This window comes from Narcine bancroftii, chromosome 7 (assembly GCF_036971445.1).
Source record: "Narcine bancroftii isolate sNarBan1 chromosome 7, sNarBan1.hap1, whole genome shotgun sequence".
NCBI classification, from domain to species: Eukaryota; Metazoa; Chordata; class Chondrichthyes; order Torpediniformes; family Narcinidae; genus Narcine; species Narcine bancroftii.
Genome location: NC_091475.1, coordinates 96,640,150 through 96,712,238, shown reverse-complemented (window position 1 = coordinate 96,712,238; position 72,089 = coordinate 96,640,150). Strand labels below are relative to the sequence as shown.

At 40.2% G+C, this 72,089-nt stretch overlaps 1 long non-coding RNA gene across 2 annotated transcripts; it reads right to left on the bottom strand.

The window, feature by feature from the left end:
* Positions 1 to 16,222: 16,222 nt before the first annotated feature.
* Positions 16,223 to 40,471, bottom strand: LOC138739912 (uncharacterized). 2 transcript variants are annotated; one of them, XR_011342549.1, is made up of 3 exons: positions 40,374 to 40,471; positions 29,504 to 30,687; positions 16,223 to 16,306 (listed from the first exon to the last, which is right to left on the bottom strand). It is a non-coding gene; the product is annotated as an uncharacterized lncRNA (long non-coding RNA). The 2 variants fall into 2 exon arrangements; XR_011342550.1 differs by lacking the exon at positions 16,223 to 16,306 and adding an exon at positions 18,896 to 18,934.
* Positions 40,472 to 72,089: the final 31,618 nt, after the last annotated feature.

Sequence of the window (72,089 nt, the reverse complement as noted above, 5' to 3'; positions counted from 1 at the left end):
TCAATTTCAATCGGATTATATCTATCAAAAATGATCTACCACAAAAGGAGACAAAAAAAAACCTTGAGACTCAAGAAAAAAGGACTCTCAGTTCAAGAGTTGGTTAATGCTGAGATGGAGATGTTAGATAAAACTGGGAAGACAATAAACAAAAAGAATAAAGTAGCAAAATTCATGCTTAAATCAATGCAAGACATGAAACTAATTGATATATGGAGGAGGCAACATCCAAAAGAGAGAGACTACTTATATTACTCGAGTAGGCACAAGACATACTCAAGGATAGATATGTTCTTGTTGTTGGCCCAGACCCAAGGGAGAGTCAGAAAAACTGAATACAAAGCTAGACTACTATCCGATCATTCACCCCTGCTATTAACGATAGAATTAGAGGAGTGGTTCCCAACCTTTCATTTTCCACTCACACATCATTTCGTATTCCCTATGCCATAAGTGTTCTGTGATTAGTAAGTGATTACTTAAGGTGGTATGTGAGTAGGAAGGGAAGGTTGAGAATCATTGCTCTAGATCCAATTATTACTGAAGTATTTTGCTTGAGAAAAATTGTCATTGGCAATTTCCTTTGGAGTTATGAAACTGTGCACATAACAAATCAATTGGAATGATTAAAACAGTGGTTTTCAAACTTTTTCTTTCCACCCACATACCATCTTAAGCAATCCCTTATTAATCACAGAATACTTATGGCATAGGGAATACTTAAAGTGGTATGTGAGTGGAAAGTAAATGGTTGGGAACCACTGAAATAGAGGATGTCCCACTAAAAATGTATAGATGGAGGTTAAACCCCATACTGCTAAAAAGACAGGACTTTAGGGAACATATTGAATGTCAAATTAAAACATATTTTGAGATGAACACAGAGTCTGTAAAAGATAAGTTCATACTATGGGATTCAATGAAGGCCTTCATTAGAGGACAGATAATTAGCTATGTACCCAATATTAAAAAAAAATGAATATAACCAGGAAGTAGAACAGTTGGAAAGAGATATAGCAATTACAGAAAAAGAATTAGTGAAAAGAGAAGATATGGAGAAAATGAGGGAATTGGCAGATAAAAAATTTAAGTACAAAATATTACAAACACATAAAGTGAAAAGAATATAATGAAAACAAAACAAAGATATTATGAATTTGGAGAAAAATAACTCACAAAATATTGGCCTGGCAACTCAAAACAGAGCAAGTTAAAAGAACAGTATTAGTGACAAGGGAAAATGATAAACAGATCATATACAACCCAATAGAGATCAATGAAAATTTAAAGAAATTTTACAAGCCACTGTACCAAACCGAGAACACAGGAAAAAATGATAAAATAAATGAGTTATTAGCTAAAGTCAAATGACCACAACTGCAAGTAGAGGACCAAAACAAACTGACAAAACCTTTTAAAATGGATGAAGTACAGGATATATTAATGGAACTACCAAACAATAAAACAGCAGGTGAGGATGGATTTCCAATAGAATTTTATAAAGCATTTAACTATTTATTAATCCCATCCCTCCTGGAAGTAATGGAGCAGGTGGAAGAGACCCAAAATTTACCAGAATCATGTAAGACATCAATAATTACAGTAATTCCAAAAACAGGGAAGGACCCACAAACACCAGCATCATACAGACTAATATCCTTACTAAATGCAGATTATAAGATAATAGCAAAGCTATTAGCAAAAGATTGACTGACTGTGTACCAAAATTGGTAAAGCAGGACCAAACTGGATTTGTCAAGAAAAGACAAGCAGCAGACAATATTTGTAAATTATTAATGTAATTCATGCAGCACAAATGAATAAAAGGCCAATGGTGGTGTTATCCTAGATGCAGAGATAGCCTTCGACAGGGTAGAGTGGAATTATTTGTTTAAAGTTCTACAGAAATTTAAACTCTCAGAAAAATATATTAATTGGATCATGACACTATATAATGGGCCATTAGCAAAAGTAGTAGCAAATAGATATGTCTTGAATCATTTTACATTGAGCAGATCAACTAGGCAGGGATGCCCATTGTCCACCTTATTGTTCGCTATGGCTATAGAACCAGTGGCGGAGCTGATAAGATAGGAAACTAAAATAAAAGGAATTAAAAAAGAGAAAGAATATAATATCAGCTTATTTGCAGACTATATCATAGTATATTTAATAGAACCAAAGAGATCAATAAAAAAAGCTATACATTAAATTGAAGGAGTCTGGAGAAATATCAGGGTACAAGGTTAACACTAATAAAGGTGAGGTGATGCCAATGAGCAAAATGGATTATCTTTTCTTTGGCTTGGCTTCGCGGATGAAGATTTATGGAGGGGGTAAAAGTCCACGTCAGCTGCAGGCTCGTTTGTGGCTGACAAGTCCGATGCGGGACAGGTAGACACGGTTGCAGCAGCTGCAGGGGAAAATTGGTTGGTTGGGGTTGGGTGTTGGGTTTTTCCTCCTTTGCCTTTTGTCAGTGAGGTGGGCTCTGCGGTCTTCTTCAAAGGAGGTTGCTGCCCGCCAAACTGTGAGGCACCAAGATGCACGGTTTGAGGCGATATCAGCCCACTGGCAGTGGTCAATGTGGCAGGCACCAAGAGATTTCTTTAGGCAGTCCTTGTACCTTTTCTTTGGTGCACCTCTGTCACGGTGGCCAGTGGAGAGCTCGACATATAACATGATCTTGGGAAGGCGATGGTCCTCCTTTCTGGAGACGTGACCCACCCAGCGCAGCTGGATCTTCAACAGCGTGGACTCGATGCTGTCGACCTCTGGCATCTCGAGTACTTCGACGTTAGGGATGAAAGCGCTCCAATGGATGTTGAGGATGGAGCGGAGACAACGCTGGTGGAAGCGTTCTAGGAGCCGTAGGTGATGCCGGTAGAGGACCCATGATTCAGAGCCGAACAGGAGTGTGGGTATGACAACGGCTCTGTATACGCTTATCTTTGTGAGGTTTTTCAGTTGGTTGTTTTTCCAGACTCTTTTGTGTAGTCTTCCAAAGGCGCTATTTGCCTTGGCGAGTCTGTTGTCTATCTCATTGTCGATCCTTGCATCTGATGAAATGGTGCAGCCGAGATAGGTAAACTGGTTGACCGTTTTGAGTTTTGTGTGCCCGATGGAGATGTGGGGGGGCTGGTAGTCATGGTGGGGAGCTGGCTGATGGAGGACCTCAGTTTTCTTCAGGCTGACTTCCAGGCCAAACATTTTGGCAGTTTCTGCAAAGCAGGATGTCAAGCGCTGAAGAGCTGGCTCTGAATGGGCAACTAAAGCGGCATCGTCTGCAAAGAGTAGTTCACAGACAAGTTTCTCTTGTGTCTTGGTGTGAGCTTGCAGGCGCCTCAGATTGAAGAGACTGCCATCCGTGCGGTACCGGATGTAAACAGCGTCTTCATTGTTGGGGTCTTTCATGGCTTGGTTCAGCATCATGCTGAAGAAGATTGAAAAGAGGGTTGGTGCGAGAACACAGCCTTGCTTTACACCATTGTTAATGGAGAAGGGTTCAGAGAGCTCATTGCTGTATCTGACCCGACCTTGTTGGTTTTCGTGCAGTTGGATAATCATGTTGAGGATCTTTGGGGGACATCCGATGCGCTCTAGTATTTGCCAAAACCCTTTCCTGCTCACGGTGTCTAAGGCTTTGGTGAGGTCAACAAAGGTGATGTAGAGTCCTTTGTTTTGTTCTCTGCACTTTTCTTGGAGCTGTCTGAGGGCAAAGACCATGTCAGTAGTTCCTCTGTTTGCGCGAAAGCCGCACAGTGATTCTGGGAGAATATTCTCGGCGACACTAGGTATTATTCTATTTAGTAGAATCCTAGCGAAGATTTTGCCTGCAATGGAGAGCAGCGTGATTCCCCTGTAGTTTGAGCAGTCTGATTTCTTGCCTTTGTTTTTGTACAGGGTGATGATGGTGGTATCACAAAGATCCTGAGGCAGTTTTCCTTGGTCCCAACAAAGCTTGAAAAACTCATGCAGTTTGGCATGCAGAGTTTTGCCGCCAGCCTTCCAGACCTCTGGGGGGATTCCATCCATACCTGCTGCTTTGCCACTTTTCAGTTGTTCGATTGCCTTATATGTCTCATCCAGGGTGAGGACCTCATCCAGCTCTAGCCTTAGGGGCTGTTGAGGGAGCTGGAGCAGGGCGGAATCTTGGACTGAGCGGTTGGCACTGAAAAGAGATTGGAAGTGTTCTGATCATCGGTTGAGGATGGAGATCTTGTCGCTGAGGAGGACTTTGCCGTCTGAGCTGCGCAGCAGGCTTTGGACTTGGGGTGATGGGCCGTACACAGCCTTTAGAGCCTCGTAGAAACCCCTGAAGTCGCCAATGTCCGCGCTGAGCTGGGTTCGTTTGGCGAGGCTAGTCCACCACTCATTTTGGATCTCCCGGAGTTTGCGCTGAAGATGGCTGCATGCGCGACGGAAGGCTTGTTTCTTCTCTGCACAGGACGGCTTTGTAAGGTGAGCCTGGTGGGCAGCTCGCTTCTTTGCCAGCAGCTCCTGGATTTCCTGGCTGTTTTCGTCAAACCAGTCCTTGTTTTTCCTGGAGGAGAAGCCCAGTACCTCTTCAGTGGATTGCAGTATGGTAGTCTTCAACTGATCCCAGAGGGTTTCAGGGGACGGGACTGTGAGGCGGGTTGCATCGTCGAGCTTTAAAAAAGAATCTACTTTTAACTGGCAATCACAAGTGATATGTTACCTTGGTATCAGGATAGACAATAACCTAAATAATTTGTACAAATTAAATTATCAACCATTAATATGGAAAATACAGGAAGATTTAGAAAATTGGAAAGAGTTGCCATTAATATTGATAGGGAGGGTGAACTGCATTAAAATCAATGTATTTCCAAGGGTACAATACTTATGTCAAACTTTAACAGTTCCCTTGACAGAGAATAATAAAGAAGCTCTTATGGAAGGGGAAAAAAATCGAGAGTAGTGCTATACAAATTAACAGAGAGATATAAGCAAGAAGGGCTACAGTTACCAAACTTTAAAAACTATTACAGCGCAGCACTGTTAAGATAGTTATCAGATTGTTATAAGACGAGGGAAAAACTGGATTGGTCTAGGATAGAACTAGATAAATTAGGAGAAAATGTACCAGAACATTTGCTTTATAAATGGGATGAAAAGTTGGTTCAATACAATAATTTACCAGTACTGCATCACATACTTAAAATATGGAAGAAAATACATGTGGAATGAAAAAAAGATAAAATATCAAATACCAAAAATGCTATTGACACAAAACCCACAATAGATCATTTATTTTTTTTACAGAATGGGCTAGAAAAGGAATCAAGAGAGTAGAAAATTGCTTTTTGGGAAAAAAATATATTAACATTTGAACAATTAAAAGACAAATACCGAATAACACGGTACAATGTTTGCATACTACCAGTTGAAAACTTATTTAAAGGACAAATTGGGAAACAGTTTGAGACTACCAGAAGGTAGCAGCTATGAATAGTTAATTACAGACACAATAATAGTTTAAAAAAAAAACATATACATTAAACTGCAATGCAGAGAAGTGGATGAAACAAGGTATAAACCTAAACAAAACTGGGGAAAAGATTTAAACATAAAGATAAAAAATGAAATATGGGAAGAGCTATGCACAGGAACTATGAGGAATACAATAAATACAAGAGTACGCATGATACAATATAATTGGTTACACAGAATATATATCATCCAGAAATTTAAAGAGTGGGACCCAACCACATCGGATAGATGATGTAAGCAAGGGAACAACAATGCAGGCAATTTGGGGCATGTACAAAAGTGAAAACTTTTTGGGAAGACCTAAGTCAGATATTAAGCAAAATTACAAAGAACAACATACCAAAAAAAACCTGATTTTTTTTCTGTTAAGTAATATGAGAGACAAAAAAAACTAAGTCTCAAATTAGATAGAGCTCAAAAAAAGATTTATCGTGATAGCCCTCGCAGTAGCAAAAAAAAATGCATATTGACAACTTGGAAAATGGAAGAGAACCTAAAAATATAACAATGGCATATAAAAATGTATAAGTAAAAAAAATAAGTATAACCTAAATGAAAAATATAAATTGTTCAAACAAATTTTGGAACCATATATGAAATATGATAGAAATTGCCGACTTAGGACCTCCATCTCCTAAAGTGACAAGAAAATCTACATGATTAGACTTAAATATGTAAAAGTGGACAACACAACTTTTCTTGGTGGTTTTTGTTTTCTTGTATTTTGTATATTTAATATTTATTGTTTTTTGAGGAGGGAGGGGAGGGGAAAAGGGGAGAAAAAAAGAAAAAAAATGTCATTGTGTATATTTAATGAAGAACATTTGTATATATTGTTGCTGATATGGTTCATAGTGCAATAAATAAAAAGGTACAAAAGAAAATGCTGAGATGCAGATAATCTGCTTTTGCTAGAGGAAGAGATTTTCAGGTGAAACTTTAAGTCTGATAAAAGGGATAAATATTAAAAGGACACGCCACGTTCATAAACTTAATCCCATTCTGGAGAACGGTGCATTTAGAGTTGGTGCCGACTTATTAGAGTAGCAATGCCAGAAGAGATTAAACGTCCTGTCATACTGGCTAAGGATTGTTACATTTCTGATTTGATTCTTTGGCATATTGATGAAAAGGTGCACCACAGTTGGCACAGCCATAACTACCAATCCAATTTATGCCAAAAATATTGCATTCCTGGTACCATTGTTTCAATCAGGAAAATTATGTTGTAATGTGCTGTTTGTAAGCATCTAAGTGCTCATCCTGGATTTGCCACTGGACATGGTCTCTCTGGATGAACCTCTATTTATATATGTTGGAGTTAATTACTTTGGACCTTTTGGAGTAAAGCGTCGAAGGAGTGTTGTGTTATTTTCACATCTTTAGCCATAAGAGGAATTCACATCAAAGTGGTATCATCACTTGACACAGACTTCTTCGTTAATGCTCTTGGGAATTTTATTGCCAGGCTTGATTAGGTAAAAGAATTACAATCAGGACATGGTACTAACATTATGGGGGCTCATTACAAATTGAAGAAAATGCTTATGGGCTGGAATCAGGATCAGATTCATGATGAATTACTCCAGAAAGGAATAAATTGGATCTTCCATCCCTCTTCTGCCTCACACCATGGAGGTGTATGGGAAAGATTGATTAGATCAGTGCAAAAGGTTCTCAGTTCCATACTAGATGGACAACATCTAAAAGAGGAGGGTCTTGGGACAATGTGAAGTTGAAGATTTCCTCCACAGTTCTCTAATCACTTCTACACTTCCAAATGATCTTGAAGCACTTACCTCAAACCACCTTTTGCTTCAGAAGGTGGAAGCAGGTACAATTTATTTTTTATTTATTCTTGAAAAGATGAGTGAAAGGATATCTTCCACTGTTGCAGGGTGACAGAAATGGTCTAAGATCAGGCACAATTTCGTGGCTGGGGATCATGGACAATTCAGTGGCTCAAAATTCCTGGTTGATGGGGAAGATTTTTTTAATCATCCAAAACAAAAGAGGACTTATAGGTTAAGTTCAGATTAAGATTAATACTGACTTTCTGAACAGACCGATTACCAAAAAAACTGTCTTTTACAAAAGGCAGAAAGCTTTGATAATTGACTTTTATTTTCTTTTGAAAGTTAACTGATATACTGCTATGTTTGATTTTGTTTTTCTTTGCAATGGTATTTTTTAAAACATAGTAATTTGGGCCCTGTATTGTCAGAGTTATAATGGATTGCATGTTTGCAAGCAGTTCTCTTTGTGGCTTTCAGGTTGTTGTTTAGCATATTTTTATGCTGTCTCATAGCAACTTTTTTGAGCCAAGGTTATAGATTGATTCTTGGACATGTCAAAGAGATAACATATGTTAGTTTTGTTCTTTTGTTTTGCAAAATGGATGAATTGGAGAGGTTCTGGTAATTTCTATTGATTGTCTAACAATGTTTTAATGGTTTGGAATATTAGCAAATGTTAATAATGTTAACAATGTTTAATATAGTTTAATAAACTTTGGAAAACTCAACTCAACTTTAGTATGAATTTGCTTGAATGAGTCATAGAAACAACAACTTTTCTGATATCCTCCAAGTGACATAAAGGACAGTAGTCATTACACTGGTGTGGATCTGCGGAGAGTGTGGAGCTCTCTCGTGGGGTCCAACCACTCAATCTGACTGCCGTCGACTTGGCTTTAAAAGACCTGTTGAAGGAGCTGAAGGTGGTTTATTTTTAAATCCTGAAACCGTGAAGTCTGGGGATGTGATGGAGGTTTCTATGATCAGCTGTACCCATAAGGGGCTGCAGACTTTGGGGAAGCAGAGGATATGTGCAGGGCACTAAAAAACGAGGATGACTTATGGGGCGGTGACTATGGCAGCAGATCAACGAGGGTTCTGAGGCTGTTGGTGACTTAAGGCAAGGAACCCACACAGGCTGTGGACAGCTGGCAACTGCAATCAAGGAACTCACACCAGGCTGCAGACTGCTGGAGACTACCTCGAGACTGGACACAGTGGTAGCAGGTATCGGAACTAAAGTGCAAGAGTGTGCTGAGAGCACTGAGGGCTTCCTGATTGTGTCAGAGGTTTGGATTCAGGTTGCCGATGGTTTGGACAGAATCTAAGAATCTCTTAAATACCCCTAATGTTTCAGCCTCCACCACCATCTAGGCACCCACAACTCTCTGCATAAAAAAAAACTTACCCCTGATGCCTCCCCTAAACTTAACACCCCTAACTTCGTGCATATGTCTCCTGGTGTTTGCCATTCCTGCCCTGGGAAACAGGCACTGGCTGTCCACCCTATCTATGCCTCTCATAATCTTGCAGACTAAAGGGAATTTCATGAGTTTGCTGTTTTTGTTGCTTTATTACATGACAATAAAAGAGCCTTGTATCTTGAATCTTGAAATTGTATTTTTCAGTTCCAGTCACATCTGGATTTAGCAGGAGTACAGAGCTATCTGTCTACTACTTGTCATCTGTGACATGTTTACTTTGCTCTGGCATTTTTATTCTTTTGCAATTAATCTTTTTGCTATGCTTCACTAGATTGGTCTTTTACGTGTATGTTTTTTTTTCTGGAGATATTCTCAGCATTCTGTTCTTTGATGAATCATACTTGGTCCCTTGGCTGGTAGGTAATATACTATGATGTCACCGATTGCCATGTATGTACTGCTGTTGGCTTATTGGGCATTCTATAGTTCCAGTTTCCACCTGCAAAGTATGTTCTCAATCTATTCAATTCACCATTATTATCTGTTTATTGTCATGTGTTATATGGTTAAAGCTTTGTTTTGCATGTTATCCAGTTAAGTCAACCTGGAGCAAAGTGCAACAGGTAGTGTGATAATAATACAAAAGTCCAAGGAGTAATGTCACGAGAGCTGGTAATAACACTAAAAGTAAATAATGAAAATCTGTAGACACTGTGGTTGAAGTAAAAAAAAAACCCAAAGTGCTGGAGAAGCTCAGCAGTTCAAATAATGTCCTTGATGTAGCAAAGGTTAAAATACATAACCAATGTTTTGGGCTAGAGCCCTTCATCATGGTATGAGAAAATGCCAGCAGACATCCAAATAGAGTAGTGGGGGAGGGGGTGGCAAAGGCAGGAGATGATAAAAGGAGAAAGGAGAGAGGGAGGGAGAGGAGGGATGGCTGGTTGGTAAGGGGGAAGCACAGAAAGAACTAGAAAGACAGGAAAGGGGAAGGGGAAAGAAAGAGCAAACAGGTTTAGTAGAAAGCAGAAAGTTAATGTGGCTGAAGTGTGCCCAGATGGAAAACAAGCTGTTGTTCCTCCAATATGTGGGTAGTGTGGATTGGATAGTGCATAAGACCATGGACAGACTTATGAGTCTGGGAGTGTGAATCAGAATTGAAATGGTTGACTACTGGGAGGTCACTGCTGTTGCAGATGGTAATAATTCTACAGAGACCAAGTGGAAGGTATAGGGAAGAGTGTAGTTAAAACAGTGCAAGGTAATTGTCTTTTTCCAATGTGATGTCCCTTTAAGAATTTGAAGCAGGAAAGAAACTGTCCTTGAATCTAGTTGGTTATATTTTCTAGCTCATGGATCTTCTACCCAATGGAAGGTAGAGGAAGAGAGGCTAAATGGAGTGGGATTGTTCTCTTAATATATTGGCAGTTTCCCACAGACTGCGGGAAGTAGCTTCAATGAAATGCAAAGACAATGCTTTGTTCATATGGTTGAGATCATGTATTCCATTTGAAAAAGTAATGTATAATTTACGCAATCATTATTTATTTTATCAGAAAGTTTGGAGCCTTATTTGGATTAAATGGGTTTAAAATTGTGAATTCTCCAGCCATGCTATGGTGATGTTGTTCTATTCCATGGTACCTAATTATGTTATTGTGGTTTATATCTCCTTTTCCTTCTTTCTTTCTTTATTTTGTGGTAGATGGGTGGGAAGTATGGGATTGGTATGGGGGGAGGTAGGGGGGTTAGGATGGTAAGGAGGGATATATATCTATATATCTGTGTATTTTTATTATGTTTGTAATGTTTATCTTTTTTGATTTTATATATATATATATATATATATATATATAATGGTTTTCATTTTAAATAAAATATTCAAAAAAAAGACTGTGGTGCGCTGTTAGACAGAATCAGACACACACAAGGTAAAGACTGTACAACAGGCTTTAATCCACAAAGACTTCAACAGAGACAGGTTGGCTGTAGCTGCAGCAACACAGTGTGAGGTCTCAGGAGGCTGGCGCAGGCTTATATCCCGGAGGGTGATTGACACCCGACCAGGTGGGACTTGATCCATTCGGGCCGACTGATTGATAGCCGGCCAGGCGTTGTCCTGTCCCCTTACACTCCTGCAGGTACAGAGATTGCCCCTTGCAGTAGGCCAGTGGTGTACCACCACAAAGACAATGCTTTGTTTCCACAAGGGCTGAACTGTAGACACTTACCACTCCAGTCACGAATGCATGGGGAACAAAAAGATCAAGGACACTGAAGATAAATTTATCTCTTGTATTAGCTCCATCCCCACTTCCAGTTAACTTTCTTTGGCAGGATTTTTTCACACTGAGGATATCACTACATATTGCAGAAGGATGTTGTGGGCAGACAAAGTTCCTGATTGCATTTGGAGATCAGGTTTCTGAAAACATGATATTGCATAGCATATAAAATTGTTGTATTAAGCAATAAAATTTCAACACCCATATTTTTAGCTGCCAGTAACAAAGTAAGCTTGAGATTATTGCAGTTAATACATGTACAGCCATAGAGGGAGACAGTGTATTTTGTGGCTTTAATAAAATTGTTGTAAAAACACCAGTATAAATCAAGGAAAAGGGGTCTTCTGAGCTCCCACTACATGAGTGGATTGGGAGGAGTTTAAGAAGAGTTGAAGGGTATAAGACCTCTTGTGAAATAATTCAGGTTAAAGTCTAATAAATATTGATTGCAGGTTTCGCTAAAAGAAAATAAAGAGATTTATCTTTTGCTGATGGATGAGATGTTCACATGGATTAACCTCAATCTGATTAGAGTTCAGCCAGGGGTTGGACAGGTTGACCATCTTTACATTTATATGCTTTACAGATGGAGGTACATGTCTCACCCCATTTTCTATTTTCAGTCCAAGATGAGAAAAGCTTTTGACTGGACTTAAAAGAATTTTTCAAAATCAAATGTATTTCAATGACTGACAAAAAAACACAAAATAGTAAAGATTGTTTTTTTTTTATTTTAATAGAGATAAAATGCAAGTATTTTGATTTGGAGGAAGGGGGTTATATAATGAGATTTACTTAAATTAGGCTGTTTACTGCTTGATTCTATCAAATAGAGGAGAATTAGGGATAATCTAATTGCGAGTTTTAAAATAGTAAATGGCTTGAAGCAGTGGATCTCAAAAATTTTCTTTCCACTTGCACACCACTTTAAGTATTGCCTATGCCAGAATGCCCTTTCATGCCAGGCCTCCAGTGGAGGCCGGCTATAAGGGCCAAGGGAAAACATAAAACTTATCTCTCATGGAGTAGCCCTAAAAGGCTGCTCCTGCACCGCATTCATGGTGAGCGGCGCCTCATAGTGCCCTCTGGAGACGATGGAGATGGGGCGACTTGTGCCATGGCACCACCTGTCATAAATATGAGAAAGAGCAATGCCTGTCTTCCCTACCCATTAATCCACCATGCAGCTTTTTCTGTTTTTCCCAGAACAGCTGCATGGGGCATTATGGATAGGGAAGCCAGCCATTGATCTGCCTTGTTTTGAGCCACAGAGAGCAGCCCCAAAGGCTGAAGCAGCCCAGTGAGATACTGGAGTAGCTGGCGGGGCTGTCACAGTATGCACCAGCCGCTCACTGACTGCCCCTGCCCCAACAGCCACCGCCACCTGCCCCTTCCTTGACAGCTCTTGCTGACCACCCCTGTCTTTAGGAGGTCATGGAGGGAGAGGGGTGAGTGGGGAGATGGGTCATGGGCTGACAGTATCATCAGGTCATCCTTAACCAGCCGCTTTCAGCGCTTGTACATTCATGTGGGGTGGCAGAGCTTAAGGTGGTATGTGAATAAGAAGGGAAGGTTGAGAATTACTGCTCTCAACCCTGAAATATTTTGCTTGAGAAAAATTGTGATTGGCCCCTTTCCTTTGGAGTTATGAAACTGTGGACATAGGAAGTCAATTAGGTACAATTAAAACAGTGGTTTTCAAACTTTTTCTTTCCAGCCACATACCACCTTAAACAATCCATTACTAATCACAGAGCATCTATGAGCCTTTTCATGCAGTGATAAAGCCTGACTGTAAAGGCAGAGGTTATCCACCCTTAAGTCAGGAGACTTACCTTCTTGAATGCACCATATCTGGCTCCAAGGCCACCGACTGCAATCTCTCTCAAGGAAGGATAATGGGAGGAGCACTGCGCTCTGCCATCCCACATGAATGTACTAGCGCTAAAAGCGGCTGGTTAGGGGCGGGCTGATGACGCTGTCAGTCCATGACCCATCTCCCCACTCACCCATCTCCTTCCATGACCTCCTCAAGGCAGGGGTGGTCAGCGGGAGTAGTCAAGGCAGGGGCAGATAACAGTGGGTGTTGAGGCAGGGGCAGTCAGCGAGCAGCTGGTGCGGACTGTGACAGCCCCGCCAGCCACTCCAGCATCTCACTGGGCCACTTCGGCCTTCGGGGCCGCTCTCTGTGGCTCAAAACAAGGCAGAACAATGGCTGTCTTCCCTACCCATAATCCCCCATGCAGCTGTAACTGTTCTGGAAAATACAGAGCGGCTCCAACTGCATGGTGGATTATGGGTAGGGAAGTCAGCCATTGCTATTTCACAAATTTATGACGGGCGGTGCCACGACACGTCACCCCACTCCATCGGCTCCATCGGGCGCTATGAGGTGCCGCACGACATGAATGCGACGCAGGAGCAGCTTTTTAGGGCTGCACCATGAAAGATATGTTTTATGTTTTCCCTTTGTACTTAGAGCTGGCCTCCATTTGAGGCCTGGCATGAAAGGGCAAACTAGCATAGGGAATACTTAAAGTAGTATGTGAGTGGAAAGAAAATGTTTGATAACCACTGACTTGGAGAGAGAAGAAATAAAGGATTTCACCTGGTTTTGAAGTCAAGAACAAGGGATATAAAATTGGAGCTAGGCCATTAAGAGTATATCAACAAAGCTTTACAGAAAGTGCATAAAACAATGTCCATTCCTGTCCAAAGCAGTGAATGTGGGCAATTAAAACATTAAGGTTTCAGCATGAAAGATTTTTAGGACAAGTTTCAATGTATACTTGGTGAAATACAAATGTGATAAAGCATTCATCCTCAGGTGCAAAAAGGTCAGTTGAAGATCTTAATGTTGTTATATTCCAGCTCAAATAAGAATTAATTATGAAAGAATTATCCTTGATTAAAGACTTCTATTTTGAACATTGTCTTCGTGATTGAGAAATTCATGCATAGTAATGGTTCAGAAGTATGTGACAAGTTGTTTGGCCTCACTTGGATGTTAGATTTAATGTTGCCTTAACTAGAATTTGGTACTGAATGTGACATTGGATTTGGAGGACTTAAATGTATTCTGTCATATCTTATTACTGGTTGATTTCTGAAACCTTGAACTTCAACACAGCTTGGAAAAATCAATTTAAATATCCATATTTGATTAAAGCAGTCAATGACTACTTTGGTTCTATTTATTTCTAAGGGGACTAGAAGAGATCACCTAAATGATACGGATAGAGGGGCCAAGATGGCCTGTTTTCATACTGTAATTGTTAAATTGTTATATATGGTTATAACAGAAGAGAATAAAGACTATATTCTTTTCAAGAATAAAGCCTCTTCTCCACTTCTCTAATTTCCATTAACCCCTTCCTCTAGTCTCTCTTTTCCTTACTCCTTTGTTTCCTTTTCTCACCCCTGTCTCCTTTGCTCTAGCTCCTCAAACCTTTTCCTTATCAGAGAGCCTCACAACTTTATTAGCCTCTGCCATCTCCCCCTGTCATTTCTCAGCTTAGTTCTCTTCTATCCTCCCACCTGTATCCACTTATTACCTCTTACCTGTTAGCTTGTGGTCCTCCCCATTTATTTAGAGGGCTGTGTTTATATTTTCAGAATACACTGAAGTTCCTCAAGAACTAGCAGTGTAAAACATGATTCCACAAACTGCAGAGTGATGTGTGGCCTTTTGTTTGTAATGAGGAACCACTTGAGGATGGAAATGAAAGTCATAAGGTTTAGAATATACGGAAAGGAGCACTTAAGAATCTCATTACCCCAGACATCAACACAATCCTGTGTTTCCAGTCCTGTTTTTGCTGGATTGGTGATAATTAGGCATTCAAAACAGCCTCCAGACTTGACCTTTTTTGTTGAGAATCTGCCTTCCTCTCAGAATGATATCTTACAAGGCTGTAGTATTTCAGACACTGCAGCTGCTTAAAGAGGTATGTAGGAGAACAACATCAGAAAACAGCTTTGAAATATATTTTATTGCTACTTCACTGATGCATGATGGTTAATATCAGAAAATATTATAAAGTAGAATTTCCAATTTATAATGGGCAAGGAATTGAATTCTTCTATAAAATAGGTTGAAACTGAACAAAATTAAATAAAAGCTGTTATACTCATTTTTATAAATAAGAATATGAGACTGGATAAATAACCATGAAATGTAAAGTAACAAATGCAATTTAAGTTACATTTTACACTCAGTTTCCTAACCGCAGTCAAAGCAGAAATATTATCCATCAACCTCTTTTTCATTTTCCTCCTTTCTCCACCCCATTACAGAGGGTCAGAGGCTGTTGGATATTCATGAGCCAATTCCCTAAAATTATTAATGTAAATATATCCTTTATCTTGGACCTGAATCATAAAGACTGGATGGTTGTTCAGAGAGCTTCCCCCCCAGGAAATTTTGACTTTAACAATCCTTAATTGAAGGCTGGTGAGATCCCACCACAGTTAAAATGCTACGGCTGAAACATCAATCCCCGTTTCCTATTGTTGGGCACTACTAGTTGCCCCACTAATCCAATGACAAAGAACGATAGGCAAGGGAAAATGAGGAGAGGAAGAGGGGACTCGACTTTTATGGCCTGGGTCACATGGGAGGAGTCAGGGAGGAGTCTAGGAAAGGATGTCATCAGGAGGACGGGCCAGCCTGTACATACAACCATATCATTACATTCACCCTTTCTTTTTAAATAGAAACCACAGGCAACAAACATGAGAAAGAGAGAGAGAGAAAAAAAAACGGGGTGGGGGGAGAAGGCTCCTTCAGACTAGAGGTTTAGTCACATGAGCGACCTCCTCCTTCTGCCAGACCGCCGAGGGGCCAGTGTGTCCGAATGCTGATCCTCTAGAGGGGGAGCTGCTGCGGGAGAATCCGGGACAGGGACCACAGGGGATGGGGTGCTTGCGGGGGACTCCCGAGGGAGTGAGTGGTCCATTTCCACACTGCGGGGTCGACTCCTGGAGGTCCGGCAGAGAGATAGGTGGCTCGGACTCCAGGACTGTGCTCCTGTGCAGTACGATCAGGTCCGCAGTCTGATTCATGGCCGTCAGGGCCGTTTTGGGGTCTCCGGCCCTCGCCTGGTCTCGGATCAGTAAAGTGTCCTCATTGCCATCTGGGTACCTCATGAATGCATATTGGGGGTTCGTGTGAATGATGTGCACTGCTTCCACCAGTGAGTCCATCTTATGGACCCTGATGTGCTTCCGTAGCAGGGCCGGCCCTGGGGTTGCCATCCATGGAGGGATGGATGAACCATTTGCCGACCTCCTAGGAAAAGCAAAGAGGCGTTCATGTGGGGTGGTGTTAATGGCGGTGCATAGGAATGACCGGATGGCGTGGAGAGCCTCAGGCAACACTTTCTGCCAGCTGGACACTGGCATGTTCTTAGACACCACCTTCCAGATGGTGGCATTCTCTGTTTCCACCTGACCATTACCCTTGGAGTTATAGCTGGTGGTCCTGCCAGTGGCTATGCCTCTGGCTAAGAAGTACTGTCTCAGCTCCTCACTCATGAACGAGGACTCCAGGTCGCTGTGAATGTAGTAGGGGTACCTGAACAGGGTGAAGATACTACGTAATGCCTTGATAACGAGGTCATATCCGGGGAGGGAATTGCAAAGGGAAACCTGGAAAATTAATCCACCACCATCAGGAAGTAGGCGTTCCTATTGGAGGTTGGGAGGGCCCAGTTGTTGTCCATATCATTACACCTATCACTTGTTATATCATCTCTATTCTCTATTTCCTATTAGCAAGTCAGTCTTCTATCCATAATCTCTATTATCCCCCTGTACCACAAGCTTTCTTCTGCTTATTAAAATTCAATGTGGTACCTTAAATAATTTCTGGAAATCTAAGCATAGTATATCCAGTTGCTCCCTTTATCCAAATGAATTATTTCTTCTTCAAACAATTCCAATAAATTGGTCAGACAGGATTTCCCTTTCACAAAACTATGTTGGGGTTCCCTTAATATCTCCTCAGTGTCCTGCAATGGCATTTTAAATAACTGCTTCTACTATTTTCCCCAAGGCAGGTATTACGATAACTATCTTGTGATGTCATTCTTTCTATGACCCTCCCTTTCTGATTAAAATGTGAAATGATACTCAATTAGTACTAAACAACTATATAGACATTCATATCAAACCCAGGTTGGACTTCGATACCATGGTCGCCTATACTCTACATGCTCACACATGTGTACATACTCTACAGTCAGGGACTTACACACAGTTGTGTGGCTCTCTGTAAACACTGATCTATCACAGAACTACAGCTCAGCTTAAGAGTAGAGCACACCTAACCCACACCACTTCCAGTGATGTCCACAGTAGTGACCTGGCATGGAGCGATGTCCGGGACTTGGACCACAAGGCTGAGAGAAAGAATGTTTTAATAGTTGATGTTATACACAGTTCTGACCTGGGCACAGAGCCAACAATGACCATAGGTAATTTAAATGAGTCAGTGACAAGGTGTGCACTAATGGGTGGCCGGAATCCAACCTTGATTGACAGTTGGTGTGACTTCTGAATAAGTTTCAGACAGGGAGGATATGTGACTGCCTAAAATGCACACATCCCAGACAGGCAGGGAGTCTGTGTGTTTTTCTACAAACCACATATAACAATTAGAGAGCATGCCTTATTTAGAAAGGTTGGAGATGAGAAAAATTGAGAGATAAGCAGTAGGGAAATTCTAGGCAGCTGTGGGCCAAAGGGCATGTACTTTGCTGCAGATTTCTATGCTCTATAATTTGATTTCCCATTTGTACAAGAGAAGTGGTCAATCTTTGTGGATGATGCAGTCAATGGGTTTAATTGGATGGTTCTTTCAGAATGTTACCAAAGTTACTACCATACTGCAGAAACCTCCAATTCTGTAAAGTTAGCCAAGTTCAAGACCAGAGCATGGATTTTCAATTCCTATCCCTTCAAATATGTTAACCTGGTAGATTTTTTTTGTCCCTTATCCTGAGAGAAATGTTTACAATGATTTGTCAATCTGCCAATCCTTCCACTCCTGAGAAACATGTAGTCCTTTCACTCACTCTGGCATCTTATTGAACTCCAATTTTAAAGACCTCACCATTGGTGGCTGTGCATTCAGTGCCTAGGACCCTAAATTACCTTCCTGAATCTGTTAATTTCTGTTCATGATTTTCATTTAGGACAATCCTGGAAGCCTAATATTTGCATGTCCTGACAACTCCTTTTGTGTAAACACATGATTTTCATTTTCGTTTCAGTTGTTCCTTTGAGATGCTTTGACCACATTAAAGGGGTTTTAGGAATGAAAACTATTTAATATTGTTTGGTGTTCCAAAAGGAATGCTGCTCCAATGTATGCCTAAGTTTGGAGATAACAGCCACAAAAACAACTTCTATTTATATTTATAAGAAATAAATATACTGAAATACTTTGCAGAAGCTTAAATGGACAACACAATGACCATCTAAATCAAGAATCATAGAGAAGACTAGCTAAAGGCTTGGGAGCTTAGAAGGCTTTTCGATAAGATGGAAAGATGGCAGTTAGATGACTGAAGTTTCAGAGAGTAATAGTGTGAGGGAATTGGTAGTGGGTCTGTAAGGAGTTGTCTGTCAGGTGTTTGTATGTTCTCGCCGTGTTTGCATGAGTATTCTCCAGGACTCAGGTTTCCTCTTACCCTTCAAAATGTACTGGGATGTGAAGGTTAATTGGATGTAATTGGGCGGCATGAGCTTGTATGTTTACATTTTTAAAAATTAAATTAAAATGTATAAAATGATATCGTAAAGAATGAACAGACCTCACAGGGTTATTAAGCCAGTGAAAGATACAAAAACTCTTCAAAATTGGCATCATATCTAAAGGCTTCTTTACTACTACTACTTCATCTCTCAAGGCAACCTAAAAAAAAACAAACGGAATAAATATCCTTGAAATTATATTAAATAATGAAACAGATCTCAATCCTTGCACCCACTCAAAAAATATAATAAATAATGATGGCATTTCTTTTTCCACTTAAACAACTGCAAATTGCAAGAGATAGTTTTATGCTATTTTCAAATTGTGTTTTACAGCGACAATTATCTATGAGAAATAAGATACATGCTGCAGAATCATTGAACCAAACTCCAGTCACAGCCATATATTTTAATGTAATTTTAATTTTAATGATACAGCACGGTGGAAGGTCCTTCCAGCCATGAAACCTGTGCTTCCAAATTACAACTAATTAACCTTCCATTTTGGAGGGTGGCAGGAAACCAGAGCACCAGAGGAAAATAATGCAGTCCACAGGAAAAATGTACAAACTTCTTAGACAGCACAGGATTTGATCCAGGATTGCTGGTGGTGTAATAGCATTGCACTAACCCCTACCCTAACCCTGCCACCCAATGGCAGGTAACTCTTCAATTAATATTAAAAGTTGAAATGTACATTCCTTGGAAATCAGACATTCTGGATATAGTTCTACAGCCCAAGGGCTACACCCTCCATCATGCTGACTAAACGCCAGCATCTGGAGCGACCAAGGGAAGTGGCGTTTGTGTCATCATCAACTCATTCTCATGCACAGACATGATGGTCACGTCCCAGTCCTACTGCCCCAACCTGGAACATCCGGCGATCAAGTGCCGCCCATCCTACCTGCTGAGGGAGTTCACTGACATCATCCTGGTTGCAGTGCACATTCCGCACCAGGCTAACTCAGGGACTGAGCACTGTGATAAACAGCCACGAGACAGTACATTCTAATGCCTTCCTGTTCATTATGAGAGACATTCATCAGGCTAACTTGCAGAAGACATTGACAAACAACCACTAACATGTCCCATGCAAGACCACGAGAACCAATACACTCGACCACTGCTACACCACCATGAAGAACGCCTACCGAGCCATATCATGACAGCACTTTGGCAAATCTGATCCCTTGGCTGTACTTCTATTCCCGCTGTACAAGCAGAGGCTGAAGACCATAGCACCAGTGGGGAAGTCAGCGAAAGTATGGTCAAGGAAGGTTGAGGAGTGTCTGCAGGACTGCTTTGAATCAGTGGAGTGGAACAGTTTCAAGAACTCATCCACAGACAGATGAATATGCAACAGGTGTCACTGACCTCATCAAGACCTGTGTGGATGAGTGTGTGCCCATGCGTAAATACCGGGCGTTCCCCAACCAAAGCCCTAGATGAATCAGAGAATTCATAACCTGCTGACGGTGAGATCAAGGGTGTTTAAGTCTGTGGATGGGGTCTTTACAAGAAGTCCAGGTATGACCTGCGGAAGACCATCTCCAAAGCAAAGTGGCAATCCCAGAGGAAGCTAGAGACACAGACAGATCCACGCCAGCTATGGCAGCCTACAAAGCGAGGACGAACATAATAGATGACTGTGATGCTTCACTACTTGATGAGCTGAAAACCTTCTGTAACACTTTGAAAAGAAGAACCAAACAGTGCCGACTATAATCCCTGAAAAGGCTGAGGACCCTGTGATATCTGTCTCTGAGGGTGATGTTAGAACATCATTCAAGAAGGTGAACTCTCGCAAGGCATCAGGCCCTGGTGGCATACCTGCCAGTGTACTGAAAATCTGTGTCGACCAATTAGCTGGAATCTTTATGGATATTTTCAACCTGTCATTGTGGCAGTCAGAGGTTCCAACCTACTTAAAAAGGGTATCAATCATCCCGGTACCAAAGAAAAGTAGTGTGAGCTGCCTCATCAACTACCAACCAATAGCACTAACTTCTACTGTGATGAAATGCTTTGAGAGGCTAGTCATTACAGAATTAACACATACCTTAGCAAATATCTGTACCCACTGCAATTCTCCTGTTTACACAATGGCTACACAGCAGACACAATATTGCTGGCTCCCCACTTAGCTCTGGATCACCTCAAAAACAGCAATTCATGCACACAGCTGCTCTTCATTGACTACAGCTCAGCCTTCAATACCATTATTCCCTCAGTGCTGGTCAAGCAGCTACAAACTCCGGACTTCTATATCCAATTCTGCAATTGGATCCTGGACTTTCTCATTGGAAGACCATCATCAGTACGAATTGAAATCAACGTCTCCTCCTCACTGATTATCAACACGGGCGCATCCCAAGGATGCACAATTACAATGCCATCTACAAGTCTGCTGATAACACAGTTGTCAGCAGAATCACAAATGGATATGAGGAAGCGTACAGGAGGAAGATAGATCAGCTCATTGAATGGTGTATCAACAGCAACCTTGCGGACAATGTCAGCAAAACCAAGGAGATGATTGTAGACTTCTGGAGGAAGTCAAGGGAACATGACGCAGTCCTCATCAAGGGCTTAGCAGTGGAGAGGGTCAAGAACTTCAAATTCCTGGGTGTCAACATCTCCAAGGATCTGTCCTGGAGCCTCCATGTTGATACAATCACAAAGAAGGTTAGCCAGCAATTATACTTTGTTAGGTGTCTGAGGAGATTTGGTATGTCACCAAAGATTCTCGTGAAATTCTACAGGTGTACTGTGGAGAGCATCCTGGTTTCATCACTGCCTGGTATGGAGGCGTCAACTCTCAGGGTAAGTATAAACTCCAGAGGGTTTTTAACTGAACCTGTGACATCACAGGCACCAGACTTCACTTCATTGAGGACATCTACATGAGGCAGTATCTTTAAAAAAAAAAGCAGCCTCTATCCTCAAAGACCCCCTTCCACCCAGTACATACCCTCTTCACTCTGCTACAATTGGGAGACCAAACATGTCCATTGGGATCTTTTGATTAGATCAGTGGCTTTCAAACTTTTTTTTTTTTATTTCCACTCACATATTACCTTAAGTAATCCCTATACTATAGGTGCTCTGTGATTAGTAAGGGATTACTTAAAGTAGCATGTGAGTGGAAAGAATAAATTTGAAAACCACTGCATTAGACTATGCATCTTGAATAAAAGGGTGAGTTTTATTTGAAAGTCAGTTCATTTTGGCATGGTCAGGTGACATTAGGATGAATGTACTTTTTCTGTCAAAAGTTGCAGGTTAGATATGAAAAATGCGAATAAGATGATAAAGTGTTTTAGTGAGGTGAGAGTTTCATATGGTCATGTAAAGCTGATTCCTTTTCATACTGACTCACAGTTAAAACTTATATAAAAGACTGGTTCTACAATGTTTGTTTTAACTATGTATATTTACTTTAATTTATGTTAAAGTGTTACTGTCAGGTGATTTTTAATTACACAATTTCACTTTACAAGATAAAAATCTGATGTGCTTATGGGTTATTCCTGTGTGAAGTAGTTTTAAAGATAAATTTATATGTAATTATGTGCAGGGAAGCATACAATTAGCAAGACGCCCCATTAAGACCAATAGCAGAGGGAAATAAAGCAAAGCCCATATTTACAATTTGGAATAAACAGACAAGGAATTTTTAAAAATTTGAAATTCAAGAAGATCAAAATCATTCCTGAACTGAAAATAAAATGAGGGTGTCACTCTAAATGTCTTTTTATTGCAAAGCAATCAAATCTTGCACTTTTGATTCTAATTGCATCTGAAGCGATTCAGAGGCTCAAGACAAATCATCTATATTGTCCTTTTCATTACCATCATGTTGTTTCACATAATCTTTGAGGCAAATTTGATAAATAGACTAACTGATCAGCTGTTTTTTCTTCATCATGGCAACGGACAGTCAAAGGTTCATGATGGAGGTCTTGAGATATTGGTACATTGCCAATCTTCTCTTCTTTCTTTCTTTGGCTAGGCTTCGCGGACGAAGATTTATGGAGGGGTAATGTCCACGTCAGCTGTAGGCTCGTTTGTGGCTGACAAGTCCGATGCGGGACAGCCAGACACGGTGGCAGCGGTTGCAAGGGAAAATTGGTGGGTTGGGTGTTGGATTTTTCCTCCTTTGTCTTTTGTCAGTGAGGTGGGCTCTGCGGTCTTCTTCAAAGGAGGTTGCTGCCCGCCGAACTGAGGCGCCAAAATGCCAATGACCAATGATAAAATATTCTACATTTAATTTATATGATGAGTCAGAGAGAGATAGACTTTAAGCGTTTAAAGAAAATTGACTTGAAATATTGACTGTTCTACTTTCTACAGATGCCTTCAGACCTCCTTAGTGAGCTTTAAAAGACAAGAGCAAGATATTGGCACATCATAAAATCTTGATTAGATCCACCTGGTATATTGTGCGCAATTCAGGCTTTCATACTTGATGAAAGATGTGATTGCAGTGGAGAAAGTGCAATGGAGATTCACTGGATGATGCCTTTGAATGTATGTGCTTTGGGGATTGATTGCATCAAAAGGGTTTGCTTTCTTGGAGTGGAAAAAGTTGAGAGGCACCCAAGAGACTTGTATAACATGATGAGGAACACAGATAGGGGAGATAGTAAGATTTTTTTTTCCACATGGTAGAAGCAACCAATAGGACATTGGTTTCAGAAAGAAGGAAAAGATTTAAAGGAACCTGAGATTGCAATATGGAAGACACTCTATGTGAATGAGACAGGTACACTCAAAACATCCAAGAAACATCTGGACCAGCACTTGAATTGTCAGGGCAAGTAAATCATGAACCAAGTGCTGGTAAATGGGCATGGAAAAAAATAAATATTTCATGGTATGGTGGACATAGTAGGCTAGTAAGCCCAATTCAGAATGTATGACCAAAGTCAGTACATCCATACAGGTAGTTGCCGACTTAAGACGGTGATTAGGACTGAAGGATCAGTTGTATCTCAGATTGAACGTAAATCAGAATTTTGCCCGTGCATGTGGAGTACCAAAACCTTAAATTAATTTTTTAAATCAAATCTTTTCTTAATCAGAAATTTGACAATAAAAACTTAAAGTTTCCTTAATTTGTTGATCAACCTTGGTGAATCTTTCCATATTCGGGTCCATACTTACTTTGTTTGTCAGCATCCTGGGGTCCAATGGCTGCATGCAGCCATCTTGATTGCTGTGAGTCTTCAGTTGATGCATGAGCGAGTCTTCGGTGGCCCATGCACGAGTCTTCAGTTGGCCCATGCACAAGTCTTCGGTTGGCACATATGCAATGGGTTCATGTATTGGAGTTTGGTTGGCGCTTATGTGAGAGTTAAGCCCCCTAACGTTAGTGAAATTTCACCCTCAACTCTCACACATGCCAACTGAACTCCAATATGCAAACCCACCATGCATGTGCTAACTGAAGACACATGCATACCCACAGGAATCAAGATGGCTCTTCATACTTGCAGAACCGTTTACAGCCTCTTATTTTCTCTTTGTCCTTTAAATTTTTTGAAACAGTGGAATGAGACAAACTATTGGCAAGGGAAAGGTTTTTCCTCTTGCTTGCCCTCTTTCTAGCGTGCCTAAAGAGGTGCGACTGCATGTCGGGAACTATATGCGTATATGCATATTTTTAAAAGAAATTTGGTCATATGTGTCGATGGAAACAAGTTGTGGAGTACCTGTATAATTATTGGCTTTGAAGGCAGTGTAGGGTAGGTTCATTTGGTTGATTTCAGAAATGAAGAAGCCATCTGATAAAGAGAAATTGAATAGCCAGGGACTGTATTTAATGGAGTTTAGACAGATGATAAGATTAAAAAAAACATATAAAATTATGAAAGAAATAGATAGAAACAAAACAGGGCTATCTTATTGTATGCATTTAAGACACAGTTATATAGATTTTTGAAGAATAGGGTATGGGGAACAGGCAGGTAAGTGGAGATGAGTCCATGGCAAGGTCAGCCATTGAATAGCAGAGCAGACTTGATGGGCTCCTATTCTAATGTAAATATGTTCTATTTCCAGCATTTTTTTTATATAAAGGATAAAGTTTTTTAGGAAATCATGCTGGAGATTTTGTCTAAAGTAGTCATGGTTAAAGGAATGTGGTGCTATTGGAGGACTGTCAAGCTGCAAAAGTTTGCAACACTTGAAAGAATAAATTCACAGGAGGATATCAAGTTTTGAATTTTACACTGAAGAAGTCTGTGAGTTGGAAGTCAATGTGGATCAGAGATGCACAGGGTGGATTGGTGAACAGCATTTGGTACAAGGTAGTTAAAGGAAAGTAGCATTTTGAATGAAGATAAGTTTATGAATAATTGAAAACACGAAATACACAGAATACTTGAATCTGGAGCTGAAACCATAAAGAAAATTCAGCAACAGAAGGAGGGATGGAGTCTGACAATGTGTTCAGGGAGAGAATGGAATCCAAGCTGAGTTAAGAAACTTATTGGTTGAATCAAAAGAGCTTGGTCTTGCCAAACTTTATCTTGAAAACAACCAAATTTGTCCAAGGCTTGAGATTGGACAAATGTTCAAAGAACATAGAGAATTTGTGGGCTTGAGAAAGGAGGTGCTAAGACAGATGTGAGGTACATCAATTGTGATCTATTATTTTTGTGCTCTCCTTCAGTTGATATAGTTTTGCCAGGTTATTAAACTCCCTACTCAAATTGTTTCTCTTTATCCACAATGGATGCAAATCAGTAAGTTTTGACATATATCGAAATGTCTTGATCAACCCTCAATATTTCTCAACCATGTACTTATTTGAAGGGGAAAGGACAGAACGGGACACACAAGCGAGTACAGATGCTAGAATATGCAAGAAAAAAAATCTGGTTGAGAAACTTCACAGAACCTGCAGCATCAGTGGGAGTAAAAGAAGGGTTGACTTTTTCAGATTGAACCCTCCATCAAGACTGCGATAGCCAATAAAATTAGGACAGGTTAGGAAGGTTTGGATAAGGCTAGTGGGGCATTGGTGAACCACGAAGGAGTGAAGAATGACAGACAAATAGGAAGGGTAAGGGGTGGAGTTGGGAGACCAATGCATTTGATTGGCAGGGTCAGAGAGGCAAGCAGGTTGGTAGAGGAAACGAGTCATGCAGAGTGAAGGTGGAGACAGCGAGATGGAGGTTAATAAGTGGAAATAAAGGTGATCATTGGCGGAATCTGATAAGTAGAAAAGGTGATAATGCTGTTGAACTTATTTTGGGAAGAGATGAAAGACAAATTAAACTGGATGGCGAGGGGATTCCTGTTGGACAAATGTGGGTAAAGAATGAAACTAGGAGGAAGTGGAGGGATAAGAATGGATGGGGATGGGTGAGGATATTTTGGAAAGGGGGTTAAAAATAGAATGGGGTTAAAAGGAGGAAAATAGAAGTAGATTGGAAGAAAAGAGGGAGTCTCTAGCGGAATGGAAAATGCATACCATTGTGTTGTAGATTGCTCAGGCAGAATATGAGTTGTTGTTCCTCTAGTTTGTGTTTCACCTCACTCTGGCAGCGGAGAAGATCAAGGATGGACAAGTCGGTGTGGGAATGGGAATAGGAGTTGAAGGGTAGAATAATTAGCAAAGCGAGCATCATGGTTAGCATAGAGGTTAGGGCAGCACAGTTAAGGCACCAGCCATCAGGGTTGGAATACAAAGGTATCCATAAGAAGTTTGTATGATCTACCAGTCTCTACATGGGTTTCCTGCAGATGCTCCAGTTTCCTCCTACCCTTCAAAACATACCAGGGGTTGTAGTCAATTGGACCTAATTGGACAGAAGGGCCTGTTACCATGTGTATCTAAATTTTTAAAAATTTAAAAATTGGAAAAGCTATGCAACTGGGTCTATAGGATGACTATAGTGGATAGAGTTCAGATGCTCAGGGTAACAGTCCCATTACTAAGCTTGCTCTCTCCAGTGTCGTGGAGGTCATATCAAGAACACCAAATGCAGGGATGAGGTTGGAGGAGGTGCATGTGAATCTTTGCCTCATTTACAAGAGTTGTTCAGGTTCCTGGATGATGGTGGAAAGGGGACAGGGCAGGGGTTGGTCAATTAATCACATTCTCCTCATTTCCAGAGTTTGGATTATCCATTAAGGCATGTTATTGGATTATCAACTCAATCTTAAATCTATTTTATATATTTGATAGTTAAAATGGATTCCCTTATCTGAAAGCCAGAGGTTGATGGAAGGCAAGATCCTGGGAGAAGCTAAATACCAGTACTGACAGACTCTAGCAAAGAACAGCAACCATACTCTCTAAGCTTCTGCAGATTATACCAGGGATTACAATTGACTTTATCCACAGTGAAGGAAATCTGACCCATTCCAGTCAAAATGTCCTTCAGAATCAATCTAGGCATCTCCACGTAAATTATGGATTAAACCTAAGTAATACCATCCAGAATTCCTCCATCCAATTGGAAGATGAGCCTTTCCAACTTCAATTATGAATCAACCGTATCAACCCTTCAAAAATTTAGCGAAATCAATCACCATTCCATTCAAGAGAGTACAGCCTTAATATCTCATTTTACAACACTCTTGGCATCATAGGAATTGATTTTTTGAATGTTTGCTGTACGGATTCTTACATAAGTATCTCCCATAATTAGAGAAAGAAGAGCTATACACAATATTCCACATCTTGAGTCACCAGTGCTCCATGTAATTGGAGCCACATGGCTCCACTCTTGCACTCAAATCCCATTACAATAAAAACCATCAAACTGTTTGCCTTCCCAATTAGTTGCCTAATCAGCATATTAACTTTCAATTATCTGTATAAAAGCCCATTGAATTCCTTCTGATCACTGAAACTAATCTTTTACCATTTATAAAAATACTCAGCAATTCCATTTGTTTAACAAAGTGCATAATTTCATATTTTTCCTCATTACATTTCTGCCATGTCCTGATACCTTCTCTTAGCTTAACCTTTTCACTAAAAGTCTCTCTGCATCCTCCTCACTACCCTTACTCCCACCGTGCTAAGTAGTTTCTTCTTCATGAAGAAAGCATGTCAGTGTCTTTACTTCCTCATGAGTTTGCAGAGGTTTGGTGTGATGTTGGCAAATTCTACAGATGTGCAGTCGAAAAGTGTGTGGACCAGCTGCATCACAGTCTGGTATGTGGGCACTAATACCGCTGAGCAGAAACCCCTGCAAGTAGGTAGAGGACACAGTCCAGAGTATCATAGACAGAACTCTCCTCACCATTGAGAAAATCGACATAGAATGCTGCTCTCAGAGAGAATCAGCAATCATCACACCAGCCAGACATTTTCTGTTCTTACTACTGCCATCAGGAAAGAGGTATAGGGGCCACAAGACTTGTATCAACAGGTTCAGGAATGGTTGCTACCCCTCCACCATCAGACTCTTAAGTAACAAACTCAATCAGAGTCTTATTTAAGGACTTTTACTTCGCACATGAGTTTTTATTTTCTGGATTGGACAATTTGTTTGCACTTCCTTCCTATTTATATTTTCCAATTTTATATGTTCCTTTTCTTGAGTTCAGTCTTTTTTTTGCATTACTGATAAATATAAATTCTTCCTGGGCCACAGGAAAAACCAAATCTCGTAATGTCATGTCTATACTGTGACAATAAATCTAAACTTTGAACCTTTGAATTTTGATAGAGATTGTGACCAATTTGGGCTGCAGCACTGATTCTTGCTGCACCCCATTATTCAACCTTCCAAACCAAAAATTATCCATTAAGTCCTGCTTTTTTTTTGTCAATTAACCAATCCTAGTCAATCCCAGTATACTATATCCAATGTCATCCTATTTATTTTTCTTTATTTATCTGTTGTGCAACACTCTCTCAAAGACCTTCTAAATGCTTAAAAACACAACTGTTTCAGTTATCTATCCTGCTAGTTGCAACCTAAAAAATTACAAAAGATCATTTTAAAAGTTGTCTAAGTTTCACCTGTTCATTTGGATGGCATGGGCTCATGACCAGAAGGGCCCATCACCATGCTGTATCACTAAATAAAAAATATATTATATTAAAAAGTACTTCTTTTATCAGTCCATTTTAATTTTGCAGTCTGACTAGAAGAATATAACAACAGTCTTATAACAATAGATTTTTTGGTCAATAGTGATATCAGACTAAGTCATTTATATTTACTGATTTCTCTCTCCTTCCTTTCTTAATGATTTGTTAACTTCCAATTTGTGAGATTAATTTTAAAATGAATTGAACTTACAAAATTATAACTGGTCTTATCATTACTTTTTAACTCAAAGTGGTTTTCAAACTGCCCCCTAAACTCATATTCCACCTTAAACAATCCTTATGCCATAGGTGTTCTTTGAGTAGTAAGAGATTGCTTAAGATTGATGTAGGTGAAAAGAAAAAGTTTGAAAACCATTGTTTTAATCATACCTACTTGACTTGTTATGTGCATGGTTTCATAACTCCAAGGAAATGGGCCAATGACAATTTTTGTCAAGCAAAATATTGGGTCTCGAGCAGTGGTTCTCAACCTTTCCATCCCACTCACATACAACCTTAAGTAATCCCTTACTAATCACAGAATACTTACGGCATGGGGATTGCTTAGGGGGGAAGTTTGAAAACCACCAAACCTTTGAATGAAAATCATTTCTTTGAGCAACAACTCAACTTTTTATTTTTTTTGTCATAATTTTCAGGGCTTACATTTATGATCCATCTATAATAGAACATGAGGAGATAGTCGTAATCTGGCTTCTTGAATCACTGCTGTCCTTTTCAAGAAGATATTCCCACAAAGGTGGAAGTTAGAATATCTTTAAAAGACAGAGAAAATTGATTTAATTGTATTGTAATAATCATACACCCATGTTAAGAAGGCTTCTCAAATTTCACTGTGGTTTTCTGATTTGTTTGAAACTTAATTAAGTTTTTAATGTTTTAGTTGAAGGTTTTTCATAGTGTTGGTTTCACAACATAATTCCAAATGAATGAGGAGGCTATTAAGTTCATGCGAATTCATCCATTCATAGGTGGTCTAAAGCCTTCTGCTTCTTCCCTCTCTTCCAGTTATTCCTGAGAGAATTCCTCCTACATCTAGAAATTTGTGTTTTGTTTCAATGATCATCATTACATCGTGGGCTGAAGAGCCTGTATTGTGCTGCATTGTTCTATGTTCTATTAACTGTGAATAGGCCACAGTCCTCATGAAATTAAATCTTCTGTTTTCACAATGAAGACCACCTTACAATCAAACCATATATAAATAAACTATACCCTTCTACTTGCAGTGGTCAATATAGCCACAGCTGGTTTATTTCCTAATGAGTGTGCCAGCAAACTTGCTTTCTTCTGATGCAGGGTCTTGTCTTGAAACATCCATAATTCCTTTCATCCAACAAAACTGCTCGAACCACAGTTTTATTTTTGCACCAGACTCCAGCATTTGCAAGATTACAGGTAGATAGGGATGTAAAAAGAGCTTTTGGAACATTGGCTGTCATTTTTCAAAGTGTTGGAACATTGGAATAAAGTTACCCATGTGGCAGGCTGCTGGTGACTCAAGGCAAGGAACCCACGGAGGCTGGAAACTGCTGTCAGGGGACTCGCACCAGATTGTAGACTGCTGAAGACTGGCTTGTCACTGGCTGAATGGGTACCAGGTATCAGAACCAGGATGTGCATGGGTGGAGAAGGCGCTGAAGTGTTGGAAATTTGGATCTGGAACTCGGGTTGCCAATAGTTTGGACTAAACTCTGTGCAGCTGCCTAGGCTACGGAAGCACTGGAGGCAAATCTACGGACACTCAGTGATTCGGGGGTGAACTCTCTTTTACTTCTCTTTCTCTTGATGTGCTTCAGGTAATTTCTGCCGATGGCGAATCTGTTTGCCTTACAGCAGGCAAAAAAAAAAAAAATTGTAATATGGCACTTTTATTACATGATCATGAATTAAATCTTGAATCTTAAAGACATTGGTGAGACCATATCTGGAGTATTGCATGCAATTTTATTATCAATAAATATCAATCATATCAATATGATTGAAAGAGTGCAGAGAAAATGTATTAAGATGTTGTCAGGACTTGAGGAACTGAGCTACAGGGAAAAGTTGGTCAGGTTAAGATTTTATTCCCTGTGGCATAAAAGAGTAAGGGGAGATTTCATTGAGGTATACAAAATTATGATGGGTATAGATAAATACAAGTAGGGTTTAGGTAAGATATAGACCAGAGGAGGTGGGTTAAAGCTGAAAGGCGATGTTTAAGGAGAACATTATGGTGAATTCTTCACACAGAGAGTGGTAGGATTATTGAATAAGCTGCCAGCTAAATTGATGAATGTAGGCTCACATTTAACATTTAAGAAAAATGTGCAAGGATATATGGATGGAAGCGGTATGGAGAGAAATGGAATGGGTGCAGATCTGTGGGACTGGGCAGAATAATAGTTTGGCACAGAATGGAAGGGGCTAAGGCCTGTTTTCAGTGCTCTAATGTTGTATGGTTCATCAATCGTTCTATCTTGTGTGTCATTCTTGCTTTGTTAACTATTTTCAAATGGATTTGATTTATCAGTGGTTTACAAACTTTTTCTTCCCACTCACATACTACCTTAAGTATCCCTATGCCAAAGGTGCTCTGTGATTAGTAAGGGATTGCTTAAGGTGATATGTCAGTGAGAAGAAAAAGGTTGGAAACTACTGTTTTCATTGTACCTAATTGACCTGATATGTGTACAGATTCATAACTCCAAATGAAATGGACCAATGACAATTTTTCTCAAGCAAACTATTTAATTAACAATTGGATCTAGAGCAGTGATTCTCAACATTTTTTTCCCACTCACATACTGCCTTAAGAAATCCCTTGCTAATCACAGAGCACTTATGGCATAAGGATTACTTAAAGTGGTATATGTGGAAAGAAAAAGGTTGAAAACCACTGATTTAGGTCATAGAGGTAGATTGAATTAATTCAACATGAATGTGGTGTCAGTTTCCAGATGAATGTTGGTAATCCAATGGAAATAAGTGAGATATTTCAAATACAATCTGTGCAGAGAGAGAAGGTAAAATCTTTCACACAGGATCATGTCTGACTCAAGGTACCTTTAAGAATGATGGAAAATAAAATTCAGACTGATATGCCTGTGCTTACTAACAATTATGAAATATGGATCATAGTTACATTTAGAGCTGAAAAATTCTGGAATTTAACTAAGATTCAGAATCAACTCAGATTGAAAAGGTCTGAAGCTCATAGTCTTGGCTAGGCTACAAAATTAGAACCTGTGCCAAATTATAATACTTTCCCTAGTTTATTTTCTGCACTGTTTTCTCAAGATGATTTTTCTTCATGCCATTTAAAATGAAGATGAGTTGCAATAAGTACTTAGACATCCAGCTAACTATGAACAACATCTCAAAAAAAAAATCAGAAGCTGGATTTATGAAAAGAAAAAGGAGAGAAATGCATACCTAATAGCAACAATTTGTACAGAAGATAATATGAAGGAGCTTGTGTGAGCACACAGGCATATGCACATGCACATACAGACACATACAAGCACACACATGCACATGTAAGCATGTGTACACATACACATCAAAACTTGTAGGTGACACCAGGTGTGGATGAACAGTAGATAAACTGGCAGATAAGATTCAGGTCCCCTCTATGACACATCAAAAATTGCACTGGATCTCTGTTTAATGGGATTGCCTATACTGTGGCACATGCCTGCTTCACCCTGACTCATAAGTGAGAATGCTAACATGTCATTAACCTAAGGGATCTCTCCATGACAATACTGACTATACTCTAACAGGTTGTAAAATGCTGAGGATTTGAAAAAAGTCAATATAAATTCAAGATTATTTTCTTGCCTTGATTCAGAATGGCTATTTGTTGCACATAGATCTGCCAAATATCAGATAAGGCATGGAGTGATTAAGTGAATTATTGATTTATGAAAGACTAGCACAAGAACATGGTTCTTATTTTTATTCACGCTGCGTAGCACACAAGATGAGATTCTGCAGAATAATTCACTTGCATAAAAAGCACAGTTAATGTTTTGTCTTATTAATGTGCATTTATTCACTTGAAATTTAGCTCAGTGATTTGGGGTCTGAATCTATTTAAACCTCAACTTTCATATTAATTTCTCTAAAAACACAAAAGTGGAGAAACTCAGCAGGTCAAACAGCGTACTTATTAGAGCAAAGATAAAGATAAATAATGAACATTTTGGGCCTGAGCATCAAGGTATGAGCGAAATGTAGCAGGCACCTGAACAAACTGCTGGGAGGGAGGGAGGAGCACAGGCCCACAGGCAAATTTTAATAGGTGGATAGGGGAGGGTGGGCACAACAGCAAATAAGGGGAGAGGGGATGGTTCCATGAATGGAGAGGAAAGTGGGTGCAGAACTGGAGGAAATGAGTCAGAGGGATGGGGAAGAGAGGGAGAATGAGGAGTAGTCTAGCAGAAACCAGAGAATTTGAAGTTAATGTCATCCAGTTGGAGAGTGCCCAGACAGAATATTAGGTGTTGCTACTTCAATTAACATTGTGGCCTTGATTTGATCACGCTTGAGGCCATGGATAGTCATGTCAGCACAGGTGTGGGATGCAGAATTGATGTGGTGAGCCACTGGAGATCCCTGTCATTGATGTGGACAGAGTGAAGGAGCTCAGCGAAGCGATCTCCCCGTTTGTCCAGTCTCTCTGATGTAGAGAAAGCCACAATGGGAGCACTATATGCAGAAGATGACTCCCACGGATTCACGTGAAAACTTGCTTCACTTGAAAGGACTATTTGTAGCCCTAGATGGTCCTGAGGTGCAACTAGGCGCAAGTGTGGAACATTGTGTGGTCGAATGAGAAGTTGCGAAGAGGGTGATTGATGGAAAGGGATATGTTGTTAAGGGTGTCAGGGAGTGAGCGGACATTATTGAAGGCTATGTCTGGTAATATTATCATGTTTTAAGTGACAAAAATTGAGGAGTATTATATGTTTAATGCAGAGGCTGTTGGGGTGATAGGTGAAGACAAGAGAATCGTCTTTTTTGTTGTGTCTGGGGGCAGAAGGTGCCACCACAGATCTGCAGGAAATGGGCTTAGTTGATGGAACTGGAGGGAAAGCCACACTTTTGGAAGAAGTAGACATCTTGGATGATCTGGAGTGGAAGACTTCTCCTTGGCAGCAGATGTGTCGCAGATAGAGGAATTGAGAGAAAGGAATTGAGTCCCTACAGGGGACTGGATGTGAAGAAGTGCAGTCAAGGTAGTTGTGGGAGTTGGGGGTTTGTAAAAAAAAATGCCTGTATAAAGTTTGTGTCATGAGATGGAGAAAGAGAGATCAAGAACAGGGTGACTGTCGCTGGAGATAGTCCAAGTGAATTTGAGGATGGGGTACCTAAATAAAATGATGGGATGGGGAGGGGCACAGGGATGATCACTGGCCCACAGACAAAGGAGGGAGGGCACAACAGCAAACACGGGGAGGGGTGATTTGCTCCTAACGATGAAGGACTCAGGCCTGAAATGTTGCTTATATTAACTTTATTTTTACTATATAAATTACACTATTTGATCTGCTGAGTTTCTCCAATATTGTATTTTTATTTTAATTATTGCATCTGCAGACTTTTGTGTTTCATTTCATGTTAATTTCTGCAATGAGCTATATACTTTGAAAGATGTACTTTATGTGAGTAAAACTTCACCCGTACACATTTAGGTTATATATTGTACAATTATGCTTCAAAAGAAACACTTAGATATTACAGTGATATTGCCATATGATAAGTATAGCTGTTGTGAAATAACTGTACAGGGAGGAGAGTAATTTGAACATCAAGACAGAGGTCTGTAAGATTATAATAGATTTTTCAAATATGTTGATAGCACTTGTAATTTAATTATCAACTAGTTTTTTTTTTAATTTGGAATTATAGTTTTGCACAAATACAAAGAACAACTAAAAATCCTATGACAACTGCTTTAAAAAAATTGTGGTTTAAAAAAAAAGACTTTCAAAGCTCGCTGTGCATCGATCGGTGGATTCAATTTATTCCAGATAGAGTTTTTTTTTTTGTCAGCATTAATCCTAAAATAAGATTGGGTTGATTTAGTCTAACAAATAGCTATTTTATCTCTTAAGATAAATGTTTAGGAAGTCAGGTTAAATCAACAATTGGGAATTTAAAATTGTAATGGCAGCAATATATAATATGAAGATTCCTGAATTAAATCTATCTTTTTCAGGTAGGGGCTTAATGATTGCAGTAAGAAAAAAAATCAAAAACATTAACCTCCTTTGCACTTACACATGATACTGAAGCACTGGCTTTAATTTCCATTAAGGTGCAGCCTCAACAATAGGCCCACCTGTTAGCCCTTCTGATCCCGATGTTCACCTTCCTCGGGTTAGCTAATCATAAGATATCCAGATTAGGGCTCAGTGGTAATGCTGGAACATGTTAGGTCTCTGTATGGAAGGACAGTGAAGATTTCCCAATAAATTCAAGCCTATTGGTAGAACAGGAGGCTTAGGCAAGTTATTACTTATTTATTTTTCTTGGAGTCATTGTAGTCAAGACTCATCATGCTCCACAAGGAAAGCTTGACCTCCTTTGGCTTCTTCTCCCTTTCCTTGTAAAGTGTTGTCAGTTGTGACTAAGAAAATTGATGAGGGCAGGGAGGTAGAAGTCTAGAGTCCTGAACAAGAACTCTGTGATGTGCTGCACTGTCCTCCCATAAGAAAGGCTAATTGTGATACCCTCATAAATATGGATTTCGATATCTTGGGAGCCACATCTCAATGAGATCAAAAATTGATGAAGAAATTCACCATCACCTTCAATGTAACAGCACAGCTGTTGATCAATTGACAAAAGTTAAGACCTCAAAACTCATGCAAATCTCATGATCTGTTAATTAGCCATGATGCCATCCCTTTATATGCTTTGGAGACCTGGACTACTGGCTGCATTCTTCTCCAGGCACTGGAGTGATGCCACCAATGCTATTTCTGTGCAATCCTCCAAATTCACTGCAAGAATAACTAAACCAATATTAATGTTCTTTTCCAAACCAACTCCACAGCACCGGGGCCCTTGTTACACACAGTCAACTCCATTGCTAAGCCCATGGCATTTGCATGCCCAATGTCAGATTCCCAAAACAGCCACTCAATTCAAAACTTTAACAAAGGAAGAGATTACCAAGTGCAGAGGAAAAGTTTCAAGAATGTATTCAAAACCTCTTTGTAAAAACTGCAACATTCCCAGGGATTTCTAACCCATGGCCATTAAATGCAAAGAACATTTAGGTTTGTTTTGAAAACCTTTAATCCATACATTGGGAGCACAGAGAAATCTTGTATAAGTGGCAGATGCAACATGCTATCTATCCACCCATCTATTCCATAAGGTGTTTTGATGCCCATTAAAGGAAGAGTTCACAGTCCCCACTCAGCAGTTACCCCAGCATCCACAAAGCCAATGAAAAGGCCAGTTATCCTCAACCCCTTGGGATTGCCAAAGAATAACTGTGTTCTTCCAGTGGGGAAAACCAAGTTAATATGACTAGAGGTTGCCATAGATCTCCAGGGATATGGGAACAATTCTCTGGATTCAGTGTCAAACATGATTTGATGACATAGGTTTCCAAACTGTGGGTTTATCTCCAAATGAAGTCAAGATCCATGTGTCACACTCAAGCTGCCACATTGTCTTAAACATTGGAAGATTAGCTACCCATTTTCCATACACAATTAATCTTCTATCCTGAAACCCTCAGACTTCTCTGCACCACAAAAACTGTCAATCCCCTTCTTCATTCCTATCTATTTCCTAACTCATGAAGGATTGAAGATATCAACCCAGTATACTGGCATCCACAAATTGCAGATAATAGTATTCATTTCAAGAGCCCACTATCTTGCCTGATGTCCTGGGAAGAGAAAGTAAGTGAGGAGAGTGAGTGAGGGAAATGAGAGAGTGAGGGCTGGTCAGGGAATGGAGGCTGACTCTATAGGAAAGGTTGTCCATTGCCAGGAGTTGCTATGGGTTAGGGTGAATGAATCTCTGTTAGCAGGTGGTGGAATTAAATAAAGTTCAAAATAAAATCCAAATAGTATGAAGATTGCCCTTAGTTATAATGTCCACATCGTTGAACAAGAAGCTATTTGGCTCAAATTACAAACTTGAGAATTGAACACAAAACTCTGGATTGAAACTACATAGTAGTGCTGAGGAACATTGCATTGAAGGAGGAACAATATTTAAAATGAGGCCCAGGCTCCATCCTAATTTGGATATAAAAGATCGCAAAATAAGTTTGAAAGAATACTCAGAACTTGTTTTTGGTTGTCTTGACTAATAGCTATTTATTAACCAACTGAACTCTGATAAATTATTTGATCCTCATCATTGCCAGATTTTATGTTATTTGGTGGTTCTTTTGCTTTGATTGGGTTCTGGGCAAAAACAAAAGCACAGCAAAGTAGCTGAGGGTAGTGGTGATGTCTCCTACAATCTAATGCACATATTATTCCAACCCCCTAACTCACCCTTCTCAACCTTACATTGACACATCATCCCTCACAAAAACTCACTCATATTCCTCTCTGTTTATGTACTTCTGATCATTCAGAATTGAGATTTCTGTTTAATACTTTTTCCTGTGTGAAAAGCAACTTACTGGTAGTGAAAAAAATCTGGACTTAAGTACACATGTAAACAAACTGACTATGCAATACAGGGAGAGAAAAAATCAATAAAATGCAAAAGTAAGTGTCCTCTACCATCAAACTTCTCAGCAACAAACTCAGTCAGGGACTCATTTAAAGACCCTTATCTGTGCACTATTGATTTTTAAAAAATCTCTTTGCACTATCACTTTGTTTACATTTGTTATATGTTTATAGTTATTTATTTGTTTGCACGTACTTTATGGACAGTTTTTTTTTGCACTATTAATAAGTGGTAGTTCTGCCTCACCATCAGGAAAAAGGATCGCAGGTTTTTATGTGATGTCATGTATATACTCTGACAATAAATCTTATCTAAAATGCTGGAGGAACTCAGCAGGTCTCTCAACATCCATAGAAGGTAAAGATATATAACCAATGCTGTATATTGAACCTTGAAGATGGGCTCATGGCCAAAATATTGGTTATATATCCTTACTTCATATGGACACTGCAGGACCTGCTGACTTCCTCCAGCATCTTGTGCTTTTACCATAACCACAGGTTGATAAGTGACGGGTAATATATACACTGCAAAACTATCAGCTAATAATCATCTCTAACATGAGATTGCTACACTTAACATTCATTGGCTTTACTGTCACAATAGTCCCTGCCATCAATCCACTGGAAGATACAAATGAAAGGAATTAAACCATACAACTGCCTAAATATTGTGATTAAGAAAGCAGGCTAAAGGTTGGTACCATGCAGGCTCCTTTAATCCAAACCTTTTCACTATCTATGTCACAACTCTGGATTGTGATAGATACTCTCAACTTGCCTGGCTAAGTGCAGTTCCAAACAACTTAAAAAGCTCTGCCTCATCTGAGACAAAGCCACCTGCTTGATTGGTACCACATCAACCATCTCTCAATATTCATTCTTTCTCTTTCGAGGCTGCAGTGTTAACCATTGACATAATACATCAGAGTAAATTGGTAGCATACTCCAAACCTCTGGCCTTGACTACAAAATGGACAAGTATGGCAGATGCATAGGAGCATCTTAGAGGGATCTGCATGCTTTCTCTTAGTTGCATATATTGCCAGTCCTTCATTGTTGCTAGGTCAAAATCCTTTCAACAACACTGGGAGGATCTCAACCTCAGTTTTTTTTTAATAGGAAATGAGAGGAAAAATACTGGTCTTGTCAGACACAACCAAATTCTGAAGAAAAAAAAAATCTGCTAATATATAAAAATCTGCTCAATGCATGCAAATAATCTTGAACATTTTTCTGTTCATCCCGAAAAGTGTCCATTGATCAGGGAAAGAGTTGGAAGTGATCCACCAACAATCTCGCCTCCTCCCTCCATTTCATTGTTGACATGTCTGTCCATGGTCTCATGCACTGCCAGACTGAGACTGCCTATAAATTGGAGGAACAACACCTCATATTCCATTTGGGAACCGTCCAACCGGTTGGCATTAATATCCACTGTATCCATTATTTCCACCCCCCCATTCTATCCATAGGTCTCCTCTCCTCTAGCTCTGTCTCTCTCACTTCCTCCTCTGTCTCCTTCCCCAGCTCAATTCTCACCTTTCCTCTTTCCTGTCCTCCTATCATATCCAATTTGTGCCTTTTATCTGTTGATCTGCATTCCTCTCCATGCCCTGTCTTTTCTTATCCCTACCCTTTTAATTCAGCCATCTGCCTGCTTTTCACTCACACCTTGAAGAAAGCCTCAGGCCCGAAACGCTGGTTACATATCTTTACCTCATATAAATGCTGTGAGACTGCTGAATTCCTTCAGCACTTGACTACAATTACAGCATCTGCAGTCTCACATCTGCACCTCCACATTGGAGGTGCATGGAGCAGTATGGTCAAACATAGGGAGATGATCTCCACATAGTGTTTTATTGGGAAGAATGCAGCCAACATGCCTACTGACTCTCCTTTTCCCAATTTCTGGATTATCTGTGTTCTCCTTGAGTTGATCCCCTGATATACATCCATAGATGTAAAACAAAATGCAGCATATAAAATTGTAATGATTCAACATCATCACAATTTAAAGGATCAAAAGAAGACTTTGCTACTTATTTGGATAATTAAAAAAATTGATTAGTGGGAAATAGTATTGCCGATCAGGAAAAAGTCAAATATTTTCTGTGCTCTTTTGGGTTGTGCAGAACTTTGATGCTGTCAGGACTCTGGCTGCATAAAAGATAGTGGTGGATTGACCTCATTCAGAACATTTAAAATTTGGTCAAATCATTTCAAGTCTGGATCACTTCTTAATCCAAAATATTGGGCACCTTAAGGAAAGAAAGCCTCCTGTGGGCAAGATCATTATATTGAAGCATGTGGTAGGCTCAGTTCAGTGGTTCTCAACCTTTTTTTTGCCACTCACATACCACTTTAAGTATTCCCTATGCCATTGGTGCTCTGTGATTAGTAAAGGTGGTATATGTGTGGAAAGGGAAGGTTGAGAACCACTGCTCTAGACCCAATTGTTACTGATATATTTTGCTTGAGAAAAATTGTCAGTGGCCCGTTTCCTTTGGAGTTTTGAAACCATGCACATGACGAGTCAATTAGGGACGATTAAACAGTGGTTTTCAAACTTTTTCTTTCCACTCACACCACCTTAAGCAATCCCTTACTAATCACAGAGCACCGATGGCATAGTGAATACTTAAAGTGGTACGTGAGTGGAAAGAAAAAGGTTGAGAACCATCGTTCTAGTTGAGGCCTTCTGAATTTAATTTATTTGATCTTTCTAGCCAATCTAATTTGACTTTTCAGTCAGTAGGTGATATTGGATGGACCATGGAATTGCCTGTAAGGTGTTAGCATGCTATTTTTACCTCATCAAGGGTGTAGTCCAAAGAGTCTCTATTGCTCCAGGAGGCAAAGCAAGTGCTAAAATGTGAAATAGCCTTCATCTACTTTATCAATACGCAGAGAGTTTTCAGGAGGGACACTCCACAAACAATCGCAAAATGTCATAAGCAATCGTGTCACAATGGTGGAGGAAAACATCAGCAAATGTCCTTTGGATTTTGTCAGAGATGGTGCAACAGTTGTGGAAAAATAGATTACCCAAGGAGTTTTCCACATTACCCAATGTGTTAAACTCATTGATCATCCAAAGAATGTGATTGACACCAAAGAGAACATGCAACCAGAGGGAAAGCAATTAGGTTATTAACTGTTTATATGCTTCAAAAATGCAGAAAATAAAGTTACCCTCCAGATGGACCTTCCTGGAAAATCAGTCATCGTGCAATTGGATACTAGGATATCTGTATCATTTGTGCAGGAGCACATATGCAAGGAAAATTGTATTGGGCCCCTTGTAGTCATCAAAAATTCAGTTCTTTTATACACAGCTGTCAGAATTTCCATTGGCGGAGAGATTCAAGTTCCACTGAACTACAAAGGAAGTAAATTAATTCCTGCCCCAGATGAAAGTGAGGTGGAACAGCCCTATAGCATTGGGGATAAACTAGTTCCAAAAGATCAAACTGAACTTGGAAGTGCTGGACGGTAATGTTACTTCTGTTAACATTAAGGCGGACCGTGGGGAAATAAAATACTTTAAAGCAAAGATCCATGTAGAAACAGAAGTCGCACTCACCTTCACAAAAATTAATGCATGCCCTGAACCTTGATGGAACAGTTGAGAATAAAATGGAATATCTGGTGAGAAGCATCCTCAAGCCATGAGAGGAGAGACTCAGCAGTTCCCAACTTGAATGTAACAAAGCTAATTAAAGCAGTGAAGCTACATGGCTAATGCAAGGTCACAGTATATCACTTTACAGTGATGCTAGAATTTACCTCATGGGTAAAAGCCACAGCCTAAGAAGTTTCAATAGCACAAATGATTTTCCTGATCACCATCATTAGATTGTTCTTGAGTTGAAGCATATTGTCTGCTTTAGCACCTACATTATCGAAGCACATTGAAAAGGTTACGATGAGGTGGCAGTAATATGGAAACAAAATTAAGCAAATAAGATGCCAATTCCTGCAAAGACCAATGGAATGTCTAAACTAACTGAACTGATATTCTAGGTCTGTGTCTGAATCAGAGCAAAATGGATTCTGTTGTTCATCCATTTTAACTTCTTTTTCACCCTCTCCAAAACCTCTAGATCCTTCTTTTTGGGTGGCAACCAACATTTCACATGATACTGTAAAAGCGGTCTAAAAAAAGTGTTCTACAGCTGCAACATTCATACTCAATGCCCTGCCAGATGAAGACAAGTATCCATGTGGCTTTTTATCTACAACTCCTCCATTTTTGTGTCTTTTACAAACGAACTAATAAGACCCGAATTTTCAATCTGATCTCAAACAACAGAGATCCCTGCATAAACTCAGTCTGAGAACCACAAATTATTATGGGCTTCTAGTCAGAGAACCACCAGTGGTCACAGACCTCCAGTCAGAGAACCACCAGTGGGCACATACCTCCAATCAGAGAACCACCTGTGGGCACATACCTCCAATCAGAGAACCACCCGTGGGGCATAATCCTCCAGTCAGAGAACCACCAGTGGGCATAAACCTCCAGTCAGAGAACCACCAGTGGTCACAGACCTCCAGTCAGAGAACCACCAGTGGGCATAAACCTCCAGTCAGAGAACCACCAGTGGACATAAACCTCCAGTCAGAGAACCACCCGTGGGGCATAATCCTCCAGTCAGAGAACCACCTGTGGGCATACACCTCCAGTCAGAGAACCACCAGTGGGCATAAACCTCCAGTCAGAGAACCACCCATGGGGCATAATCCTCCAGTCAGAGAACCACCTGTGGGCATACACCTCCAGTCAGAGAACCACCTGTGGGCATACACCTCCAGTCAGAGAACCACCAGTGGGCATAAACCTCCAGTCAGAGAACCACCCATGGGGCATAATCCTCCAGTCAGAGAACCACCTGTGGGCATACACCTCCAGTCAGAGAACCACCTGTGGGCATACACCTCCAGTCAGAGAACCACCAGTGGGCATAAACCTCCAGTCAGAGAACCACCCATGGGGCATAATCCTCCAGTCAGAGAACCACCTGTGGGCATACACCTCCAGTCAGAGAACCACCAGTGGGCATAAACCTCCAGTCAGAGAACCACCCATGGGGCATAATCCTCCAGTCAGAGAACCACCTGTGGGCATACACCTCCAGTCAGAGAACCACCTGTGGGCATACACCTCCAGTCAGAGAACCACCAGTGGGCATAAACCTCCAGTCAGAGAACCACCCATGGGGCATAATCCTCCAGTCAGAGAACCACCTGTGGGCATACACCTCCAGTCAGAGAACCACCAGTGGGCATAAACCTCCAGTCAGAGAACTACCTGTGGGCATACATCTCCAATCAGACAACTATCGATGGTCACAAACCTCCAGTCAGAGATCTACCTCTATCTTCTGTCAACCTCACACATTGTTGGTTGTTGGCCCTGATCAGTCTCGTCCACAGTAATACTTATTTCCTGTGTCCTGAAAGCCTGCGTACTCAGCCCCTTACAATTATCCTTACACATTCATCACTGTGATGCTTAACACTGTTCTAGATTCATTTTTAATAATTGAATTTAATATAGAGATACAACATCGCAACAGGATTTTCCAGCCCATGCTGCACAAATAGACTCATGTGATAAATTAACTGACAAACTCCTCACATCTTTGGAATGTAAGAAGAAATGAGAGCACCCAGAGGAAACCCACACAGCCATAGAGAAAGCACGCAAACTTTGCCAGATTAATTCTAAAATAGGGGTTTCCAAAGTGGTCAATATCGACCCCTGGGGTCAAGGGGTCAAAAAATGCTAGGATGTTGATTGAACCTTTGAGGTTGAAAGAATTGTAGAGCCCAAGTTCCTCAGTACTTCCAGGAGCCTGAACTTTCACTTCTGCCTACAGCCTGAAGTCCTTGCTCAAGCCATGAATCCGAGGACCCTGCTCCGGCTGGGAGTCTGAGATCCCCACTCCTGCCGCAAGCCCGAAGTGACTTCTTTGATGCATCACTCCCACAGTTGAGAATGGAGCTGCCAATGTGGAGATGGTAGGATACAGGATCCCGAAGTTCCCGAAACAGAAAGAAAATTAATGGAAGAAAACCTTAAAGAAACTGCTAGAATGCACACAGGGGATGTGGGAACACGTCACTAATGCAAAAATTACATAAAAATAGTAAATCCACAGCCAAGAATGGTAAGGAAACAGCTCTGAAATCGAAGACCAAAGCTGAGGAGCCTTGTGGCAAGGAAAATGGCGGGCCACGTTAAGACCCGCTGAAGAAACCACCACATCAAAAGAACAGCCCACCCAGCAGAAGGACTCTGTTCTGGGAGAGATCGTAGCTCTAGACTGGCAGATGGCAGAAGGAAGCCCCAAGACTGGTGACAGAGGAAGAGAGAGGTTTTGAACACCCCCTCCCTCAGCAGGAGCAATGGATTGAGTGCCCTTGTAGCATGGGCGATCCCTACAGTGGTCTCGACGGATCCAGAGGTCATGAGTCGGAGGGACAGAAAGTGGCGGAGACTAGCTCGAGGTGGCACTGAAGAGGTCAGGAGGTGCGGGCGCCAGTCTCGATCCTGAGAAACGTGGCATGGCTTATCAGGGCTCCAGTGGTGGATCCAACCAGGAGGCAGATTGAGCAGCATGTTGAGTGGAGCCAGATAGTGTCAGGTCTGGTGTGGAGACCTGCTCTGGCAGCAGAGCCAGGCACAGGTTGCAAGTGCAGCGGGTGAGGTCAATCCAAGCAGTGTCAGGTCGGCTGAGGAGGCAAGCCCCAGCAGCGGGTCCAACGCTAGATCCATAGAGGCTGGGACTGTTGCTGAGGTCCAAAGCAACATTGGAGGTGGAGGAGGGAGCCCAGGAGGAGCTTCAGGCTGCAAGGGGAGAGAATTAAAGAGGAAATGCACACAAGGAGGATTAGAGCCTTCCCTGTGCGATATAATGAAAGCACTTAACCTCATGGAGGATAGGCTTTCCCACTCAGTGGACAAAAGGGCTGAAGGCATGGGGAAATAATTGAATAAAATGCAGGGAGCTCTTTCAGTATTGATGGGAAGGGTAGCAGAGATTGAGGAAAGAGTGGGGGCATCAGAGGACATTATAACTAGAATGAGGAAGAAAATAGACACCCTTGAGAAAGAAAGAAATAGGGTATGGGTGAAATTGAATGCAGGAGGAATAATATTAAGGTAGTGGGGTTAAAAGAAGTCCCTTCAAAACCTGTATCCTTTTTCCAAATCTGCCTTCCCAGGGTGCTGGGCAAATGCACTCTTGGGGAGAAAGTGGAGATAAAGAGGGCGCACAGGTTCCTCATTCCAAAACCTGGCCCTGGGCAAAGACTGTGCTCTTTCCTGATAAAATTACAGTGATACCAGGATAGAGAAGAAATTTTGAGGGCAGAGGCAGTTGGGGCTAAAAAGAGAGAGGGCTCCATGGAAATAGAGGGTAATATTTTACCCCGAAATCAGTGCACCACTCTTAAAAGCCAGAAAGACATTAGAACCGGCAAAATGATTAATTAAGCAGAAGGGCCACGAGTGTGTGCTAAGAATCCCAGGGGTGGGGGGGGGGGGGGGGGGGGGAAGAAATTTATTACTGACCTGGAAAGGGAACAACAAATGGTGGAAGGTTTACCCATGCTGACAGATAAAAGGAAGAACAAGGTCAAAGCGGGAACTAACCCACAAAAATATATGGACATTGTGGACAGTAATGTAATCTGGTGGAAAAGCAGGAGGAAAGTACAGAGAATGAGGTTATAGCAAGCACACTGCTATTTTTTTTTTTCTCTGGGAGTGCGGGAAACAGAGGGAGGAGAAAATGGGTGCAAACTGCCCAACCTGTAGTGGGGGGGGGGGGGGGCGTGGTGACATTTGGAGAAGGGTGGTCACTCAGCAAGTGGGGGGTGGGAATAATTTAAGACAAGGGTTACGAGGGGAGAGTAATAGGGGGTCAAGTAAAAGCATGTTTATAAATGGTGTTAAGTCCTTTACTTTTTTGTGGTTAGTTGTTTCAATTTTTGTTATCATCCTTGTTTCTCACTAGTGAAGTATATTGTCTTAGTTTGCATTGGTGTGTCCTTTTTTTATTTGAAGGTGGCTAATTATTTTAATTTTTTTTTCTGTTTTTATCCCTTAGGGTCTGGACTGGTTCAGGCGGTTGGGGATGAAGAGCTGATGATAAAGGGCTGGATAAGGAGGGATTTCTGGGTGACAAAGATACAAAGGAAACATTGGTATGATAAGCCCTGGGACAATGGCTAAAAGTATAAGGTTTGCAAGTTTTAATGTGAATGGTCGAAATGGAATGATTAATAGAAAAAGAGTCTTGGCACACATTAAAAAATTGGGAGTGGACCTGGCCTTTCTCTAAGAAACTCATTTGACAGAACTAGAACACCAAAAGTTAAAAAGAGGATGGGTGGGTCTTTTGGTTTGAAAGCAAGGGGGTGGCAATTCTGATTGGGAAGAGTTTTCTGGTGAGAGTGCAGAATGTGACAACAGATAAAACCGGGAGATTTGTAATGGTGCACTGTCAAATATATTCAGAGTCCTGGACCCTGATGAATCTATACGTCCCCAATATAGATGATGAAAAATTTATGCAGGATATTTTTCTGAGACTGGCAAAAGCAAAAAAAATATTCTAATTGGAGGATGTGATAGTACAGACCTATCACCAATGTATATAGTTACAGTATCTAGAGTGTAATGACTGTGCTTACAGCGATTGGCTGAGAGCTTAGCCACGCCTTCTGTCTGGGCCTTAAAGGGTTGTGTCCCTAGCCAGGTCGGATCATTCCGGACTGGTCGGCCACCTGTGAAGAGCTCCTGTCTTTTGCTAATAAAAGCCTTGGTTTGGATCAACAAGTCTTTGGTTCTTTTGACGAGCTCTACAGAGGACATTTTAACTTTTGTCTGGATCCTGTTTTGGACAAGTCAACAAAAAGAATAGTAAAAGCAAAGGCTGCCGGTGCCACTATTAGTGGTATGAAGGAGCTGAACTTGATAGACATGTGGAGGTGGAAGCATCCAAGAGAGAGGGATTATTCCTTCTACTCAAGGCAGAATGACTCCTACTCAAGAATAGATTTTTTTTTCCTGGCTTCAGCCCATATGGAGGGTAGAATCATGGAGGTTGAGTACATGGCAAGACTACTTCTGACCATTCGCCTTTAGTAGACAGGATAGAGATGCTAGACAAACAGGAGACAGTATACAGATGGTGTCTTAATGCATTGCTGTTATAGAAACCAGAATTTTGTTGCTTTATAAGATCTGTTCTGTGAGGCTAACTGCATCTCCAATCCAGATAAATTTATTTTTTGGGAAACACCCAAAGCATATTTGAGGGGTCAAATAACTGGATATACTAAAAGAATAAAGAAAGAATATGAGAGGGAGGTGGGCAAATTGGAGCAAGAAATCACTCGTTTAGAAAAGGACTTTCAAAAGTCGGGCTCAGAAGACCAATATAGCATCTTAACATTAAAGAAGATAAAGTATAACACGCTTTAAACACATAGTATTAAAAAGACCATATTACGTTCTAAACAAAAATGCTATGAATTAGGGGAGAGAGCCCATAAGGTCCTAGCATGGCAGTTGAGAATAGAACAAGCCTCAAGAATGAGCAAAGTGATACAAATGGGAGATAGCAGGATTTCTTATAAACCAAAGGTAATTAATGATATCTTCCAGAAATTTTATGAAGGTTTATACAAATCAGAATTGGAAGGGAGGTTGAATAAAATTGGTGAGTTCCTGTCTCAGATAGATTTACCAAACTTGGATCCAGAGGGACAAGAAGGTTTAGATTGCCCTTTTATGGAGGAAGAAATAGCAAGCACATTGAATTCATTACAAGCCAACAAGTCTCTGGGAGGGAATGGGTTCTGTAAGAAATTCAAGGATCTGTTGATACCTCTTTATATGGAGGTGATAGATCAAGCAATAGAGACCCATAGACTTTATTTCGACAGCAATCATTATGACGATTTGGACCCATTAAAGCCATCCTCTTACAGACATATTTCACTATTAAATGCAGATTATAAGTTAATAGCTAAAGCCCTGGCAAACAGATTTGTGAAGCATTTGCCAGAACTAATCAACAAAGATCAAGTGGGCTTTTACAAAGAAGACGACTAACAACATGGGCAGACTGCTAAGTATAATGCATTTGGTGCAAGCCAGAAATGAAGGGGGTCTTGCCATGGTTCTTGATGCAAAAAAGGCATTTGACAGATTAGAGTGGGGATTTTTATTCAAAGTCCTGGAGAAAGGGTCAACTTTCATTAATTGGATAAGGGCGCAGTATCACACACTCAAGGTGAAAGTTGTGACTAATGGGCAAATTTCTTCAGCCTTCCCACTCACAAGATCAAGCAGACAGGGATGCCCACTATCTCCAGCTATGCTCGTGTTGTCCATGGAACCATTGGCTGAGGCGATTCGTCATGATCCACACATTAAGGAGATCCGAGTGGCCAAGGAAGAATATAAAATCAGTTTATTTGCTGATGATGTACTGATATATTTGACAGATCCAATAAACTCATTGCCCAAGCTGTGCTCTACTCTGGAAGACTATGGGGAGGCCTCCGGATACAAGATTAATTCGGATAAGTGTGATATCATGCCACTTACTGGAAGGGATTATAGTCAATGTTGGAAAAATAGATACCTAAAGTGGCCATAAAATGGGATCAAGTACCTGGGAGTCAAAATAGATAATCATCTAAACAATTTGTACAAATTAAATTAAACCCCTTTGCTGGAAAAACTTGAGGAGGACCTAAACAGATGGATGTCCTTGGCCATAACGTTACTGCATGAAAATGAATGTGCTACCAAGACTCCAGTATCTCTTTCAGATCTTGCCTGTGATATTGCCCAAGTGTTTATTTCAGTCTCTGCTCTCACAGAGAAGAACGTTCTTATGGAATGGGAAGGTAGGAGAAATTTACCTGGGTTTATAGTCTGGGCAGATTACAGATTACAGCCCCATACTAAAGTAGATCATTCGCATTTGGGATGACATTAATCGGTGCCCGATGGAGGACCTCAGTTTTCTTCAGGCTGACTTCCAGGCCAAACATTTTGGCAGTTTCCGCAAAACAGGACGTCAAGCGCTGAAGAGCTGGCTCTGAATGGGCAACTAAAGCGGCATCGTCTGCAAAGAGTAGTTCACGGACAAGTTGCACTTGTGTCTTACTGTTATTGTAATAACATGTTTGGTTAATTTACAGATTTGTTACTTGACAATTGGGGTGCTATAACAAAGTTTTGGTTGTTGCTGTGAGGCCCGGACACCATACATATAGTATATAGTTTCCCTCTCCAATGCATATGGTAACTGCATGTGTACATAATTTAAAATCTAATTAATTAATTAATCAATCAATGGTGACCAATTACTTAATCAATCAATTAATTAATTAATTAGTTGGTTAATTGATTATGTAGTTATATATATCAATTTATTTATTTGACTATCTATTTATTTATCTATCTGTTTGCTTGCTTACTTATACATCTGTCTGTCTATTTATTTATTTATTTTTGTACATGCTTTGGGGTCTATGAGGGATCAAGAATTCCATGAAGGGATTGATGGTCTAAAAAGTGGAGACCTCTGGGTCCTGGCAGGAGCTGGGACCTTGGGCTGCCGGCAGGAGTGTGGACCTCGAGCTCTACAATTTTTTAAACCCCAGAAGTTCAATTGACCCCCTGGTGTTAATCGGCGCCCCCCCCCCACCCCTTTCAACTCCTGTTCTAAAAGATCTGACTGAACTTGGAAAAAACCTTCAGCTTACAAAGCAAAGCAAAGCAAGGGTTTTGTAACGTTCACTATAGGAAGTGTCGGTCTGAGTAAGGCCAGATCAGTGGCATTGTAATATCGTTGTGGTAACTGCACTGCACTCACCAACCAAAAAAAGAAAAGAACATTTTGGAATGTTTTATTGCAGTAGTGCTAAATTAAAAACAAATTTCTGTTGTGCATGAATCCACAGCAAGAAAGATTGGGTATAAAGGAGACACAGGTCAAGGTGTTTCTGCGAAGAAAGAGGAAGAAGATGCTGCAGTCAAGTCTGATTGGCCTATAAAGAATCCACTCATTGTTGTGAGGTTCACCCATTTTCCATTTTTCCCATTCTCTGATATCCACAAACAAGATTCACTTCCCCAAATCCAATGGTTCTTTCCACTCACATACCACCTTACATAATCCCTATGCCAGAGGTGTTCTGTAATTAGTAAGGGATTGCTTAAAGTGGTATGTGGGTGGGGGAAAAAAAAAGGTTGAGAATCACTGCTATAGACCCAATTGCAACTGAAATATTTTGCTTGAGAAAAATTGTCACTGGCCCATTTTCTTTGGAGTTATGAAACTGGACATATATCGTCAATTAAGTATGATTAAAATAGTGGTTTACAAACTTTTTCATTCCACTCACATACCACCTTAATTAATCCCTTGCAAATCAGAGAGCATGTGAACGGAACAAAAAAGTTTGAAAACCACTGCCCTAATCTTTTCCTTTCATGATACAAAGCAGTTCTTTCATGGTAAACCCCACCACTGCCACTGCTTCCTACCATCCTCCCAACTGTGTGGTTACAATTCATACTTCAACATAGTCAGGAATGAAAAGGGCATTTTTTACTCTCAGGTCCCTTGGCTTTGTCTATAAGGAACCATCCTGGACCCAGTGCGGAGATCAAGAACACCCTGACATATGCACACCACCAGTTGCTGACAGTTCTCAACAGAATTACTAGCTGTCTGTCACCATGATACAACTCATCAGTGGTTTAACAACCTGCTTGATTGATGCATGCACAAATTTAGCAGCATACTACAAATTGGAATATTTCCCTAGTCCTGAAACAAGCATAATGGCTTCAACAGGGGCAGACAGGCTTAATTAATACTGATGCTTACTGTGGAATATATTTACCTTGTTTTTTCTAGGTTTTGAGCCATCTGCACAGACGGATGAATATTGAGGCATGATGCAGCATGTGTGGTGTGTCTTTGACCTGACCCCAGGGATGAATTGTACTGGTCCAGTGAAGCTTGAGATCCCGTTCCAGCCAGTTACAAATGTAAGGCTCCATTTGAGTTTCTCTAGATTCTGGTGTTCTGACATGTCAAGGAATTTATGGCTTGTTCATGAATGTGTGATGTGTATGGTTCTCTGTGTGCTGCACCTCTCAGCTGATCTCTTTCCTGTTGTAATAGCAAGTCAGTGAAGGGTGAGCTGTCACCATTCTTGATGTCACTTTGGTGTTTTAAATCTTCAATTGAATTTCACAGAAACACAGCATAAGAAATAAATAAAGCAGCAATAAGAGAACAGAAATCAAATGCACTAACTTCTGAAATTTCCTAATTAATATTTAATGTTTCCAAAGTAACCTCTACAGTTTACAAGACAACATTTCCTGAAATCATGAAGAAAATCTTTACTGAAGCCTTCCTGAAGGAGTTGCTGGAGTTTAGTGGTGAAATATAAATTCATCTATTTTCTGACAAATAAAATTTCAGCCCAAGCGATTAATGAAAAATTGGTTGATCATGAATCATGGATTAGTGGAGAAGATTACAGGGAAAGGAACTTCAGTTCACTAATTTAATACTATATATTCAAACAAATTTCACCCTGTATCAATTGCCAAACCTCCTTGGGACTAATTTTTTAAAAAATGTTAATTGCGAGGATGCATTGTCATTTCCAGTGTTGAACATTCTTGCATTTGTTTTCAGTATTTCAGCCAAGAAGTTAAATCAATTTGTGCATTTTTTTTTTACATTTACAAAAATGCAATAGCCATCTCAGGTTATGAGGAGAGTGGGAAATCAGAGAGCTGGGACTGTCAGGAGCCAGCTGGAGATGAGTGCCATTCAAAAGCAAGTTAAGGGTTAAATAGAACATTGATTGGTGGGAGGAGTAATTAAGATAAGGTGTTAGTGACAAATAAAAAGAGGGGTAGCGAAGAAGAGCAGCCAGTTTGTGATGTCTCATTGTAGGAGTGGGGCTTAGGGGCTTTGGCTTATGAGACTTCACAAAAGCTGAGGAGTTTGATTGCAATAAAGTAAGTTTATTTTGAAAATTTTATTTTTTTTATTTGCATTAATAACAAATACAATACTTAATCATAATTATTACAGAATAATAAAATGATGCAAAAGGAATACATCATTTTATATTTACTCCCCTACCCTGCCTACCCCAGAAAAGTATGGAAAAATGCCTACCTGAATTTATCATATCCTTTATTGATTAATTGAATTTAAAATTTACAAATATAATCTTAAACCTTAAATTAACTAAGGTGAGTGGGAGTGGTGGATGCTGTAAATTAACTCTTACCAATAAAATCCATAAGGTTTCCAAATCTTATAAAATATTTTGTTTTATTCTGTAAATTGTTATTTTTTTCTAATGGCATACAATTTAGTAATTCCATTTGTCATCTATTTGACCCAACATTATTGCCTAGTTTCCATGTTACAGCTGTACATTGCTATTCCTACACTTAAAAAAAAAGTCTTCCTCTGATAAATATCTAATTTCAAATCGTGAATATCCCCTAACAAAAATATTTTTGGTTCTTTTGGAACTTGTATCTTCATAATTTGTCCAGTGAAATACTTGTATCTTCCCAAAATCTTTCTACTTTTTCACACTGCCAAACTGCATGTAAAAAGGTTCCTACCTGTTTTACATCTAAACCATTGATCAGAGCTGTTTGAATTAAGTTTGTGTAATTTATATGAAGTATAATATAATTGATGTTAAAAAAAAGGTACCATTTGATATCTGACATTAATTGTGCTAGTTACACTTTCAAAACAACTTTGACCATATTTCTTGGATTTGTATATTTAAATCTTTTTCCCTTCTCAATTTAGATTTAAATAGATTTTTTTTTTGCATAGTATCTTGCAATTTTATATACATATTAGTAATAAATCTTGTGATAAATATTCAAATTGACTTTCTTCAAGTAATCTAAAATTCAATCCTAACTTGTAAAATGATTTAAGTTGATAATAAGGAAAAAAAAAGGATTATTTGGTATATATTACTTGTCTTTCAATTATCAAAAGTCCAAAAAAAACAACCCAAAAAACAATCCATTATCCTTTTATTTCACAGTTATACCAAATATCAAAATATATTAACTGAAAAGGCAATGAAAGGATTTTACTTTAACATTCTAGCTAAATAATAATTCTTTATTCCTCTTTCTACATGTTAAGTATGTTTCAAAATTGTTGTATCTATTTTCCCTTTCAACAGTTCTTCATGCCACTTATACAAAATGTGTTCAGAATTATTTTCCCCTATTTTACTTATTTCATTTTGTACCCAGGCTGCCTTTTTATCTATCTGATAACACAAAGACGAGAATCTAAGTTGATCTGCTTTGTGATAATTTTTTAAATTCAGCATTTGTAGTTCCCCTGATCATATTTCCATGTTAATTTTTCCAAAGCCATCGAAGCCATTTTGTCTCATCAAATAAATTTTCTTATACTTTTATTTAAATCTTGAAAATGATTGGAATAGGTATTCTGGGGAAAAATATTCATCTTCGCACAATTGGTAAATCCTTCCATCCTATTAAATCTTCAATTTTCTTCAATAAATGTATTTAATTTAAATAAATGATTCAAAATCTTATCAATATTGATTCCTAAATATTTAACCACCTCTTTTTCCATTTAAATTTTGCCATTTTCATAGTTTGAGTATAATTGGTCTCGATCATTGGCATCATTTCACTTTTATCAAAATTTATAACCTGATATTAACCAATTGTATGTTTATTTTTAATGAAATTTCAGGGTTTGTAAGATTTTACATCTGCAAAAAGACTAAATTTATGTTTATCTTTTATCTTAAAGCCCTTAATCTCATTATCACCTCTGCTAAAGGTTCTATAGCCAATGCAAATAAAATAAGGTAAGATCTTTCAATATAATTAGGAAGAGTTAATGAGTCAGCAGCAAGAGCAGTTGAACACTCTGGTTGCAGGATGTGGGAAATCTGGGCAATACAATTGCCTTTGATGACTGCACCTGCAAAAGGTGCATCCAGCTGTAGCTCCTAGGAAACTATGTTAAGGGACTGGAGCTGGATAAACTCTGGATCATTCAAGAGTCAGAGGTAGTGATAGAGAGGAGCCCCAGGGAGACAAGTCACCCTTAAAAATTAGGAGATGGTTAACTGGGTTACTGTTTAGGAGAGTGAAGGGGAAGAGGCAGCCAGTACAGAGCACCCCTGTGGCTGTTATTTCCCTCCCCCCCCCCAACAATAATTATGCTGTTTTAAATACTGTTGGTGTTTGTGTCTGGCACAAAGGTTGCCCCTTGGCTAAAAGGGAAGAGGAAAGGGATGGTAATTGGGAACTCATTGGTTAGGAGAGCAGATAGGAGGTTTGGTGAATGAGATTGAGGCTCCAAGATGGCCTGTTGCCTCCCAGGTACCAGGGTCAGTGAAATCTCTGATCAAGTTCATAGCATTCTGAAGGGGGAGGGTGACCAGACAAATGTTGTGGTCCACATGGGGACCAATGACATAGAGAGGAGTAGGGATTAGGTCATGAAGAGGGAATACAGGGAGTTAAGAAAGAAGTTTAAAAAGCTGGACTTCAAGGGTAATAATCTCAGGATTGCTGCCTGTGCCACATGCCATATGGTAGGAACAAGAAGTTGTGACAGATGAATGTGTTGCAGGAGAGTTGTGCAAGGTTTCAGAGATGTGGATCATTGGGATTTCTTCTGGGGAAGGCTTGACCTGTACAAAATGGATGGGTTGTGCCTGAATTTTAAAGGGACCAATATCCTGGCAGGCAGGTTTGCTAGAGCTGTTGGGGAGGGTTTAAACTAGTTTGGCATGGGGTTGGGAAATCAGAAATTGAGTGTACCGATTAGGATAGAAGAACAAAAGCATGATGTTCCGTGCTCTGAGTTTGAGAAGGACAGGCATGGAGAAAACCAATGTAACCAGCCAGAAGGGTTGAAATGTTTCAATTTCAATGCAAGGAGTATTAGGAATAAAGGGGATGAACTTGGAGCATGCATCAGTACTGAAACCTTGCACTAACCAACTAGCCAGAGTCTTCATGGACATTGCTGCAGTCCAAGGTTCCCACCTGCTTCAAAAGGGCATCAATCATCCTGGTACCCAAGAAGAGTAGTGTGAGCTGTCTTGCACACACTACTGTAATTAAATGCTTTGAGAGACTGGTCATGGCCAGAGTTAACATATACCAAAGGAAAGATCTAGACCTGCCATTCACCTATTGTTACAATCACTCCACAGCAGATTTAATTGGCTCTCCATTCAGCTCTGGATCACGTTGAAAACAGAAAATCATACTTAGAGCTGCTCTTCGACGACTAAAGCATAGGCTTCAATACCATTATTCCCTCAGTACTGATCAAGAAGCTACAAATTCTAGGCCTCTGTACCTCACTCTGCAACAGGATCCTGACTTTCTCATCAGAAGACTGCAGTCGGTATGAATTGGAAACAGCATCTCCTCTTCACTGATTATCAACACAGACACACCCCAAGGATGTGTGCTTAGCCCACAGCTCTACTCATTCTACACCCATGACAGTGTGGCCAGGTACTATTCCAATACTATCTATAAATTTGCTAATGATGACATCATAGTTGTTGGCAGAATCACAAATAGCAATGAGGAAGTGTAGAGGGGGAGATAGATCAGCTCTTTGAATAATGTAATGACAACACCTGGAGTACTGGGTACAGTTTTGCTCTTTCCTGAGGAAGGACATCCTTGCCATGGAGGGGGTGCAGAGAAGGTTCACTAGACTGATACTAGGGATGGAAGGACTTGCATATGAAGAGAGGTTGGATAGACTAGGCTTGTATTCTCTGGAATTTAGAAGATTGGTGGGGGGGGGGATCTTATAGAAACATATAAAATTCTTAAGGGTTTGGACAGACTAGATGCAAAGGTTTTTTTCAACGCTGGGGGAAAAAAAATAGAACCAGCGGGTCACAGTTTAAGGATAATGAGGAAGTTTTTTAGGACTGAGATGAGGAAAATTTTCTTCTTTCAGAGAGTGGTGGATCTGTGGAATTCTTTGTCACAGGAAGTAGTTGAGGCCAGTTCCTTGTCAATATTTAAGAGTAGGTTAGATTTGGCCCTTGTGGCTAAGGGATCAGGGGTTATGGGGAGAATGCAGGAACCAGGTACTGATCAGCCATGATCATATTGAGTGGCAGTGCAGGCTTGAAGGACCAAACTACCTACTCCTGCACCTATTTTCTGTTTCTATGTAACAGCACTCAATGACAACAAATCCAAGGAAATGATTGTGGTCTTCAGGAGGAAGTCAGAGGAACATGACCCAGTCCTCATTGAGGACTCAGTGGAGAGGGCCAAGAAGAACTTAAAACTCCTGGGTATCAACATCTCTGAGGATCTGTCTTGGACCCTCCATGTTGATGCAATCACAAAGGTGGCTCACCAGCAGCTATATTTTGTGAGGTGCCTGAGGAGATTTTGTACATCACCAGACACTCGCATAAACCTATACAGATGTATTGAGGAGAGTACTCTGGATGGCTGCATAAGGAGGCACCAACTCTCAGGACAAGTTAAACTCCAGAGGGTTGTTAACTAAGCCTACAATATCACAGGCACCAGACTTCACTCCATCGAGGACATCTACATGAGGCGGTGTCCAGCAGGGGGGTAAATCAGTCTCTATCCTCAAAGACCTCCACCACACAGATCTTCAATATGCTACCATCAGGAAAAAGGTACAGGAGCCTAAGGATGAACACTCAATGGCACAAGGACAGTTTCTTCTCCACTGCCATCAGAATCCTGAATAATCAATGAATCAAAGACTCTGCCTTACTTTTCATCCACTATTATTTTAATTTTTTTTTATAGTAATGACATAAGATGTTTATAATATGAATGTTTGCACTCTGATGCTTCTGCAAAACACCGAATTTCATGATTTGTTCATGACAATAAATTCCAATTCTGAACTATAATGAAGTGGCTGTTATTGAAACTTGCCTGAAGGAATCATAGGATTGGCTGATTCAGGTTCTGGGGGCTTGGGTGTTTTAAAAGGAATAGGATGGGAGGTAGAAAATGGGGGAAGTAACATTTCTGGTCAGGGATAGTATCACGGCTATAGAAATGGAGGATGCTGCAGAGGAAGTGTCCACTAAGTTGATGTGGGTGGATTTCAGGAATAGGGAGTGATCACTGTGCTGGGAGTAGTCTATAGCCCCAAAATAGCCCGTGGGATACAAAGGAGCAGATAGGCAGGCAGATTTTGGAAATAGTGTTGTAGTTGTGGATGATATCAACTTCCCTAATATTGACTGGCACCTCATGACTAAGAGGGATGGATGAGGCTGAATTTGTAAGGTGTTCAGGAAGGACTTCTGACAGCATATGGACAAGATGAAGAGAAGCTATGCTGGATCTAGTTCTGGGTAATGAACCAAGTCGGTGGAGGAACATTTTGGTGAGAGTGACCGCAACTCTCTTAGCTTCAACATTGCTATGGAAAGGATAAAAGACAAAATAGCAAAGTGCTTATCTGAGGAAAGGCTAATCATGAAGGGATAAGGCAGGAACTAGTGAGAGTATACTGAAGCCAATGTTCAAGAATGAAAGCACAAGTAATGTGGAGGAAGTTTAGGGACCATTTGTGCCAAGTTCAAGATGGGTTTGCCCTACTGGAACAAGGAAAAGATGGTAGGAAAAGGGACCTTTGGCTGATGAAACAGGTCAGACAACTAGTCAAGAGGAAGAAGGAAGCATATGTTAGATATAGGAAGCAGGAATGAGGAAGGGATCAGAAGTATATGGTAGCTTAAGAAAGGACTTAGGAGAGCATGCAGGGAGCATGAAGGCCTTGACATGTAGGATTAATGAGAGCCCCCAAGGTGTTCTGTGAATGTGAAGAGCAGAAGGATGATGATAATGAAGGTGGGGCTGCTAAAGGATAAAGGAGGAAACATGTGCCTGGAGGCAGAGAAGGTTGGGAAGGTACTAAATTAATACTTTGATTCAGTATTCATAAGATAAAAGGAGTAGAGTCATGTTGAAACTCTACAAATCTCTGGTAAAACCACACTTGGGAGTATTGTGGTCAGTTCTGCTCACCTCATTATAGGAAGAATGTGGAAGCTATGGAGAGGGTGCAGAGGAGATTTACCAGGATAATGACTGGATTGGAAAACCAGTCTTGGAGACCAGGTTAGTAGAACTGGGTCTTGTCTCTTTGGAGTGTAGAAGGATTAGAGGAGACTTGATAGAGGTCTACAAGATTATGAAAAGCATATATAGGGTAGACAGCCAGCACCTGATTCCCAGGCCAAGAATAGCAAATGCCAGAGGAATATATACAAAGTGAAGGGAGGAAAGTTTAGGGGAGACATATGGGGTATTTTTTAATGCAGAGAATTTTGGGTGCCTGAAATTCCTTGCCACAGATAATGGTGGGTACTGACACTTTAGGAACATTTAAGAGACTTGAGTCCCTTTCACATTTGCAAGTGGTCCCATGAATTAATGGCCAATTGGCCTAAAAATGGGTCTAGTGTGAAAGGAAAATCTTCTCAATACTACTGTTTGATGATGGCCTCAACCCTTAGTGTAATCCCTGGCATCTGCAATCAGGCAAGTGTAGAAAGGGCAATTATATTACAGGATAGAAATAACCTATGTTTTTGCAAGAGTACAGGAACATAGAAAAGATTAAAATGAAAATATTAACTTTGCCATGGGAAAGTTGCAGTAGGAGAGAGGAAATAAATAGCAATAGCATACAAAGTTGGTAGCGCTATAGCGCACTATATATAAAGACCATGGGGGTGGAAAAGAAGCAATGGTGGACCTTATTTCACAGAATGCCGTGTGGCAGAGAAACCCCTCCATGAGTGCTCTGTGCATGCAGCCCTTTTTCTGCCGCATGGCATTCTGGGATATTGTGTATGATAGTGCTACCAACTATCCCATACTGTCTAAAAATTGTTTGCGATTTATTCCAAGCACTTTCCCGTGATTGCTTTATAAAGGTTTATATAGATTGGCACATCAACAGGGACTGAAGGGCTCATACTTTGCTGTACATAAAGCTTTGTTATAATTAGGCCTGATTAAATTTGTTCAAATATAAGATCATAATACATTGATCAGGATTTAGGGCAGGTTCACCATCACTTGGTGCATCATGACATCACCTGTAGAACAGTCCAAACCCTGGGATGGTTCCTTGCAAGTGTGAACATGTGCAGTGTCACAATGAAGAGTGATCAAATGTGAACAGCAAAAACATCATTCCTGTCCTGAGAGACTAAACAGCTGATTTAGTGGGATGCAAGTGTGAAAGGGGCTTTAGATAGGCACATAGATGAAAAATAGTTATGGGGTAGGGTGGGTTTAGTACTTTTTTAAGGAATATATGGGTCAGCACAACATCAAGGGCTGAAGGGTCTGTACTTTGCTGTAATGTTCTGTTTTAAATCACTTTAACTTGAGGGAAATCATCCCTTATTGGGTGAGATAGATGGAGTTATGAAGGAACTATTGCTATTCCAATCTATGCAGATCTGGCTGGCTGTAGTCTTGCCCATTGTTTTTAAGTATAAAATGAAACACCAATCCTAATTTCATTAATTATTTGTGAGAAATGGATGCATTTGCAATGAAACATGTTCATTTGAACCATTATGTAAATAAGAAACTCTTCATATTTCAACTCTTTAATTATGATAAAATATGGTCTTAAAATGTTCAAAACTGTCATAACTTTGAATTTGTAAAAGATGAGGAAGAATGCGATAAGACAAATGAAGTTCTAATTAGTCATAATCTGATTGGTGGTACATGTTTCAGCTAAGGAGCGAGTGAGTGTTGGGGGGGAAACGTGTCCCAGGAGAACATGAAATGGAGTGTCCATTTGATTATGGCTGCCATTAGATTGATTTTTAAATGTCAGTGCAATTTTAGTTAATAGTTAATCAATTACACCATAATATTTTTGTTGCTGAAATCCATTCTAAGACACTACATATGACACAAGAATCTTCGGCTAAGATCTTTGCAATGTAAAGTTGACAGCCTGACAAAAGGAGCAATGATCCAGTGCATGGAATAAGTTCCTTAAAGACACATTCATCAAGGCCAAACTGATGTTAGGAGGAGAGTGTGAAGTGGTGAACAGAATGTATAAACTTGGGGGGCATTTAAAATTGTCTGAGGAATGTTAGCCTGTCGAAGGTTTCCAAGATATTAATCAAAGGATTATGAACTTCAAATCAATTACTAACCAATTAGTTCTCTATGCACAAATGTGTGATGGATGGATTTGGTGCAACTAAGTGTCTAGCATGCAAAGTTTGGGATGAGTCAAAACTCATGAATGTTGAAGAATGAGAAAATAATTGTTAAAATAATTAGGTCTGATGGTGACAAAGGCATAATATCATGGAGGAGCATATATTGGCTTCTATGAACATTAGAAAACATGTTGAAGTTCACAGCCAAATGAACTTTCCTAAACTAATTGACATGTCAGGAAAGTTACATTTAAATACATACAATTTTGTTGAACATGCTCCTTCAACCCCATGGGCAAGCTGTATGCTAATACCATGAAAATCTTAGTGGATGGCTGCATTAAAGCCCTTGGGCAGTGAAGGAGGCTGATAAAGCTGAGGCTTACCATTGAAAGTAATATGCTTCAATGTGGAAAGCACCATTTGCAATTGTCTCATGGGGGCATCCATAAGCACAAAGTGTCTGACTTCATTGATTCAAAATAATATAAAGTATCAAATATGCTCTTAGCAAAATCAACCCTGCTGATCCAAGTTGAAAATTAGAAATGCCTAGTTCTTAGTAGAGGAAGACATAATGCAGAATTATAAAAACATTAATTCAACAAGAGTTTAAAATAACTCAACCACTTAGCTTAATGTCAACATTGAATATGAAAGCTTGTCTTTACTGTGTTATTGCAGAGCATATTGTTCATGAACTCTTTTAAAGGAATATTCTTTTTCTTTGGCTTGGCTTCGCAGATGAAGATTTATGGAGGGGTAATGTCCACGTCAGCTGGGCAGATATCGCCTCAAACCGTGCATCTTGGCGCCTCACAGTTCGGCGGGCAGCAACCTCCTTTGAAGAAAACCGCAGAGCCCACCTCACTGTCAAAAGGAATATTATTAGTTATACTAAAAACCATATATATTGACATACAAGTCGACTCCATTCCCCGCCCCCCCCCCCACTTTCAGCCGAATTTTAAGGGTTTTCTGGAATATCCAGCATATAAGTTGATCCCCATTTTCTGGCTCCCTGAGAAGCCCTATTGACTGGTGGACAAGTTGACCCCCCCCAAGCTCATGATGCCTGACATGGGCCATTGACCAGTGTATACATCGACCTACCCCCTGCCCCCACCAATGGAACGTGTGGATTTATCTGCTGGGCATTGACTGGAGATGATTGCTATCACGGAGAGTCCATCAACACAAATCACCACATGACAAAAATATGAAGTGAGCTTCAAGTTGAAAGTGATAGAAATGGCCAAGAAAACCAACAACTGTCCAGCTGCAATTAAATGTGATGTGCAGGAAAAGTTGGTAAGAGATTGGAGGAAGAAAGAAGAGACTGTAATAAAACTACCAAAAAGGCAATGTTCTTTGAGGAAAGGAATCACTCATTTTCCCCAGTTGGAAAATCATGTTGCAGAATGGGTACAGGAAAAGGCAAAATTGCTACACATAGTCACCTGAAATAAAATAAGAAAATTTGCACTGCAGTGGGCCAAGTCATGCCCAGATCTCAATGATAATTTTGGGGCTACAGTAGGCTGGTGCAATCATTTCATGAATAGGAAAAATCTGGATTTATGCCAAAGAACAAAAATTGCAACAAAACTACCAAAAACTTGATCATACGGTTGTACATTTACATCAGTTTATTATACTGAACTGGCAGAAACATCAGTTTCCATTGGCAAATATTAGAAACATGGGCAAAACCCCCATGAATTTCAACATGCTAAGTAATAGAACAGTTAAAACTGTATAAACCAGGAGTACAGGCCATGAAAGGATCAGGTTTACTGTGGTGTTATCGTGTATGGCGAATGGGAGAAAGTTAAGACCCATGGTAATCTTCAAATGCAAAATTAAACAGAAATGAAATTCCCTGCAGGTATTTTTGTGCATTTAATGTAAAAAGGATGGATGAAAATGGTGTAAAACTATGAATAGACAATGTATGGAACAGGCAGTTTACACAAAGAATAGAGTTTGCAGGTCTAGGATATGGCTTGTAGCCTCTTAACTGAGAAGACTAAAAGTAAATAGAACAAAGTAATCCTTGCGTGGCAGTTATCCTGGGTGGTTTGACATCTATATTGCAATCTCTCACTGTCTGCTTGATCAAGACATTGAAAGGCCATGTGTGCAAGGAATGGAATACATGGATGTTGAGTGCAGAAAAGCTGTTTAGAAAAGGTCAGGCAATGTATGTTTCATCACTTGTATTACTGTGCTCAAGGCATGGGACAAAGTTAAAGTAGAGCAGGGGTTCCAGAACAGATCCCTGTGGAATGCTGTCAGTCACTGACCACCAGTCAGAATATATTCCATTCCAATTCCAAATTCATGCAGCCAAGGTTCCATGGATCTCATGTCTCATGATTTTGCAAATGAACCTACCATGGGGGACCATGTCAAATGCCTTACTAAAATCCATATTCACTGTAATTCTCAGATAACTATGAGGTCTGTCTTCACAATTTACAAGGGCAGTTTTAATATAACTTCTATGAGATGCACAGATTTCTTCTTAATCTAATCAGATAACAAATCCTTTGGGATAGTTCAATGTTTATCCAACATCAGTGCCCAAAACGAAAATCCTGCAGATGCTGCAAATAGAAATAAAATGAGAAATTCTGGGAATAGCAACATATCAGGAGACAAATATGGAAAGATAAACAAAGTTAATGCATCAGACAGCATCTTAGGATGTAGAAACAGTGGTTGCATCACTGTCTGGTACAGAGGTGCCAATGGTCAGGACACGAAGAAACTCCAGAGGATTGTTAACTCGGCCTGTGACATCACAAGCAGCAGTCTTCATTCCATCGAGGACATCTACAAGGAGTGATGTCTTAAGGAATTAGACTATATCCTTAAGGACCCCCACCATGCCCTTTTCACACCATGACCATTGAGAAAAAGGTACAGGATTCAGAAAATGAATGCTCAGTGGCACAACGCCAGCCTCTTCCACTTTGCCATCCTGAATGAACAATGAACCATAGACAATGCCTTATTTAGACATTTTTTTTGTACTATTTATTTATTTTTTTAAAGTGGTTTATATAAATTGTAGCGTGACTCGGAGCACTCAAGATCAGAGAGTACAACACGCTCTTATTCAGTAAGAATAACACACAATAGTCTTTGGACTGAACTGGGGTTTTGGTGGGGATCCAGGGTGAGGGTGGAGTCAGGGGAGGAACCAGTCCTTAGGATATCACATCAGTAGTAAATTTCCATTTCACTATATTCACCCCTTCCTTTAGAATGCAGCCTGCAGGTGAAACACAGTATAGTCATAGAAAAAAAAAATGACCATATTTACAAATTTAACCTGTCTAGAGATACAGCAGAGCACCATAGTGCAGGTGGGCCCTGGACTTCCTGATCCTCCTGTGGTTCCGGGACCTCGGGGAGTGGGTGATCCAGCTGTGGTTGAGGGGTGGCCAGAACCACTTCCTGAGTCATCTCACCTGAGCCCCTTTGAGTTTTCCAGGGAACCCTGGGTAGGTCAAGGCTCTCTTCTGTTCCGATAGGTGCCAGATCCTTGATTGAGACAGTGTCCTCTCTGCCATCTGGGTAAGCCATGTAGGCATAAGCATGGTGTAGGGGCACTCCCTCAAGCAGGGGGTCAGTTTTGCTCCTCCTCACATGCTTTCAAAGCAGCACTGGTCCTGGTGCTGTAAGCCAAGTTGGGAAGATGGTCTCTGACATTGACTTTCTCTCAAAAGAAAACATCACCTCATGAGGAATCGCATTGTTTGCAGTGCAGAGTAGCAACCTAATGGAAAAGAGTGCCATGGGCAGGACATCCTGCCAGTGTGAGTCTGGAAGCCTTTGGACTGGAGGGCCAATTTTATGTCCTTCCAAACTGTAGCATTCTCTTTCTTAACATCTCTGTTCCCCTGGCGATTGTAGCTGGTCGTCCTGCTGGATGTGATGCCTCTTACCGGCAGGAACTGAGGCAGCTCCTCGCTCATAAATAATGAGGCCCGGTTGTTATCGATAGAGCCGGGATATCCAAACAGGGTAAAAATGGAGTCTTGGGCCCGAATGATAGACAGCGTGGACGTATCCGGGTAGGGAATGGCGAATGGGAAACGAGAGTACTCATGACTGTGAGGAAGTTCCTGTTCAGGGAGGGGAGGGGTCCCTTGACATTGACACTGAGTTGTTTGAAGGGTTGGCGTGCCTTTATCACGTGTGCTTTGCTGGGGCAGTAGAAGTGCGGTCTACACTCAGCGCAGACCTGGTCATTTCCCTGACATCCTTAATTGAGTAGGGTAAATTGCGTGCCTTGATAAAGTGAGGCATTTACGTGATGCCTGGGTGGCAGAGCTCATTGTGTAGTGACTGCAACCTGCTGATTTGAGCAGAGGCATAGTTTTCTCTGGGCAGGGCATCCAGAGGCTTATTGAGGGAACCAGGTCGGGGGACTATATCATAGTTGTATGTGAAGAGTTCAATCCTCCACCTAGTGCTTTTTATCATTTTTAATTTTTGTTCCCCTTTTGTATTATTCAACATGAATGCTACTGATCGCTGGTCTGTGAGGAGTGTGAATTTTCTGCTCACCAGGTAGTGCCTCCAGTGCCTGATGGCCTCCACAATGGCTTGAGCCTATTTCTCCACTCATGACCTTGTAGGATCCTGCAAAAAAACATCCAACTGGCCTACCTGTCTGATTAAGGGTCACAGCCAGGGCTACATCTGAAGCATCACTTTCCACGTGGAAAGGTACATTCTCATCCACTGCATTATGGTGGCCTTCACAATGTGGCTTCTGCCGTAGTTGAAAGCATTTTGAGCTCCAGCTGTCAGTGGGAAGGAGGTGTTTTTTTAAGAGGGGATGAACCTTCACTTCATATTGAGGTACCCACTGGGTGTAATATGAGAAGAAGCCCAGGTTTTCATGGTCCTCGGGATTGGGAGTTCCAACAGGGGGCACATCATGTCGGGGCTATTGATGCCATTTTCCACCACCTGGCTAGGTGTTTAGCCCTGAACATGCACTTATTGGTGTTGTAAGTGAGATTCAGGTCTCAGCTGCTTGAATAAAATTCTGGAGATTGGCATCATGGTCCTCCAGAGAGTGGCCACAAATGGTAACATTGTCGAGATAGGGAAAGGTGGCCTTCAACTTAAATTCTTCTACCATATATCTCTGGAAGATTGAGACGCTATTTGTGACAGCAAATGGAACCCTCTGGAACTGATAGTTTCCCGTTAACCTCAAAAGCAGTGTAGGGACGGTCCTCAGAACAGATTGGCAACTGGTGGTAAGCAGCTTTAAGGTCGATGGTCAAATAAACCTTATACTACGCAATTTCATTCACTATGTCCGAAATACAAGGGAGGGGATGTGCATCCAGGAGTGTAAAACGATTAATGGTTTGGTTCTAGTCAATTATAACCTGGACTTTTCTTCCCCCTTTACCACTAACCCCTGTGTTCTCTATAGGCTGGTACTGTGCTCAATAATGTTCTCATCAAGTAGTCGCTGTGTCTCAGCCTTGATGAATGCCCAATCTTCTGCGCTGTAGCTCCTGCTTTTTGTAGCAATTGATCTGCAATCGGCACTCAGATTGGGGAACAGAGGAGGTGGATCTATATTTAGCATGGAGAAACCACAAGAGGCATCAGAGTTTTGGAGCCTTCCATTCCAAACTGTAATGTGTGGGAAAGGACCAGAATATTCCATGGTCACGTTTTGAAAGTAACACACAAAGTTAAGAATTCCCTCTCATACAAAGATAAATGAACCATACAATGTTCTTGAATATTTACAGACTGCATATGGGATGCTTAAAAAAAAGATAATTAGAAGGATACACTTTAAGATTAAGTTTTTAGACTGATTCTGCATTTATGAAGCTCTGTCGAGCCAGAGTCAATTAAACATTTCAGTTTGTGTCCGCTAATTCCCACCTTGATGGTGGAATTCATCAGTTGGTGCTATCTCCTGGTCCAACACCATCGCTGCCAGGACTCCTGAGATGCAGTCGTTCTCCTTGCTGGGTTTGCTCCCCCCTTGCAGATTGTTGGACCTGCAAGATAGCTACTCTCCTTCTGTTGGCGCTGATTTTGAAAACCTGAAAGATGGCAGAGACTAAACTATGTGACAATATGGCTTCTCCCCCTCATCATCTGATGAGGATGGTGCCAATTTTGAAAGACGGCAAGATGGCCACTGGAGTTTCCTGCATTGCTGCCCTTACTATGTGGCCCCACAAGAAGGCCATGGTGCACAACACTGGCATTGGGAAGTCATGGGATTGGGCTTTGGACTCACCTCAGTCAGCTCGGTGGGGTCATGCATGCATTGAACCTCAGCGCTCGCCCTCGCCCTGCAGACCTTCACCCAGTGCCCCATCTTACCACAACCAGAGAAGATGGAGACTTCAGCAGGACTTCAATTTCATAGGTGCTGCTGTCGACCACAGAAGAAGCATCCCTTGGTACCAGAGGCCACCACAGTCAGGGCCGATACCACATGTATAGCTGCTTCGGGAACCAGATAATCCTGGAGGGTGCCTTCCAGGTTATCGGCTCTTAATTGAGCCATCTCCAGTGACTTGGCTTGTCACACATTGTCTGACAGCACCATGTTGCCTTGGTCCAGGAACTGTTGCCTGATGTACTGGGACCTCATGCCAGGTCTGCCCATCTTCCTGTTCCTGGGCCGTGCTGTCCTCAAACTCACAGTTCCTCGTGAGTGCTCGTCGGGTGAGAATAAAATCCTCAGTGAACTCACCAGTCTGCTGTTTGTCATGAGAGCTGATGCCTCATTAGGATGAAATTTTGGGGCCTCATGTAGAGAGCTTTCAGCCTTTCGATGACTGACTCATAGGTAGTGCAGTCCCTGACAATCAGGAATCCTTTAGGTCCAACGTGTGAGTGGACCCCATAAGTTCATCCATGGAGTAGGCTGTTTGTGTGCTGCCAGGTACATTTGGAAGCACTCCAGCCAGTATGTGAATTCCTCCAGGGCCTCTGGGGACAGAGGGTCGATTAGGAGCATTGCTGGCTTCAACAGAGCTTCCATCCTCTTTACTGAATAAAATTGTAGCACGACTGAAAGCACTCAAGACCAGAGAGAGAGTACAACATGCTTTTATTCAGTAAGAATAACACATGATAGTCTTTGGATTGGACTGAACTGGAGTTTTGGCAGGGATCCAAGGTTTATATCAGGATTGTGGGGATGGAGTCAGGGAAGGAGTCTGTCCTTAGGACATCACATGAATAGTGAATTCCCAGTTAATTACAAACTGATGCTGCTGCAAAACAATGAATTTTGTGATATGTTCATGACAATAAATTCTGATTCAGAATGTGCAAGGCAACAGTTCCATTTCTAAGAATATTAGAGATTGAAATAGGATTAAGACATTTCTTCTCATCTGAGTTGTGAATGGCCAATCCTTATTTTAAGATAGCGACCTCAGTTTTTCTAGGCACCCCAACCAGAGAAAATTCAACTAAACCTCTTTCAATCAAATTGATAAAGAATTTTCTATTATTCAATTAAATCACCACTTTCTTCTAACGCTAGAGAAAATAGACCAAGTTGGTTCAATCTTTAACATCACAATTCCCTCCCACCCTCCACTCTAGGAATCAACATTGTCATTTTTTGTTGCACTCATTTTTTCACAAATATACCATTCCTCAGCGGGGAACATTGACCGTTATATAATACCCTGAGAAAATGTCACTAAAGTTGCTACATAATTTCTTGTACACATTCTCTTGCAAAGACCAATGTATTGAATTGAATTCAAAAAGCTTTTTGAATTGCCTGTTTTGTATACATTCTGCATTTTGCGTGTGAAGAAACCCAGATCACTTTCAAAACTGACACTTACAATTTATTATTTTAAAAAATACCCTCTTTTTACCAAAATATGCAACCACTGATTTTTTTTTAAAGTTGTATTCCATTTGCAATAAATATACAATACTTTTCTATGTGGGCTGTTGTCATCAACAATCCTGAATATCTATAACAATAGTCCCTCAACTAAATTATTGATATCTAAATTGTGTAGTCGTGTGTCCTAGAATCAATCTTTTGGCATACTATAGTCACCGCTGTTTATTGGAAAAAAAAACTCATTTATTCCTTGCTTTCACCCTTTGAACTAATTCACGATTGCAAGTTCTTTAATTTTGCTTAATAAACTATTGTGTAGTATTTTATTCACAATACACCTGTAAACGCAAATACATAAATTCATATTGACTTTGTTCACTCCTATTATTATTTTCTCAGAATTGCGTAACTACTTACAAGAATGTTTACATTTTCTTTTTCTGATACCAGGTTAATTGGATTACTGATATTTGTATTCTTTCTCCCTCCCTTTCCAATCATTGGATTTAGACTTGCTCATCTCCAACCAGTGAGAACCAAACTTGGATCAGTATATTCATTTTCTCCATAGTCATTTCTTTCATAACTTTGAATGCAGCTCACTCAAACCAAAAAAAAATTATTGGATTTCAACCTGTTTTTTTTTCTAATATAATGTTTCTATAAATGCTAATTTTGTTCAGTTCTTCATTCATTCCAGATATGATGTTTTCCGCAATTATTTTTGTCTTCTTTGAAGACAGATCTGCATTATTTGTTTGACTTTGTTCCCCTGTCTCACTTTGTTAGGTTCTCAAGTTAAATTTGTTACTCTACCTACTTTTTTCTCTATCAATGGAAGTGGTTTTTTTTTTTGTTTTGTTTCTGGCTTGCTGTTCTCCTACTTTAACTTCCCTGATCAATATATTGTATTTAGCAAAATTCTGAATTTCTCAAAAAATCTCGCAATTCTCAAAATTGTTGCTTTTTTTGGCAACATCATAAGTTTTTCCTATAGCATCTAACCTCTCTTGTTGTCATGTTGTTACCTATCCCATTGAGCTATTGTTTTGCTGCACTTGTTGTAAACTCTATATTCATTTTTAAAGATGTGTATTGTTTGCATAGTTTTGATCCTTTGATTCAGTTTTCCAGTCTAGCTTTCTTGAGCACAATATTCCACAGATTCATGACTCTCTGGAGGAATAACAGGTGCTCAACAATTCTCTCCCAACTCTATTTCCTTGAATCTTGAGGCTAGGTCCCCTAGTTTTAGTTTTCATTTATATTTTGTCTTTGGTTCATTATCATCCAACATATTGTTTACTCCTGCCTCACTAAAATGATGGATATTTAAAGCATTGTCTACTTCAGCCATTCTAAATATTTTTTTTTTTGGCTATGGCCTACTTAGAAGTCTACTCGAAAGCTTATGGACCTCCTTCCCTATGAAGCACTCAAGTTTAGTTTTTTTTTATTCCTGTTCTTCTCTCCCACTGACTAAGTGAAAAACATAATTAATACGATTTCAGTTCATTTTCCTCCTTAAGTGTCCTGTAGCCCCCAGTAGGGCCATATGGCTCCCATTGAGATTGATTTTTCTACTTTATTGGAAAGCTCAGTGCAGCTAACTTGTGGCTGCCTTACTTCACCCACCATCTAAATCAATGGTTCTCAACTTTTTCCTTTCCACTCGCATACCAATTTAAAGTAACCCCAATGCCACAAATGCTCTGTGATTAATAAAGGATTGGTAAAGTTGGTATGTCAGTAGGAAGGGAAGGGTGAGAATCACTGCTCTAGACCCAATTGTTACTGAAATATTTTGCTTGAGAAAATTGTGATTGGCCCATTTCCTTTGGTTATGAAATTGTGCACATAATGAGTCAATTAGGTACAATTAAAACAGTGGTTTGCAAACCTCTTTCTTTCCACCTACATATCACCTTAAGTAATCCCTTACTATTCAGAGCACCTATGGCATAGGGAATATTTAAAGTGGTATGTGAGTTGAAAGAAAAAGGTTGAGAACTACTGTTCTAAATTACCATCCAGGCCTGTGATTGGCTGATCTACCTTCAAATCAAATAAGACACTGCAGCAGCAGTTTTCTTTATTCAAGAATACCCTAGCATAAGCATTTATCGATGATTGTGTGAGGAGGAATCCTCAGCAGCCATTCAGCTATTGCAAAGGATCCCAGTAATTGTTTCATAAAAAAGCTAATTCAAGACATCAGCAAACTGAATGAATTCACTATATTACAAGAAAAAAACTGTTTAGAGATGCTTCACACAGGCATGATCAGACAAAAATGGAGGCAAACCCAAGAAAGGATTAAAAGTTAACTCAAAAGGGGTAGATTTTAAGATGTTCCTTAAATAGGATGAAGGCTTAAGAAGGAAATCCCAGAATGTCAGTTCAAGATTGCCAGTTATATGGGAATAGTCTTGGGTTAAAAAAAATGATGGTTGTTTGAAAATATATATATATATGTCCTCAATGTTATCTGTTATAATCTTCTGACCTTTTAATATCCGAGAAGGTTAACTTCATTGAACACCTTAGTTCAATACAGATGAATATGTTGCCTGACAGAACTTAATATTAATTTTAATATTAATATAAACAAGATAATTTCTGACATAACTCCATGAGTTGAGGTCACTGTGCATATTTTGCTAATACAAAATAATGAGAAAACAACTGCAACTTGGATTCATTTATTATTTTAAACTGGTTAAAAATGGACTTTACAAAGAAATACCATGAAGAAATTTCACACAGTACAGAAAAAACTTACTCCTCTCCGCCATACACATGATCTGGAACATATGTACCCAAGGATCCAAGGAAGGATTTGACAAGAAGGGGTTAGTTTGATTAAATGACTGAAGGTAGATGAAAGAGACATCAGAAGTTGAAAACGGGAGCAAAAAAAAACAAACTGTTGGAGGAACTCAGCAGGTCAAACAGCATCTTTGTCAGCAAAGGGATAGCCTCTGTTTCATGTTGTGACCGTGCATAAGAACTCAAAATGCTAACTCAACCCTTTGCCACTGTTTGACTCATTGAATTCCTTCAGAAAAGGGTGGATATGCCTCCTAAACTTTGTTTTGCCCTTCAGACATTGCCTGAGTGAACTGTTACGCCACATGTTCATAATTGACAATTGGGTGAGTTAAAGCATTTTTTTGTGCTTCAAGGTGATATTTGGTGTGGGTTTCCTAATGAAGTGTTTGTTCTGATTTACTTCCATTATAAGATCTTGGATATTTTAGAAATTTGTTTACATGAATTTGCCAAATCAGTTTGACATTGATGGACATATGAGATTCAGCTATTGGTGAAACTTGAGGGTCGGATTTACAGGTGTACATAATCTTTAGCTTTTATTCCTAGAATATTCTCCATTATATTGAAGTTTTTGTGGCCAGAAAATACTCAAAGACCAGCAAAGTGTATTGTTATTTGGTTCTCCTGGGCAAATCACTATCATGGTTCATCCACATCATGAAGACAAGATCTTGCTTTTAAAAATACAGTACAGTACAGACCTTTCAGCCCATGATGTTGTGCCAACATATATACTTGTTATGTGAACAGTTTCATAACTGGAAAGGAAATGGGCCAATGACAATTTTTCACAAGCAAAATATTTTAGTAACAATTGGGTCTAGAGCAGTGATTCTCAACCTTCCCTTCCCACTCACATACCACCTTAAGCAATCCCTTACTAATCACAGAGCACTTATGGCATAGTGAATACTTAAAGTGGTATGTGTGTGGAAAGAAAAAAAGGTTGAGAACCACTGTTCTAAGTATTGAGGCACTAACTTCCCTTTACAAGATCATCCCGACTATCACCGATGAGACTGCACTTCTCTAAACTCTAATAAAGCTTGTCCTTCAGAATCCTCTCCAAGAACATACAATAGTTTAATCAAGAAGTTCAAAGCTTCTTCCAATGAAATGCGGTAGAAAACTGGAAATATTTTGAACAAAAATCTGTGTTCAAAGGGTCAGATTTTCACTGGTCTGTGCAGACTAGAGAGCTAAGAGTGTCAAGGTGGATAAATAGAGTTAAGCTACAGATCAGCATGACCCAATTATATGTTGGAGGAGCTGAATGCTGCTTTGCAATATTCTTATGATGGGTAATGATTTCTATCATTAGTCAAACTTGAAATGCCTGCCTTCACCTAGGGAAAATCCATTGAAAGTGGTATTCAATTTGTCTTCCTTTCCCAACAGTCTATTACTGCGTGGAACTAGATTTTTAAATTATTAATGAGAGCTTCGTGATTGCTGAAAATGCTTT